Genomic DNA, 72,089 nt, shown 5'->3' with positions numbered 1-72,089 from the left:
TACTTTCTCTCGGAGTACATGTAGATATGTAGTCTCAAGACTGGACAACGACATATCTCATGAATACTGAACACTTTCAGTGATTATTTCTATATAGTATCACGAGATGGACGGCTCCTAGACAGCTTGCTCTACTAGTATAGAGCGATAACGTCTTCAGGAACAAACAACGAGTTTACCCTGACTATATAAAGGATATGATTTACCGACAAGCTCATATTGGGATAATTAATGCTCCTAGACAGATTGCTCTGCTAGTATAGAGCCACAAAGTTAATTATTCCTAATTACAATTGCTCCTATTTCATGGTCTAATAAACGACTGGTCCCATGGAATGGCAATAAAAATTTCTCATATTCCATGGTTGAATCCACGACTGGTCCCATGGAATGGCAATAACAATTGATCCTATTCCATGGTTGAATCCACGACTGGTCCCATGGAATGGCAATAACAATTGCTCCTATTCCATGGTCGAATCTGCGACTGGTCCCACAGAATGGCAATAAACAATTGTTCTGATTCTATGATCGAATCCACGGCTTGATCTCATAGAATAGCAATAACTATATTATCTCATTACTCCGATTTCATGATCGAATCCACATCTGGTCTCATAAATGGTAATATATAAATCTTAATTACTCCGATGCTATGGTCGAATCTACGATCCCATGGAATGGTAATGCTCACTTTATTATTCTGAATTCGTAGTCGAATCCTCAGCTGATCCTATGAATTAATAATAAACATCTTATTACTAAGTTTTGTGAATTATTCTCCACTGAATTCCACAACTAGTAATAAATAATCAACAACCGGGCGCCTGAGCTACCTCTAAGTAAGCCCCGATTCAAATGGTGAAAGCGTATTCAACGACGATACACTAACAGTCACCGCACGAATGAGTATTTCAAAAATTCAACGAACGATGAACTAATGCAAAATAGGGAAGAAAATAATAAATAATTAAAAATATTGACCAAGGTGCTGGGTACACGGACACACGACCTACCGACCATGTTGTGGTCAGTTCCACATCAGTTTTATATTTTTAATACATTTTTATTATTTTCCATGATTTGATGAAAATTCTCTCATCTGATCAAATCTCCTTCGTCTTGAGGAAGCTCCTCGGTTTCATGGTACTTCCATAAATCCATAACAAATAATATAAAATTAAGGAAAGTAGTGTGGGGCGTGACCATTGGCCAACCGGCCATGCCTTGGTCCCAGCCGGCCCCACACCCCACGGTTCCTTATTATTTTATTATTATTATTATTATTATTTCTCTAATTTCATGAAAAACTCCTTGATTTCACGGTATTTTTTGCACAAATCATCATATAATAATAAAATAAAATAATGAAAACTTGTGGGACCGGGCCACTAGCCGGCCGGCCATGCCCTAGCCGGTCCCACACGCCCTTTGCTTTATTATTTTATTATTATTTATCCTATTTTCCTTGAATTCATCAAATTCATTGATTTTATGGTATTTCTCTCAAATTAGGAAAAATTTCCTCAAATCATCAAAAATACCTAAAAATATTAAAAAATTATGAAAAACCCGTGGGACCGGTCCATAGCCGGCCGGCCATGCCTCCATGGTCCCACACGCCCGTGTTTTTATTATTTTAATATTTTGCTTCCATGAACTCATGAAAACTCCTTCAATTCATGGAAACTCCCTAAATTCATCAAATTTCTCAAAATTCATGAATTTTTCATAAAATCATCAAAATATTATAAAATTAAGGAAAAGGCACCACGGGACCGTGGTCACGACCGGACGACTATGCCTTGACCACAGCGGTCCCACGCCTCCTCATTCCTTATTTTATAATTATTTTTCATCATCTCATGGTGTTTTCCTCAGTTTCGTCGAAACCTTAATTTTGGCATATTTTCTCGAATGGATGCTCAATTGCACGCCAGAAAATATCAAAATTCTCAGGACTGAGACGCGGACGCCTTGGGGACACGAGCACGCTATCTTGACCGACCAAGATTGGCTCTTTGGCTCACGGAAGCCGGTCCCATCAATTTTCATAGTTTTGACCTAATTTGCACAATTGCTCGTATTAGGTCCAAAACTCTTCCAAACACTTTGGATTTTCATGAAGTGATCGTCAGGCGGTCACGTGACAACCCAGGGCCGGTTTCATGACTCCATGGTCGGCCATGCCCTAGCCGGTCCCACACGCCCTTTGCTTTATTATTTTATTATTATTTATCATATTTTTCCTTGAATTCATCAAATTCCTTGATTTTATGGTATTTCTCTCAAATTAGGAAAAATTCCCCCAAATCATCAAAAATACTTAAAAATATTTAAAAATTATGAAAAACTCGTGAGACCGGTCCATAGCCGGCCGGCCATGCCTCCATGGTCCCACACGCCCGTGTTTTTATTATTTTAATATTTTGCTTCCATGAACTCATGAAAACTCCTTCAATTCATGGAAACTCCCTAAATTCATCAAATTTCTCAAAATTCATGAATTTTTCATAAAATCATCAAAATATTATAAAATTAAGGAAAAGGCACCACGGGACCGTGGTCACGACCGGCCGACCATGCCTTGACCACGGCGGTCCCACGCCTCCTCATTCCTTATTTTATAATTATTTTTCATCATCTCATGGTGTTTTCCTCAGTTTCGTCGAAACCCTAATTTTGGCATATTTTCTCGAATGGATGTTCAATTGCACGCCAGAAAATATCAAAATTCTTAGGACTGAGACGCGGACGCCTTGGGGACACGAGCACGCTATCTTGACCGACCAAGATTGGCTCTTTGGCTCACGGAAGCCGGTCCCATCAATTTTCACAGTTTTGACCTAATTTACACAATTGCTCGTATTAGGTCCAAAACTCTTCCAAACAATTTGGATTTTCATGAAGTGATCGTCAGGCGGTCACGTGACAACCCAGGGCCGGTTTCATGACTCCATGGTCGGTCCCTCGCCTCATCATATTAATTAGTTTTTCTCACCTAAGGCACAAACGAGCATTTTGTATAAATTATTAAGCCAGCATTCAATCATTCTTCCACCAACAAATCGTCAACTCTTCATGAGTTCTTCGTATTTGATCACGTGAGCATATGGAAACTACATGGTTGATCCATGGTCCCATATAGTCGCTCCCTCCTTCGTCCTATGGTTAAACTTCTGACGAACCATGAATTGATCATCAATTGATCAAATTAGGGTTTCTGAATCCAAGGATCATCATTCCAGATTCCAACCTTAATAATTTTACGACGGCCTCGTGGTCATTAATTTTATTAATTATGCTCGGTTCAACGACCAGTATTCTAATTAATATTTTTGGTACGCTGCCAATAATCCATCACATGAGCAACACTTGCTCAGATGATAAATATTTGCTCAAACCAAGGAATATTGGTTCAACAATCAATATTCAACGATCCATCGAATGAGAAATACCCGCTCACTTCATCGTAAGAATTATACCTCTGTCTCATGACATGTTCAATTCATGAGTTTCAGAACATCATGTTCGACACTCAGCAACTACATGGACTCATCGTTCCATCAAACCACGAAGTCATCAATTGACTAACAAACCACGAGACGTCAATCATGTCACTTGGGGGATATCACTTAGGGTTTTGGTCTGGCGGTCTACGACACGTGTGTTCAAACACACGATGGAATGTGAGCAAGTCGTGCAATCAGTTGAAGGAATTTACGAGGTAGTGGGTGGAAAATCGACCAAGTCTCCACATGTTGAGCAACTGGTTTTAAACACGATCTCCACTTTCCCACTCCTTGATTCCATCAACTGTCACACTTCCTGGGATCATGGTGTCTAAAATTTCAACAATATAAATAAGTCTCTGAATCATGATTGAATCATCATCAGCATCATCAGTATCATTAATCTCACGTCAAACAGACAACACGAGATCATCAACTCATCAATTGAGCAACTACTCTCAATTGAGCAATTTCAATCATTAAGAGCTTATCATATTCAGAATTCACACACCCACAATCTTTGATTACCATTGATTCCACGCATTTCTCAGCTTCCCTCCTACAGATCAACCCATCCTCTCTTGTGACCGAATTTACTCTGGAACGGTCATTGTCTTGATTTAGGCCGGAGTACCACAGATTGATCTCTCGAATCTAAAGCACCCCCTTTGCAGCGGTGCATCTGTGTGAGGTTTAACATTTCGCTCGGTTCGAGGAGTCTCCTCCGTACGGTCGTCTCCTCAATCCCTTAAAAACCAGAAAATCGTTTTCCCCCATATACAATTGGAGTTTAGTCCATATAGATTTCCGAACGAAATATTGGGTGTCGTTGTTATACCCCCCGCATTTTCACACTGGATGTTCACAGATCCTTAACAATCTTGGTAAAGAACAATTTACTGTTCACGAAATATTTTTGTTTCAAGTTGATCATTTATAAATTTCCCAAGAAATAATATTTATTATTTGTGGATATTGAGAATGTTTCAAATTATTTAAAGAGAGTTTTTAGAATACTGAATTCTGGACACATGACAGGTACGTGTGCTTAGTACGCATATCCCGTTGATCTGAGTTCGAGAATATGGGGAGGTGCGTATACCCAGTACATGCACCCTTGGGATCTAAGTTTCCGAATGGCCAAGGTATACATATCTGGTACGCGTACCCTGGGATCCTGAGTTCGCGGAGTGCCCATACGTATGCATACACGATAGGCGTATCTACCCAGTTCTGATTTAAGCATATGCTCATGAATTATTTTCACAAATATGTTTAGCATTGCTACAACTCCCATATATACTTCTAAGACAACCTTTTTCACTAAATCACTTTTTGTTTGTGGATCAAGGTTCAGGTCTTAAGTTTTAATAAACACTACTTATGCTTGTAGGTTCACTAAGCATACTTGTTAACATGAACCATTGTTTTTTACGGTTCCAGAACCCTGGACCATAGTGTATACTGTTAGCGCATAGCTCGGTTGAACCCACCAAAATTTGGTATGTCAAGTTTGGTTGTCATATTTTAGTGAGTCAAAACTCATTTAAAGAGTTGCTTGATTATGTAGTAGAGTCAACTTTGTATAGGTTAGCTTGAAAGTGTTAGGATATGAGACATTACAAGTATTGCGAAGACTTGAGAAGTGAAGAAGTAAGGAGCTACAAAGACAAAATCATCCTTCCACTTGAGGTTAGTGATATTTTACTTGAACTGTTTCATTCCCTAACGTATCTTTCAAGTCGTGTATATTGAAAACATAACTGCGAAGCATGAATAATTACACTCTAGTTAGACATAGTATTAAGGAATACAATACGAGGTTTATTGCTTAAACATTAAAATTTGTATATAAGACATCGACATAATCGTTTGAATGCTATTGTGATTATGTATGGGTATACGGTGAATATTTCATCCTAGGAAACAATGTTTTACATTTGTTTAAAGGAAGTAAATTCATGAACTTGTTTTATGAATCGAAAGGGAAGTTGTCAGGCATTATTGGTATTGTTATTCATTGCATATCTTTTGAACTACCAATATGTATGATTAGTATAACCGCTCATGACTTGTTTATGTTCTTGGTAAAACTATTCACAAAGGCCTAGCTTTTATATTGGTATGACTTTTATTAGTGAAACCGATCTTAAGTAATCACCTGAGATGATATGATAGATTTAGTGTTATTGGTATGACCAACTCTAGGCAAATGGGAATCGATCCTTGTATGAGGTGCAACAAGTTTTTAGTAGAAAGGGGAACTGATCCTATGGACATATGCAACACGTTTTTAAGCAAAGGGGAACTGATCCTATGGACATGTGCAACAAGTACAAGTTAGATACCATATATATGTGTGGAACCGATCCTACTACCTAGTCAACCGAATTTTGGTAACTAGCGTGACTATGCAAAGTACTCACATGGAGGTAGAACCGAAACTTGTTTTGGTAGAACCGTGAAACCCATGTTTGGTGATTGAGTGTTCTTGATCAATCATGTAGTTCTTGAAAGTCAGATGAACCAATTCTAAACTTGTTTGGAAGTGTGGCAAATCGGTTTCAAGATTGTAAGTATAAAAGAGGACTTACAAAGTAAAGATGTCGACATACTTTGAACATGTGCTGTAATGCTTATATTTTGTTGTTCAAAGATATTCCTTAATAGCTAAAGGAAAATCCCGGATCGAAAAATAAGTTGAGAATCTTTTATTTACGGTTTTTAATTTTATTTTTGGAAAATGAAAATTAGTAATGTGCATTTACTAGTTGGATCTTTCTAAGAGATTTTCGGTCATTATTTGGACAAAGCATTTCCAGGAATTATGGAAACCGAATTTGGAATATATTTTCAGTTTTGGAAATTCCTTGGTGTCCAAACTTCTTTTTCTATAAATATCAAAGTTTGCATTTCTAGCAAACTAATCCTCAGAGCCAGCAGACTACCTCAGTTGTGTTGTTACTGGTGGAGCCGCCTATTTGGAGAGGTAAGTAACCTAATTAGGCGAAATCTCTTACATCCGCTCAGTTTAAAGACTTCTTTGGGATTAAGAAGCTCTATTAGTACCGTTGGTGGGAAACTTGATAATTGCGGTTTATCTTTTGTTTTCGATTGATTTGATTGACTAACGTTGGTTGAGCTTTGATTGCACCTAGTTTGTTTATGCTTGAGAATCTTCTCTTCTGGTATAAGATTCACTCAAACTAGATCGAAGTTTCGACGGGGATCTTTAGACTGTTTCTAGATCTAAAGATGTCTTGTGATAATCCATTCTTAACAGACTCCGTTCTGTGCGTGATTGATCATAGAAGATTCAAGTTGATTGTGTGCAGGTGTTTATTGAAGATCTAAGAATATTTGAAGAAAGAAAAGACTTTGAAGATTTCTGATTTGGGTTCATAATCTTTGGTGTGCACAATACTTTTTTTGGTAAAAGAGGATCCAAATATAATCGATTTATCCTTGTGGTAGATTGGATTGATTAGTTGTGTAGATCGACATCAATAAAATTCTTTGTGATTCAAAGTATTGATTGCAAAATCTTAACAATTACTTTGGTAGTTGTAGATAAGATAGATCTAAGAACCTGACAAAGAAGTTTATTGAGTTAAACAGAAGGGCTTTTTGTCAAACTCACATCACTTGGTTGAAAAGAGATGATACCAAACAGATTTGTTGTTCCTTTACTGTTTGGAATACGAACCAAAGGAATTGTTCCAAGTACGTGACTTATTACAGTCGGAGGAGTGGGAATACAGACGGAACTAGGTGAACTATACGAAGTTGGTTTGATTTTGTATAACGGCTTAATCCTGAGAGTATTCAATTATGGACAAGGTCCCGGGGTTTTTCATCATTTGCGGTTTCCTCGTTAACAAAATCTTGATGTGTCATTTACTTTTATTTTCCACAACTATAATTGTTGTTATTATAATTTAAAGTAAATTACACAAACGTTAATTCCTATTTAATTGATAGTAATCCTATTGTGTTTGATTAAGTCTGAACCTCTTATCAAGTAAACATACTTCGTTGTTGTATTGTCTCGATCTTGTATCCATAGTCAATCACTCAAGTTATCTTGTTGTCGTATTGTCTCGATCTCGTATCCATAGACGATCACACGAAGTGTGAACCGATTTGTTGTATCGTCTCGACTCAGTCTATAGACAATCACTTTCGGAGAAAGGACTTATAGGTGGAAAAGTTTTAGATTGAGGTATATTTGGGTACCCTCGTCTTTTCATATACTCTTATCTGTAATTTCAAGGCGGACTTCTCACATGCTTACATGAATTCCTAATAATAACTTTATCTAAACTGAGAAAGTGTTTGCTTGGATCTCAAGTTATCTTAGTTTGAATTCTAAGCTACCTAGAGCCTTGAAAATGTATGAATAGATAGACTAATGCAAAAAAGATTTATCAATCACTGGCACTATTGTGTCATAGTTTCTTTCTAGAGTTGTCCTCTATGACCTATGTTTCCTCTGTGAAATATAACTAGGTTACCACTATGAATACTTCACTTTGGGATTCTTAATGCTCGATCTGACTATCGTTTACTTGATAGTTTATGTATCCGGATCTTGTTGTTAATGATCTTCGATATTTTCGTAATCTCATATCATGACGCTATATATAGAGATCGCAAAGTTCTCTTTGTCTCAGATTTTGTGATTCCTCGAGATGGAAATCTAAACTCTTCTTTGATTTGCTCGGATTTTTCTTGAGATGTGGTTAGTAATCCATTATTCTCTGCTAACTGAGTATAAGTGTTCCGGATTCGTAAGGTCTGTTGGACTTTGTCTACTTCAAATAGATCACTAAACCTAGATTATAAAACCAAAAGGGAAATCAAATATGATTATCTGTTAGAGGCATATTGATATCAAAAGTCCTGGTGTCTTGTGTTTTTCCTTTTCCACATTATATTACTTATCTTTATAATAGGAATATCACAAATAGTACGCAATCAATCTGGATAGTTAAAGACCTTATTAATAGAGATTAAAAAACAAGACTCACTCTTGTTGAATTCGTATCTTGAAAGATAGATTGCAAGTATCATACTTATTAAAATTCGGCTCATCTTGATTTGGATGCGACTAGTGTTAGAGCACTGCTCGGTCGAACTCGCAAGCGTTTCTATCTCAAGCTTGTTTGTCAAGTTTAGTTGCCAAAACTAAAAGTCTTGATTTCTAGTCTACTTATAGCTAAGTCTCGGACTAGCATAGAAAGTGTAGTTGAGCTCTAGACTCCACGGTGTTCATCATACAAAGACGAAGAACTACTCAAGGAACTGGTGGAACTTCATCGACTAAAAGGTATGTGGAGACTTGAACTTATCTATCACTCAAAAATATATCTCCTATCTTGAGACAAAAGTCATATTGCTATACAGACTTCGATTATGCACATTTGCTATTTCGAGCCGAGTTTATCTCTCTTATCAATTTCTCGAAATATGCATTGGTAAGCTTTCGCTTTGGCCAAGTTCATCTTTACATGTGACGAAAGTCATGTTGATTGTTTCAATCCTTCGAAAATCGCTTTGATGAAAAATGGAGTGTGAATAACCTCTATATAACATCCTATAAGAATGTTTCAATGATTGAAATAAGAGTTTAGAATATGTAACTATCTTTGGATTTAAGCATATAGTGTGTTCGCACATTAATGTATAAGTCCAAACCGGGAACCAAATGTATGCATACTTGTGTGTGTACTAAATGGTTGATGGAGACTGGGTAAGTATGCGTACCCGTACACATACTTGCAGAAGTTCATGTCCGTGAATTACTGCTGAGTTTGAAAACCAAAACAAACTCAAATACGGTTAATTAAGTACGCATACCCGTACGCATACTTAAGTGTGTTACTTTCTAAAGTTGGTTTGTTCATGAACTAAAACATCTATATATTAAGTAATGCAATTTGCAAACCGTGGCTATAATGTTCCTGAATCGATTCGAGTGAATCAAAACCAATTTTTCTTCGATTATGTCTTGTGTACTTCTATAAGTCTAAGCAATTGAACAAATCTCTAACTAGCTCTTTTGAGTCATTTGAACTAGTTATGGTGAAGATGAATGTGGTTGATATGAAAGTGCTCATATGGCTAACCATTTGGTTAACTATTCTGGAACCAACTAAGTGTACACGTTTAGGTACGGTTACACAAACCTAAATGAATGTGCATTTCATTTGTGTATAACAAGCTAAGATTTGATCTAACGGTTGAAAGATATTAACTTGAATCTAATCAGGTTTTCATCTAACGGTGAATATTAAATGCTTTGTTACCAAGGTAGCATTGATTGCAAACCCTGATTTGAAGACTATATAAAGGAGAACTCTAGCAACTGGGAAACCTAATCCCCACACCTCCTGTGTGATACTAGTTGTATAAGCTAGAGTTGATTCTCCTTTAACCTTAGGTTTCTTCTCGAGACCCTGTAGGTTAACGACTTGAAGACTTCATTGGGATTGTGAAGCCAGGCCCAACTATCTTCTCTGTAGTTGCGTGATCTGATCTTGCTGTTTCTATCGTATTGAGTACAATCGTAAGATTGACTCGAGATTAATTTCTCCGATAGGCAAGATAGAAAAGTAGTCACAAATATCTTCGTCTCATCGTTTGTGATTCCACAATATCTAGTTTCGCCATCATATGATTTAGATTATTGTAAGGTGAATATAAGTCCGGGTTATCGATTGGTTCCTGTTCACCTTGATTTATCAAAAGACGGAACAAAAATTTGTAGGTATTTTTGTGGAAGACAGATTTATCTATTCCTGTAGACTTTTCTGTGTGATATAGATTTGTTTATTAAAGTCTTCGACTTTGGGTCGTAGCGACTCTTAGTTGTGGGTGACATCAGCTGAGGGAATCAAGTGTGTATTATCCTGCTGGGGTCAGAGACGTAAGGAGCACAACTGTACCTTGGATCAGTGTGAGATTGATTGGGGTTCAACTATAGTGCAGACGAAGTTAGTTTGTAGTAGGCTAGTGTCTGTAACGGCTTAATACAGTGTGTGTTCAATCTGGATTAGGTCCCGGGGTTTTTCTGCATTTGCGGTTTCCTCGTTAACAAAATTTTTGGTGTCTGTGTTATTTCTTTTTCGCATTATATTTTGTTATATAATTGAAATATCACAGGTTGTGCGTTGAATCGATCAATTGGGAAATCAACCTTTGGTTGTTGATTGAAATTGATTGATACTTGAACATTGGTCTTTGGTACCATTCAAGTTAATTTCTCTTGTATTTGACAAGCTAAGTTTCGATCTAACGGTTGAAAGATATTAGCTTGGTTAAATCAGGTTTTTCGTCTAACGGTGAATATTGAATGCTTTGTTCTTCCGCTAATTACCTCCTGTCTGTTTGTCATTTTGATAATGATTTTAGAGGTATGGTGAAAGACTTCATCAACAAAAAAAAATAATTTAAAATCTCAAATTGTTATGGGATATGTGTGTTTGCGTCCGTGATCTATGATTGTCTCATACGTGGTCAAAAGCTAAGTCCTTTGAAAAAGCAGGGGTCAAACAACCTCACCCAATATTTCGATTAGCAATCTGTATGGACTAACTCCAATATACTTTCTATAGAATCAACTAGACATCCAGACTCAATCTAGATAAATGTATATCAAAGAGTTAATATCTCAATCTCTCGATTTGATCTATACTCAAGCAATGGAAATCTGCGAGTCTTTATCAAATACAAGAGAGATAACTTGGATGGTACCAAAGACCAATATCCAAGTGTAAATCAATTTAAATAAACAACGAAAGGTTGGATATTCTAATTGATTGATCTTAACGCACAACCTGTGATATTTCAATTATATAACAAAATATAATGCGTAATAGAAATAACACAAACACCAGAAATTTTGTTAACGAGGAAAATGCAAATGCAGAAAAACCCCGGGACCTAGTCCAGATTGAACACCACATTGTATTAAGACGCTACAGACACTAGCCTACTACAAACTAACTTCGGTGTGGACTGTAGTTGAACCCTAATCAATCTCACACTGATTCAAGGTACAGTTGCGCTCCTTACGTCTCTGGTCCCAGTAGGATACTACGCACTTGATTCCCTTAGATGATCTCACCCAAAACCAAGAGTTGTTACGACCCAAAATCGAAGACTTTAATAAACAAATCTGTATCACACAGAAAAGTCTACGATAATAGATAAATCTGTCTCCCACAGATAAACCTATAAGTTTTATTCCGTCTTTTGATAAAATCAAGGTGAACAGGAACTAATTGATAACCCAGACTTATATTCCCGAAGAACAGCCTAGAATTATCAATCACCTCACAATAATCTAAATCGTATGGCAGCGAAACTAGATATTGTGGAATCACACACGATGAGACGAAGATGTTTGTGATTTCTTTTTGTCTTTCCCTATCGGGGATATAATCTCAAGTCAATTATTCAATTGAACTCGTACGATAGAAAATGTCAAGATCAAAACGCTCAACTACAAGAGAAGTAGTTTCGTCTGGCTTCACAATCCAAATGAAGTCTTTCAGTCGTTAACCTACAGGGTCTCGAGAATAAACCTAAGGTTAAAGGAGAATCGACTCTAGAAAAACCAACTAGTATCACACAAGAGGTGTGGGGATTATTTTTTCCAGTTGCTAGATGTCTCCTTTACATAGTTTTCAAATCAGGGTTTGCAATCCAAGTTACCTTGGTAACAAAGCATTCAATATTCACCGTTAGACGAAAAACCTGATTTAACCAAGCTAATATCTTTCAACCGTTAGATCGAAACTTAGCTTGTCACAAAAAAATGAAATGTATTTCATTTAGGTTTGAGTAACCGTACCTAAACGTGTACATTTAGTTGGTTCACAAATAGTTAACCAATGGTTAGCCATATGAGCACTTTCATATTAACCGTATTCATCTTTCTCATAACTAGTTCAAATGACTCATAGGAACTAGTTGAAGAGTTGTTCAATTGCTTAGATCTTTATTCATAGACACAATTGAAACAAAATCGGTTTGATTCACTTGAATCAATTCATGAACAATATAGCCACGGTTTGCAAAGATTGCATTCCTTATAATTTATTGTTTTAAGTTCATGAACTTCCGATTTGAGAAATATAACCACCTTGGGCACGCGTACGGGTACATGTAGCATAGCTACCGGATTCGAGTTTACAAACTCAGCAGAAATTTTCGATTCGAAAACTTTCGTGGGTACACGTACGGGTATGCGTACCTAAGGTGACTGGTTTAACAGTTTGCAAACTTACAAACTCAGCAGAAATTTTCGGTTCGAAAACTTCCGCTGGTACGCGTATGGGTACGCGTACTCAACCTGTCTCCTTCACCAATACCGTATGCACACATATGCGCACACTTGGTTTTCGGCACATGGATTTATACACTGATGTGCGAACACACTATATATGCTTATATCCATAGTTGGTTACGTAATCTCAACTCTATATTTCAATCATTGAAACATTCTTTTATAATGTTATAACAGTCGTTATTCACAACTATCGTCATCAAAACTATTTTCAAGATTGAAACGTCATCATGACTTTTGTCACAGGCAAAGATGAAAAGTGGTTAAAGCGAAATCTTACCAACACATATTTCGAGAAAAAGATAGGCGAGTAAACTCGGATCGAAATAGCAAATGTGTATGTGTGAAAACTATCATACTTATACGACTTTGTCTCAAGAGTAGGAGATAGAGTAGATAGACTTTTGAGTGATAGATAAGTTCAAGTCTCCATATACCTTTTAGTCGGATGAAGTTCCACTGGTTTCTTGAGTAGTTCTTCGTCTTCGTAAGATGATCGGCGATCGCCATGGAGTCTGGAGCTCAACTACACTAAACTGTCCTAAACCGAGACTTAGCTATAAGTAGTCTAGAAATCAAGACATATAGTGTTGACAACTAAACTTGACAAACATGCTTGAGATATCAACGCATGCGAGTTCGACCGAGCAATGCTCTAACAATCTCCCCCTTTGTCAATTTTAGTGGCAAAACTATCAATACATATGGATTACAAAATACATAAAACTTTGTAGCTTCTCGTCCATATGCATGATCTCCTTGGTGCTTCAACATTACTCGAAAAATTCGTCTTTTCCAAGTACTCCCATGATTCCATAGATGTTCAATTCAGCATCATAGTTGTTGAAGTTCCGTAGCCATAACAATGATAAAACAAAAGCTCTCGATCATTGTTATACAGTGTCATAGTATTATTACACAGTGTCAAAGTTCTTATATCACAACTTCGACAGCAATACTATGGTGATATGTATCACTCCCCCTTAGTCAATACTTTCATCTCAACATGAAAACCACTCCCCTTACATAATGATTTGTAAAGCACGTAAACCATATGTATTTGTAGTGTGAACTACATATTAATTCTCCCCCTTTTTGTCAATAAAATTTGCAAAGGTACGAAAACGGGATCCTAATGAAATTTCCACGGAGATGCTTCAAGACCAAAGAAAAGTACATATCAACTTGTTTAGATGCAATCATAAAGCCGAATCTAAATGCATTCATCAAGGAGTTTATAAAGATACAAGATAACCCCTAAAATATTCCACAGCCGCACTTCCCCACAAAGATATGGAAATTAAGCGCAAGTTCAAAATAACTCTCCCCCATTTGATTTCATTCCCGAAAGAAAAACAAGAGCGACCTTACTTTTACAAGAAAAGAAGGATTTATTTGGACACCAAAAACCATATGGAAACGATTTTGTATCCAAAAATTCTCAATCAAACTAATCACAAGAGAACCCATGATCAATTTAATTGGAATACACAACCAAATTAATCACAAATGAATCTATGATTAGTCTAGTCGGAAATGCTCACATAAGAACACTTATGGAGCCGCACAGTATATACATAAAATATGGATCAGGGAAGATCAATACTGCGGAATATATAAGGATTCATTCTATTTTCCATCACTATTTGCACAATGACATACAATAGACATAATCCTCGTGAACAAAAGATTTTAACTTATCTTCCATCAATAAATGACATAATAGGCTTAACTTTTGTTTGTCAAAAGTTCATCGATCTTGTATCAATACATGCGTATCGACATACGAAAGAGATAACTTTTGACATCATATGGGACAATAATAGTTCACAGATGCAAACACACATATCCCATAACATATCGCAATATATAAAACCATAAAGATTAATATTGCAAACATCATCTTCCAAATCACTTTAGAATTTAAATAAATAAATCTAAAAACATTGCAAGATGAACACGTTGGACATAACTACGTGTACTAATGGCTATTCCAATTTCTAGTTATTCTTCCTGACACAAGAATAAAATTCTCATAAGAAGATTTACTAGACATTATAGAGCTTTCTTAAGGCATCTACTGAGAATTCCTTCTCATTATTAAAGAACCCATTGATTATGGGATCATTCAATTCCTCTAAATCTTCGAAAATATCAGTTACCTCACTGAGTTCTCTTTTCAGATTACGCAAGGTGTTCTTGGTTAGAGACAACATTTGTTCATAGTGAGTTATCTTTTCCAAAGAGGAAACAATTTGAGATTTCAAATCATTTCTCTTGTTGATGAAATCTTTCACCATGCCTATAAAATTATTATCAAAATGACAAACAAATAAGAGACAGTTAGAGGAAGAACCTTCTCCATTCTTTGTCGACTTCTCTTTCATTACCCTTGAGGAAGTGATTCCCTTGCAAAGATACACATTAACTGCTTCAACTGCATCTGTTTTTGTAGTACCTCTAGTCACAAGAGCCATGAGATAGTATCTTTTTGGATGAAAAAGAAGAGACAAATGATTAAAAGGATTTATGAATACCAAACCCTAGGAAGACTTTGAAAGAGTCTTTCAAGATTTATTATTCACCATGCATCTTCTTAGGAGAATATTTTCTTAACAAATATAAGTCAAAAGATTTACAAAAACAAAGACTTGAGCCACTTTCAGTGCAAACCTCATCTTTCCCAAGTTAAGGATGAGGATGCAAATGTCACTGGTGAAAAAGCGAGGGTCTAACAACACCACCCACTATTTCACTTAGCAATCTGTATGGACTAACTCCGAAACACTTTCTAGAGAATCAACTAGACAGTCAGACTCAATCTTGGTAAGAGTACCTCAAGGAGTTAATATCTCTCTCTTGTTTTGATTTACTCAAGCTAAAAGAAATCAGCAAGTCTTTAATCAAACACAAGGAATAACTTGGACGGTACCAAAGACCAATGTCCAAGGATCAATAAATGACAATCAACAACCAAAGGTTGGATTATGCTAATTGACGATCTAACACAAAACCTGTATTATTTCAATTATAAAGATAAAACAGTATAATGCGGAAACTGAAATAACACAGACACCCGAAATTTTGTTAACGAGGAAACCGCAAATGCAGAAAATCCCGGGACCTAGTCCAGATTGAACACACACTGTATTAAGCCGCTACAGACACTAGCCTACTCCAAGCTAACTTCGGACTGGACTGTAGTTGAACCCCAATCAGTCTCCCACTGATCCAAGGTACAGTTGTACTCCCTACGCCTCTGATCCCATCAAGATACTGCACACTTGATTCCCTTAGATGATCTCACCCACAACTAAGAGTTTCTATGACCCAAATTCACAGGCTTTAACAATAAACAAATCTGTTTCACACAGACAAGTCTATCAAAGGATCAATCTGTCTCCCACAGAAAAACCCTAAAAGTTTTTGTTCCGTCTTTTGATAATAATTAAGGTGAACAGGAACCAATTGATAATCTGGTCTTATATTCCCGAAGAATAGCCTAGATTAATCAATCACCTCACAACAATCTTAATCGTATGGTAGCGAAACAAGATGTCGTGGAATCACAAACGATGAGACAAAGGTATTTGTGATTACTTTTTATATCTTGTCTATCGGAGAACTCTCATGATATCAATCCAATCAATATGATTGTACTGTTACGATAGAAGATGCAAGATCAGATCACACAACTACGATAAAAGTAGTATCGGTCTGGCTTTACAATCCCAATGAAGTCTTTAAGTCGTTAACCTGGTTTTAGAAGAAGAAAACCAAAGGTTAAAGGATAATCGACTCTAGCACGCAAACTAGTATCACACGTAAGGTGTGGGGACTAGTTTTGCACAATACTAGATGTCTCCTTTATATAGCCTTTCAAATCAGGGTTTTGCCTTAGTTACAAAGCAATCAATATTCACCGTTAGATGAAAACCTGATTTAGATTGAAGCTAATATTTCTCAACCGTTAGATCGAAAACTTAGCTTGTCATACACAAATGACTGTATGCTTCTAGGTTTGTTAACCGCACCCAAACGTGTACATTGTTGGTTCAACAATAGTCTACCCAAAGAGGTTAACCATATGAGCGTTTCATACCAACCATGTTCTTCTTCACCATAACTAGTTCAATTGACTCAAATGAACCAGTTAAGAGAGTTGTTCAATTGCAAGGAAATCTTATGTAACTACACAAGACACAATTGAAGCAAAGATGATTTTATTCACTCGAATCGGTTCATGAACTTTAATAGCCACGGTTTGCAATTGCATTCCTTAGTCTTTTAAGATTAAGTTCGGAAATCATCTTTAGATATATAACCTTCTCAAGTTCGCAGACTAGGTTCGCGGACTTAAGACACCGGATAGAGTTTACAAACTCCAGCAGAAATTCTCGGGTTCGAGAACTACACCGGTTCGCGGACTGGGTTCGCAGACTTGTCTCACACAAGTAGTTTGTCAACTCCAGCAGAAATTCTCGGGTTTGAGAACTTCGGCAGTTCGCGGACTTGGCACTTTCCATACTTCCGGTTCTCTTGATCAACAAAGTTCGAAAACTTCGGTTCAAGGAATCCATTGGTTATGTAATCTAAACTCTCATCCAATCATTGAAGCATTCTTAGAGGACGTTATATAGTTGTTACACTATTTCTCGTCAAAGCAATTTTCAAAGTGATTGAAACATTCATGACTTTCGTCACTAGGTAAAGATAAACTTGGTGAAGCGAAAAGCTTACCAACACATATTTCGAGATATAGATAGGCGAGGTATACTCGGCTCGAAATACCAAATGTGTATGATTTGGTCTATATATATAGCATACGACTTTTGTCTCAAAGAGTAGGAGATGGAATATATAGACTTTTGAGTGACAGATAAGTTCAAGTCTCCACATACCTTTTTGTCGAGAAGTTCCACCGGTTCCTTGAGTAGATCTTCTACTTGTATGATGAATCGCCATGAAGTCCTTGAGCTCAGCTACACTTACTATCCTAGTCCGAGACTTAGCTATAAGAGACTAGAAATCAAGACTTATATTTTTGATCACTAACATTGACAAACATGCTTGAGATAGCAAGGCATGCGAGTTTGACCGAGCAGTACTCTAACAACTAGTATTACTTAGTGACAGAGTGAGCCGAGTGCTCACATTTTTTACCTTTTAGTGGCTTGTAAATGTTTGTTGTATGAACAGGTTTCTTACCTCGTCTAGATCTGGATTTTTTAGGAAAACCTTGTTTATCCAGTGTCAAGTTCATCTTCTGCAAATTCTCTTGTAGTTTGGTGATTCTTTTGTTGGTTCTTCTGAATCTCCAACATGTACTTTGATCATGTTTTGTATTTCCACAAAACAAACACTTCAGAGATGATTTTTCTTGATGAGACTTTCCCTATTTTTCATAATAACCAACAATCGTTGTTTCCTGATTAGCTGGAGCAATAGTGTTGTTTGAGCTTACAGTCTTGCTTTTAAACCCCAAACCATTAGTGTTTCCAAAGGATATCTGTCCAAATAACATTGCTGCAATTTCGTCTGAGCTTCCAGATAACCTTTGCAGATCACACTTGAGAGTATCAATCTCTTCTTCCTTTAGAGATATGGTTCTGACGAAATCATTATTAAGACGCTCTATCTCAATGTTTTTCGTCTGGAGTGATGATTCAACTCTCTCCATGGAGGCCTTTAGGTGAAGGTTCTCTTGAAGAATCTCTTTATTCAAGAGATCAAGAAGCTCTGTGTCATACTCAAGTTCTGAATCAGAAGTTGAGGAGGATAGAGAATCTAAAGTAAGGGTCGTAAGTTCATTACACCTGTTAGACTCATCTGAAATGTTGACAACCAGAGTAGATTTGTCTTCTGTTGAATCATCTGAAGCATCAACGGAATATGGATATTTATCACATCTATTTTTCCTATTTATCAAATCCTTGACATTTCTGATTATCAGTGATATATCAACATCAACATGATTAGAACAACATTCATCAGCCCAAGACAAGTGAGAGGATACACCTATTTTGGTTACAACATTGAGCGCGAGCATTCTGCCTGTGTCAAGATCAAGAATTTTTAACTTTCCTATCAGAGTATTTCTGGAAAGTGTATCGAGGTTATTTTCCTCAAAGATGACACACTTCTTAGAATCGTATCTAGATGGCAGCGATATGAGAATTTTCATCACAATGTCCTTTTCAGGAGTAGTCTTACCCAATGCAAAAGATGCATTAACAATCTCAGACACTTTGTGATTAAACTCATCAAATGAATCTTCATCTGCCATACAAAGGTTTTCCCAATCGGAATTTAGGTTTTGAAGCCTGGCTTCCTTTTCACTGGTATTTCATTCGAATACGGTTTCTAAGATATCCCACGCATCTTTAGACCTAGTGCAATTTTACACATGGTGCTGAAGATTTAGGGTAATGGCATGTATGATTGCATCCAAACCGTCGGAGTTTTGCTTTGCATCAAGTATCTCAGCAACATCGTATTCGCCAATATTCTTTGAAATAATAGCGTTACCTATTGACACAATGGGAGCATCATAGCCATTAACAACATATACCCATGATTGAAAATCATGCGCTTGAAGAAAAGCTCGCATAGCAGTTTTTCACCATAAGTAGTTTGAGCCATCGAAGACTGGTGGTACGTTAATAGAGATAACACCTCTGTCCATAGAGTCAGATCGCTACAAACATAGACTTTTGAGGTCTTGAACGTGTTTGCCTGCTCTGATACCAATTAAAAAACCGTGGGTCTAGTAACCTCACCCAATATTTCGATTATCAATTTGTATGGACTAACTCCAATATACTTTCTAGAGAATCAACTAGACAGTCAGACTCAATCTAGATAAAAGTATATCAAAGAGTTAATATCTCAATCTCTCGATTTGATCTATACTCAAGCAAATGGAAATCTGCGAGTCTTTATCAAATACAAAAGAGATAACTTGGATGGTACCAAGGACCAATATACAAGTGTCAATCAATTTAAATCAACAACCAAAGGTTGGATTTTCTAATTGATTGATCTTAACACACAACCTGTGATATTTCAATTATATAACAAAATATAATGCGGAATAGAAATAACACAGACACTAGAAATTTTGTTAATGAGGAAACCGCAAATGCAGAAAAACCCAGGGACCTAGTCCAGATTGAACACAACATTGTATTAAGCCGCTGCAGACAATAGCCTACTACAAACTAACTTCGGTACGGACTGTAGTTGAACCCTAATCAATTTCACACTGGTTCAAGGTACAGTTGCGCTTCTTACGTCTCTGATCCCAGCAGGATGCCGCACACTAGATTTCCTTAGCTGATCTCACCCACAACCAAGAGTTGCTACGACCCAAAGTCGAAGAATTTAATAAACAAATCTGTATCACACAGAAAAGTCTACGATAATAGATAAATATGTCTCCCACAGATAAACCTATGAGTTTTCTTCCGTCTTTTGATAAAATCAAGGTGAACAGGAACTAATTGATAACCCGGACTTATATTCCCGAAGAACAGCCTAGAATTATCAATCACCTCACAATAATCTAAATCGTATGGTAGCGAAACTAGATATTTTGGAATCACAAACGATGAGACGAATTATCGGAGATATAATCTCAAGTCAATTATCCAATTGAACTCGTACGATAGAAAATGGAAGATCAGAACGCTCAACTACAAGAGAATTAGTTTTGTCTGGCTTCACAATCCCAATAAAGTCTTTCAGTCGTTAACCTACAGGGTCTCGAGAAGAAACCTAAGGTTAAAGGAGAATCGACTCTAGCAAAACCAACTAGTATCACACAGGAGGTGTGGGGATTAGTTTTTCCAGTTGCTAGATGTCTCCTTTATATAGTTTTCAAATCAGGGTTTGCAATCCAAGTTACCTTGGTAACAAAGCATTCAATATTTATCGTTAGATGAGAAACCTGATTTAACCAAGCTAATATCATTCAACCATTAGATCGAAACTTAGCTTGTAACTCACAAATGAAAATGTATTTCATTTAGGTTTGAGTAACCGTACCTAAACGTGTACACTTAGTTGGTTTACAAATAGTTAACCAATGGTTAGCCGTATTCATATTTCTCATAACTAGTTCAAATGACTCAAAAGAACTAGTTGAAGAGTTGTTCAATTGCTTATATCTTTATTCATAGACAAAATTGAAAGAAAATCGGTTTGATTCACTTGAATCAATTTATGAACAATATAGCCACGGTTTGCAAAGATTGCATTCCTTATAATTTAATGTTTTAAGTTCATGAACTTCCGATTTGAGAAATATAACCAGCTTGGGTACGCGTACGGGTACATGTACCATAGCTACCGGATTTGAGTTTACAAACTAAGCAAAAAAATTCGGTTCGAAAAGTTCCGCTGGTACGCGTATGAGTACGCGTACTCAACCTGTCTCCTTCACCAATACCGTATGCACACATATGCGCACACTTGGTTTCCGGCACATGGATTTATACACTAATGTGCGAACACACTATATATGCTTATATCCATAGTTGGTTACGTAATCTCAACTCCACGTTTCAATCATTGAAACATTCTTCTATAATGTTATAACAGTCGTTATTAAGAACTATCGTCATCAAAGCTATTTTCAAGATTGAAACGTCATCATGAATTTCGTCACGGGAAAATATGAAAAGTGGTTAAAGCGAAAGCTTACCAACACATATTTTGAGAAAAAGATAAGCGAGTAAACTCGGCTCGAAATAGCAAATGTGTATGTATGAAAACTATCATACTTATACGACTTTGTCTAAAGAGTAGGAGATAGAGTGGATGACTTTTGAGTGATAGATAAGTTCAAGTCTCCATATAGATTTTAGTCGGATGAATTTCCACTGGTTCCTTGAGTAGTTCTTCGTCTTCGTAAGATGATCTCTATGGAGTCTAGAGCTCAACTACACTAAATTGTCCTAAACCGAGACTTAGCTATAAGTACATATATTTTTGACAACTAAACTTGACAAACATGCTTGAGATAGAAACGCATGCGAGTTCGAACGAGCAATGCTCTAACATCCTTCATATGTGGATATGCAAGTATTGATAAAATATTGAATGGACTTTTGACATTACAAAAGTTAAAGCCTTTATGTCATTATTTGATGGAAGAAAGGATAAAGCTTTTGTTTACTAGGATTATGTCTATTGTATGTCATTGTGCAAATAGTGATGGAAAATAGAATGAATTCTTGTCTATTCCACAGTATTGATCTTCCCTGATCCATATTTCTTATGTATATATTGTGTGGCTCCGTGAGTTCTCTTATATTGAGCATTTCCGATTAAATTAATCATGGGTTCTCTTGTGGTTAAATTAATTGAGTATTTTGGATACAAATTCATATTCTTATGTGATTTGTTGTTGTCCAGAAAAATCCTTCTTTTCTTGTGAAAGTAAGGTCGCTCTTGTTGTTCTTTCGGGAATGACATTTTATGGGGGAGAGTTCTTAATTGAACTTGTGCTTAATTACCAAATCTTTGTGGGGAGTGCGGCTGTGGAATATTATAGGGGTTATCTGGTATCTTTATAAACTCCTTGATGAATGCATTTAGCTTCGGCTACATGATTGCATCTAAAAAGTTGATATGTACTTTATTTTGGTCATGAAGTGTCTTTATGGAAATTTCATTAGGATCCCACTAATTTTTGTACCTTTGCCAATTTTATTGACAAAAAGGGGGAGAATTAATGTGTAGTTCACACTACAAATACATATGGTTTTCGGATCATTATGTAAGGGGGAGTGGTATTCATGTGAGATGGAGTATTGACTAAGGGGAAGTGATACATATCACCATAGTATTGTTGTCGAAGTTGTGATACAATTGAACTTTGATGTTGTGTAATAATACTATGACATTGTATAACAATGATTGAGAGCTTTTGTTTTCTCATTGTTATGGCTACGAATTTTCAACAACGATGATGCTGAACTTACAACCTTTGGAATCATTGGAGTACTTGGAAGTGACGAAGATTTCGAGTAATGCTGAAGAACCAAGGAGATCATGCATGTGGAACAGAAGCTGCAAAGTTTATTTATTTTGTATTCCATATATATTGATATTGTTGTCACTAAAGATTGAAAAAGGGGGACATTGTTAGAGCACTGCTCGGTCGAACTCGGAAGCGTTGTTATCTCAAGCTTGTTTGTCAAGTTTAGTTGCCAAAACTATAAGTCTTGATTTCTAGTCTACTTATAGCTAAGTCTCGGACTAGGATAGAAAGTGTAGCTGAACTCTAGACTCCACGGCGTTCATCATACAAAGACGAAGAACTACTCAAGGAACTGGTGGAACTTCATCGACTAAAAGGTATGTGGAGACTTGAACTTATCTATCACTCAAAAGTCTATCTACTCTATCTCCTATCTTGACACAAAAGTCGTATTGCTATATAGACTTCGATTATACACATTTGCTATTTCGAGCCGAGTTTATCTCGCTTATCTATTTCTCGAAATATGTGCTGGTAAGCTTTCGCTTTGGCCAAGTTCATCTTTATAAGTGACGAAAGTCATGTTGATTGTTTCAATCCTTTGAAAATCGCTTTGATGAAAAATGGAGAGTGAATAACCTCTATATAACATCCTTTAAGAATATTTCAATGGTTGAATTGAGAGTTTAGAATATGTAACCATCTTTGGATATAAGCATATAGTATGTTCGCATATTAGTGTATAAGTCCAAAACTGGGAACCAAATGTATGCATACTTGTGTGTGTACTAAATGGTTGATGGAGACTGGGTGAGTGTGCGCACCCGTACGCATACTGGCAGAAGTTCACGACCGTGAGTTATGGTGAAGATGAATATGGTTGATATGAAAGTGCTCATATGGCTAACCATTTGGTTAAATATTGTTGAACCAACTAGGTGTACACATTTAGGTACGGTTACACAAACCTAAATGAACGTGCATTTCATTTGTGTATAACAAGATAAGATTCGATCTAACGGTTGAAAGATATTAGCTTGAATCTAATCAGGTTTTCATCTAACGGTGAATATTGAATGTTTTGTAACCAAGGTAGCATTGATATTTTTTTTTTGAGAAAAAAGCTTCAGAATTTACTAAAGAGAAAAAAAAATACAAGGCATTGAGGCCCTATACAATCGTGGTCGTGCCAAAGGGCCCAACTCAATCTTAATCTTATGCTGTTACATTAGTTTAAGCCTAAAACTGAATTCCAGTTAATTAGGAGATCTCTGCAACTGTAGAATTTGAACCAATCAAACAGAGAACCCCACTGATATACTGTTCTTTTCACTTCTAAGATTAACCAATCTTTTCCCCTTCCCTAAGATTTGTCATCCTTCTTCTGTTTCGTTCCCCCCAAAGAGTCCATACAATGGAAAAAGGAAGAATATACCAAACTTTTTTTGCTAGTCTCCTGCATTTACCAGTGTGCCAAAGTTGTAATTGCTTTTTGATCTCATCCTTATGAGTCCATGTAAAACCATGTCAGATGTGAAGTGATTCCACACCTCCTTTGAAAGTTGACACTTTAGTAGCACATGGTTGACATCTTCTACTTCTCTGTAACATAGACTGCAATTTGTATCTTGAATCTGGCCTCCTCTTATGTTCAAATTATCTATAATGGGTATGACATTTTGGCAAGCTAACTAGGAGAAGAATTGAGCTTTTGGTGGCACCTCTTTTTTCCAAATATATTTGAAGTCATCTAGTGGATCCACTTGAGGTTGTTGGTTCATCAGCCAACTGTAAGTTTCTTTAGTTGTGTATGAGGAAGAGTTATTGAAACGCACTGTGTCTAGACTGGTGTTCAGAATATGAGGGGGTCCAATCAGTTGCAATAAGTCTTCCAGCTCAGCTCTTACCTCCAAATCTGGGTGTTGCAGCATCATAATACTCCATTGGTTTTGTTGCACCCGTTCTGCAACTTTTTCTTCTTTCCTAGCTGCCATTTTAAAAGCTTTTTTGTGAGTTTGACTGAATGAGATCTTACTTTTCCAAGGGTCCAACCAGAATTTGATAGAATTTCCATCTCCAATTGTAGTGGTAGAATTCCAGGTGAAGGAGCCTTTTTCATTCTCTATTCCTCTCTAGAAACCTCTGCCATAAGGTGGCATTGATTGCAAACCCTAATTTGAAGACTATATAAAGGAGAACTCTAGAAACTGGGAAACCTAATCCCCACACCTCTTGTGTGATACTAGTTGTATAAGCTAGAGTCTATTCTCCTTTAACCTTAGGCTTCTTCTCGAGACCCTGTAGGTTAATGACTTGAAGACTTCATTGGGATTACGAAGCTAGACCCAACTATCTTCTCTGTAGTTGTGTGATTTGATCTTGATGTTTCTATCATATTGAGTACAATTGTAAGATTGGATCGACATTGATTCCTCCGATATGCAAGATAGAAAAGTAGTCACAAACATCTTCGTCTCATCGTTTGTGATTCCACAATATCTAGTTTCGCCATTATACGATTTAGATTATTGTGAGGTGATTGATAATTCTAGGCTGTTCTTCGGGAATATAAGTCCAGGTTATCAATTGGTTCATGTTCACCTTGATTTATCAAAAGACGGAACAAAAACTCATAGGTATTTCTGTGGGAGACAGATTTATCTATTCCTGTAGACTTTTCTGTGTGATACAGATTTGTTTATTAAAGTCTTCGGCTTTGGGTCGTAGCAACTCTTAGTTTTGGGTGAGATCAGCTAAGGGAATCAAGTGCGTAGTATCCTGATGGGATCAGAGACGTAAGGAGCGCAACTGTACCTTGGATCAGTGTGAGATTGATTGGGGTTCAACTACAGAAAAGACCGAAGTTAGTTTGTAGTAGGCTAGTATCTCTAGCGGCTTAATACAATGTGTGTTCAATCTGGACTAGGTCCCAGGGTTTTTCTGTATTTGCGGTTTCCTCGTTAACAAAACTTCTGGTGTATGTGTTATTTCTTTTCCATATTATATTTTGTTATATAATTGAAATATCACAGGTTGTGCGTTGAATCGATCAATTGGGAAATCCAACCTTTGGTTGTTGATTGAAATTGATTGATACTTTAACATTGGTCTTTGGTACCGTTCAAGTTAATTTCTCTTGTGTTCAATTAGACTCGCAGATTTCTATTTGCTTGAGTAAGTATTGAATCGAGAAATTGAGACATAACTCTTGATATACTTTTTATAAGATTGAGTCTGACTGTCTAGTTGATTCTCTTAAAAGTATAGTGGAGTTTGTCCATACAGATTGCTAAGCGAAATATTGGGTGTGGTTGTTAGACCCCCGCTTTTTCAACTAGATTGATCTTAGATATTGATTTTTAAGATTTTCCAAGAACTCTTTTACCCAATCAGGTTTGCAAACTTTTAGTCTAAACATATTTATTGCGGAAGAGATAAGAAAAAAACTCTACATACATATTGTTCAATGATCTTTGTTAGATCTACTTGCAATTGTGTTAGGTTTTTTCCATGCAGGTTTCCGAACGAAAAATTTGGTGGTGTACTTGGTAACTTCTCCTTATTCAATTGGTATCAGAGCAGGAAAACACTATAAAGACCTAATAATTATGTGTTTGTAGTCATCTGACCTATAGACATAAAATCGAATATAGAACACACATGATTTGATTTTTTTTAACACCTGAGGGAACTATCTTATCAAAATCAATATCTGAATACTCTCATAAAATCACCTCGAGTGATTCTACTAGACAAGTTCATCTTGATAATTATGTAGAAAGTGTTGATAACTAGGAGATTCACGCCTAGGAAAACGGTTGGATGAAATTTCTGATGAACATGACTCAGATATTGATAAAGATGTAGATGAGGAAATCTCATAGTACTTTAAATTGTTGGACTCTTTTTTGAAATAATAAAGATGGTGACTTCTTGTATCATTTATATTCTGACTCCTCTATGTCGAGAAAATAAGAAATTCAGAAGAATTTACTATGTTTTTGATTGTGGTTATCACATTAACATTTCGATCATAAAAAATCGTGAGCAAGACCCAAGTAAAAAGTCACTTGAATGTGATAATTTTCGTCGAGATTTCTATAAGTTGGAAGAGAAACTTGCAGCAACTGAAACGAGGATTAGCTACCAACAAATAAGTTTTAAAAACGGAGAAAGTGCTTGTCTCTCCCGAGAAAACTCCTTGAGGCTGATCTAGTTGTTTCCCTTGATAAAATCAACATGTTGGAATAAGACATGAAATAGTTCAATACTAGCTCAAACAAATTAACCTCAATGTTAGGAGCAAGTAAAAATCATCGTGACACACGAGTATTGGGCTATAAGGGAATAAATGCTCCAAGTACTAGAAAAGAGGTAAAATTTGTCAAGGCTAGTGATTCTTCTCAACAAAAAGCTTCCACTCATTGACAAAGTGAAATACATTCATTGTCAGTTAATGTTCGAAAGATCAAAGTCCACCAAGATCCAAAGCCTGCACACCTGCATCTAGGTAAGAAAATTCCTTATGTTTGATATTATTATGGGAATAAAGGTCACCTACAAAGGGGATGTCGTTTTTGCATAAGGAGCGAGAAACTTCACGATGTTCTTGTTTAGGCATCACAAGAAGTGATCAAACCTAGATCATAAATTAAGGCTAATCCCCTGGATATTATGGTTGTATAGTCTGAACTATAGGTAAAGAAATCATTGTTGTGATAATCGTAGCTTTTCCTATAAACGTCACACTGAGCCCTTCATAATCGTCATGATCATAGAAAGGAAAAATTTGTAAAAGCGAAGACCAGATCCGATCCACCCAATTGGAGAAAGACTAACTTGCAAAAGAATAGTCAATCCAAAAAGGTTCCAATTGCGCTCCTCCAGGCATTCAGATGTGGATACCAAAAAACACCAATGAAGCATTAAGTGTCAAGAAGAATAATCTCCCAGAAAATTTTATGACAAAAGAAATGATTGAGTACTCCATTACTTTGAGAAAGAATGATATATATCTCAAGGGTTCTAAAAGTGATCCCCTTCATGATAATCCAAAAGTGAAAAACAAGAGTATTTGGAAGAAGAAACAAACTAAGCCAAAAACTGTAAATGGTGAAAAATCCATAAATGTGGAAACGTTTGTTACAATCTCATATGGTAAATAAATTAATGTTCACCCCAACACAACTTAATCATATTTTAAGTGCACCCTCACCAAGAAATGCCCTATTACGAAACATGGTGAGGGAAGCACAAGAGTTAGTGCACACATATTATAATGTTGGGTAAAATATGGAGTATTTGGTAAATCCGTAAGATTCATGATGTATTCTTCTAAAAATGTATGTTTATAAACTTGATCAAGATTTATGTTTATATGTTTGATGCCATGATCTATAAATACCAAAATATTTTCATTTATGTTGTTGGTACACTTACGTTTCGCTAAGTAATTTGGTGGAAATCCTAGTATCATCAAAATTAATTGTTTAAACATATACTTGAAGTTAAGTACCCAATGTTTCCTAAGACAATAATTTATATATCTTTTTCATGTTGAGTCGTTGCTCCATAAATATGTATCCATGATAAGAGGTTACGTGACCTTCTTGTGAGAATGGTTATGACTGCAAATCTCCCAAGTGATTGTCATAGTTGTCTCCTATGCACCTACAAATTGAAATAGTCAATATAGTTAAATTCAACTCAAGGTGTACCACATTCTAGTGAGTTCAAATTATAATGACTCGATGTGGGTATCAACAATTCTTACGCTCATTCTAGAGTTCTCTCTGTCTATCTGACTCCTAAGCAAGAAACGGGAACAGGATCCATATGAATTTATACATAACAAGCTCAGAAGGATATGTGCTAGATTATTTACTAATTATAGTGTTGATATTTAAAATTAGGTTAGGATTATGGGCAAAACTCTCAAGACATGATAATCATACATATTACGGTACATCATTCACCATTAGTTAAGAGATAGTGGATCAATGGTGAAGTACTTATGTTATAAAAACTAATGCGGCTAACGATCCACGTACCTTGTGTACCAATCATGTTTACCTAACTTGATTTGTGTTCAAGTTCTTAAATATACAGGTTTGTTGGCGATGGATTTTCGACAAAGGCTTAATCGTAAAACCATGATCTTACATGTTTCTGACACGGCTTCAGACACGTATGTGAAAATCATATTTTAGGATTTGAAAGCTCATTTCACAATCTATGACGGAACGTACACCCTTTTAGAGCTTTGTATGAATATTTTATTCGTAAAGCCTCTCAACTGAGCTTTTCGACACTTCACATATTTCATCAACACTTCTACGTAGAATCTAATTGATTGGGAGGCTCCTAGACATATTGCAACCTAGTATAGAGCGTTAACGTCTTCAGGATGCCACATTGTTCCCTGACTATGTAGAATGTATATGTATAAACTCTCTTAATGATTGGACGGCTCCTAGACATATTGCATGCGAGTATAGAGTGCTAAAGTCTTCAAGATGCCACATTATTCCCTGACTATGCAGAATCAATATTCAGAACGAGTATGATGCCTCTATCATCTCATACCTCGATTCCCGAATAAACATAATGCTCCTAGACATATTGCATGCTAGTATAGAGCAATTCACAGATTAAATTTAAGCGCAATTCATCAATTGAATTCCTAAAAAAATAATCTATTATATCTCATTAATCAGTTTCATGGCTTATTCCTGGCTGAATTCCATGAATTAGTAATGGATAATCAATCTATCTCATTACTCTGTTTCATGGCTTATTCCCGGCTGAATTCCATGAATTAGTAATAGATAATAGATCTATTTTATTACTTTGTTTCATGGTTTATTCTCAGTTGAATTCCATGAATTAGTAATAAATATTCTCTGTTCGGGCATATGGGCCACCACCGAGTAAGCCCCGAGAAAATGGTGCAAGTGTACTTAACAATGATGCACGAAAGAGCACCCAAATATGCATGAGAGATCACCCAAATGCATTGGTCGGTCCCTCCTCTCTCTCCATAATTAGGTTTTACCACCTAATACTCAGACGAGCATTATTTTAATGATGATTAAACGAGCATTTAATCATCCTTTCGCCATCTGGTATACAAAGGACTTTGGTGCATTCTCATTCGAGCACCTTGGCGCTACATGTTCAGGCCATCATCTCATGTAACCGGTTCCTATCTCACTCACGGTTGATTTTCAGTAAATCATCCATTGATCAACAATCGATCAGAATTAGGGTTTCAAACCAAATGCTCTGCAAAGCATAATTCTGAACACGTTCAAACCCTAATATTTTAATGTTGATCCAACAATCAAGATTCTAATTAATAATATTCGGTCCAGCTGCTATTATTTTAATCATATTAATCGGTCACGCTACCAATAATTCATTAATCGGGAAATATTTGCTCAAGCTAGCAATATTTGCTCAATCGAGCAACACTTGCTCAAATTAGTAATACTTGCTATCAATATTTAATTTCTCGACCGAGCAGTAATTCTCATATTTATCCAGCTATCAATATTGAAGTAGCAAGATCCCTCATGTTGATTCAACTATCAACATTCTAGAATTCTATTGATCCAACAATCAATATTCTGATTTATACCAATGTTTGGTCCTGCTACCAACATTTTTGCTTGACTGAGCAACATGGTTCGAACGGACGACCATCCAATATTTATGATTCCTACTTTGTCATTCGATCACTCATCGATATATTAGATCAGAAAAGAGCGTTCTGTATAATTCAGCAATATCTTTGATTTTTTTTCGAATACTCGACATATCAAAATAAGTCCTTGATCGAGCAATCTCATCGGACGCTCGATCTAAATATCATTATTACTTCGACTGGTAAATGATATATCACAATTCATCAAGACTCAACGTATTTCCATTATTGTGTCTCAGCAGACACTTTATGCTCAATCCATGAGTCTCATAGCATACTACATTCGTTCATTATGCTCGAGTCATCAAGGCTAAGACTCATCGTCTAGTCAAGTCAACAACTGACTAATGTGGCTACTAAGCTATTTCTTTGGAAAAAGGGATGGGACTGCTACGATCTTTAGATTTAAACCTGCCTTGCAGACTCCACATTCATGAGACATCAATCATGTCACATGGGGGGATAATTATTAGGGTTTTGGTCTGGCGGCCTACGGCACGTGTGTACACCCACGATGAGAAATGTGAGTAAATCGTGCAAGCGTTTGAGGAAGTTAGCAAAGTAGTGGATGGACAATCAACCAAGTGTCCGCACGACATGGAACTGGTTTAACCACGATTTTCCATTTTCCCACTCTTTCACTTCAGCAACTGTAACACTTACTGGGATCAATGTGTCTACTATTCTTGCAATATAAATAAGTTTCGAATCCATGATTGAAAACTCAAGAATCATCTGGTAAACAACAATTTCGACCTACAAGAAATTATCGCTCAATCGATCAAAACTTATCTCAGAACTCAACAATTCACCAACTTGCATAAATCGTCAAGACATCCACAATCCTTGATCATCATTGATCTCACATACACTTCTCAGCTTCCCTCTTACATATCTACCCTCATCTCTCTTTGTGACTGAATTGACTCTGGAACGACCATTTTCTTGGTTTAGGCCGGAGTCTTACAGATTGATCTCTCGAACTCAAAGCACTCTTGTGCAGCGCATCTGTTTGAAAAGGTTTAGGCAGTTTGCTCGTTCGAGGAGTCTCCACCCGCACGCTTCGAGTCTCCACTTTCATACGCTTTTGGTTGCCGTTTTTGGTGTAATTTCTTGCTGAAAAGATTAGTTCTTCCTTCTAAGAGTAAATCAAACCTTGTTAATACAAGTTTGTATCTTAGCTAAGATGATCTCGATACTTGATCCTCACGATTATTCTTATGTGTTGCTTTGACTTCCTGTGAGATTTGTTCTTTGCTATCATACATATATCTCATATGTTCTCATAGGTTAAGCTCTTAACTCTTGTTATTCGTAACTGACTAACAAAATCTCATTGTCTCGTCCAATGTGCTACTTGGAAACAATTTAAATCGTAATAGTAGTAGGTGATGAAGAATGTACAAACATGAAAAAATCAAATTTAATATACAAATCATATATAAATAAAAACAATATATATGGATTTGTATATCTGTCTGAACAATTCAAGAGATTCAACAATCCAATCTCCTCCAGAAACCATTTACAATTGAGTCGAGATCGCACGCATCATCATCAATCCGTCCTTTTCGATATACGAATTTGTAAGCCATTTACAAGTCGCGCCGATGGAAAGAATGACATTCTATCATCCTTAACTTGGCTCCACCTGCGGCATCGATCAATCAAAACCAATAGTAAGTTTTGAATCAGATATGAATCTAAAAAGGGCAAAAAGATCGGCAAAGAATTTAGAGTTAGCCAACCTGTATTTGGTGAGGAAGAAATGTAAAAAGATGGCAATTTGTAGGCGGGCTAACTCAGCACCGGGACAAAATCTTGCCCCTCCTCCAAATGGTGAATAGAAAGAACTAGTCCTCCAGTTTCTTTTTTCCTGTTTGTTATACAACTGATTAATATACCAAAGCCTCGGATCCTTGTGGTCGAGCAAGGGTTTGTGGATCAGATTTAACTGAATGTAGTTACCTTATTGTCAGGGTCCATCCATCTCCATGGATTAAAATTCACAGCACCCTTGTAGATGTTTTCATCCAAGTGAACTGCTGATAGAAATGGCACTACAAAGCATCCTTTCGGTATTACATATTCTGCATTACAAAAAAATTAAGAAAAATAACTACTTGATTGTTTACTAAATGTTTTGCAACACACCTAGAAAAATGCATGACAAAGACAAAAATAGCTACCTTGATATTCAACATCTTCTTTTGCTTCTCTCATCAACCATATCGCAATTCCCCCTATCCTAAGTGTCTCATCTATAACCTGCACACGAGCATGCTCATTAGTTTCAGTTGCATGGTAGTATATGTTGTTGACAATTAAATCTAGGTTCTTCCTTGAAAGCCAAAGTTTGTTAGGTCTCTTTAAAACCTCGCCTCCTATGAAATAAAAGAGACTTCTAGACTTGGATACTTACACACTGAGTGAAAGGCATAGCCTTGTAGTCCTCCCAAGTGAGCATGTGTTCATCACCAGAAGTTCCTCTGATACCATCTTGTTCTGCCTGTTGTGTCAAAACTTATAGACATGTTAGAACATTGATCAACTTATAAGTTTATTAGATTAGATGAACAATCTTATGTTAGTAAGGTATATATTACCAAAATTTCTTGAAGTGCCTTGGGAGATTGACTGAGAAAATATACTGCAAAAAGCATAGTTTTAGCAGTAGTTTCATTGCCGGCAAACAGTAAATTGATTATAAAATCCGCAACTACAGCATCTGGTAAGCTTTGTTCTTCTATTAACCTTCCGAGAACACCATTTCTGGCTTCAGATGTCGCTGAAAGTTGTTCATTTTTTATCTTCTCAACTGTCTTGTCAATTTTGCTAATTATATTGTCCCTTGCCTAATACACACATACACAAATGAAGGTCAGATAAGACACTACTATCACCAGAGAAAATTAAAACACACGTAGTAAAGGATATCATATATACCTTCATTGCAGTATGGTATGTAAACCCTGGCAAATTAATGGGAACGGAAAGACAACCATCCACAAAGTCTGAAAAGAATCCAGCCATTTGGTTTACTTCTGATTCACTTGAGACTCCCATTAGTTGATTCACCATCAATTCAATTGCCACCTACATATGTTTCAGACTTCCAAAATCAGCCTTTTTTTTTAATATGACTTACAAACAAGTACTAAATGCATGTTTAAGGTATGGCCGGTTTCTGTGTATATGTACCTTTCTGCAAACATCTTGAAGAAGATATGTTTGATCTTCTTGTAAATTATTTAAAGTCCGAAGCATAACCATCTGAATGTCTTTAAGGAAATGAACTCTGAGCTTATCTAGTCTCATCATGCTTGATGCAATTGCATGGAGTTTTCTTTGTTGCTCTCCATGTACTGTGATTAGCCCATTTTTTCCAACCAAGTCTCTAAATGATTTCGGATAACTTGATTGAAATAGTTTCCCTTCATTTAGCATGATAAACCGATTAAAACTTGGATCCGCCGATACGACAGCCCTTTTCCCGAATAAACTACATGAAAATATCCTTCCATACCTGCATATGATCATAAATATCAACATGTGCACTTCAATACTTTACCTTATGTGGGGTTCAAAAAGAGATGACATGAAAGCGCCATCATCTATGGCTTTGTATTACTCAGAACATATAATCAGCGTTTGGTTTTAAGTACCTCTTAACCTGCTCTTCAACGAAAGCGGGTGGATGAGAACCTGCAACAGCATTGTACCAATTAAGGCTATCGCCAATCAACGGCCAGCCTCTACCTCCTGGAGGAAATTTCAAGCAAGTGCCGTTTTTCCCAATCTTTTTATTTTTCGTTCGCAAAATCTTTACAAAAACGATGAAAAATAAAGTTGATACGACTATTGATGAAGCGCAAATGACATAGTAATTTTCTTCCATTTTACTAGTAGTACAAAATTGTACTAGTAATATGGCTACTTATGAATTACCATGAACAGACCATCACAGATGAATAAAAAAAAACCTGCAAGGAAATAAACATATATGTACATTAATAATAAGAACTAAAAAAAATCTCCTAAATAAAAAGGAGGATTATAAGTGTATAATGATGAACGAATTTTCAACACAGAAAAGAGCTTTAGTCGTGCTGGAAAACCTATTAATTCTTCATTTTTCAACATTAACACGACGATCTTCAATCGAATTGAATATTTCTTGCAACTATTTTGTTCAACATGTATGTTCCAGAGGTAAAGAAGCTACTCCTCTAGCACTCCCAAAGTAGCCCAAACAGCGAGTGCATCTAGTTACATCCTTGGTGGCTAAATAACGTTGGTAGAAAACGACCGAACTCTCATAATCTATGTAAGTAGATGTATGAGAATGAAAGGTATGAGTAAATAAATGTAGGTGACTGATGAAAAATTATAAATTACCTGGTGATAATAGACTGTGCTCAAAACATCATCATTACGGACATGTGAGAATGCTAATGAAATCTCTCAAGAAATTTAGGAGAAAGACCCTGCAGATGTGCATACAAAGATGAACAGACTGATGCTGTATTTTGTTTGTTTTTCTCTCTCTATCTGTATATTATTTATGGGGGTTGAGGTTTAGTTCAGTTATTATTAGGTTGCATCAAAAGCTAACGATAATACATAGTCCACTCTCATCTTTGATATAATACTAAGCTTAGACTAAATTAGCATTTAAGTAGAGACAGCTTTAGCCTTAGAGGATATGTTTGACTTTTGACCTTTTGTCGGTTATACATCGACTCGGCTTAGGTTACTGCTGCAACTGTGTCAGAGTTTTACGTGTGCTATACACGATCTGATACCGTTTTGGGCGTGGCCCGTATCCATAAATCAATGTCTTGATCCAAAGGTGGCTAAAGTGCCACCTCATTGTAATTGCAAGCAACTAGTTAGTAACAGGCAAACAATCAATCATTTTCCATATCGGAGTTGTGTTCAAAACTAAATTGAAGATTCGCGGGTAAAAAAGATTGTGGTCTGTGGAACACTGGCAGAGACCTATTTCGGGTACACAAAATGTACTGCTACAGTACTTTTCATTTTAACTTCCCAAGTCAGATGGATGTCAACGGGTGGGACTTTATCAATAATTCACGTTACACAGATTCCAAGACAGTCCGAGACTCCGAGTCGCTCAAATATGCTGAAAAACCGCCTTGTGATGGGTTTATACACCCAAGACAAATTTTGTGGATAATTCCTCCTTTCTCCAATAAGTTACACGTTTTTGGTGTGGAGCACTCTTTTGAGACACCAACCAAAACATAGTCGCAATAAAAAGAAGTTCACATTATCAGGTCTCGGGATCCAGAACAAGTCCCCGTATTTCTGCCCATGTTTCACGTGTGATCTCAAATTCTGCATCTGGTATGAGTATGACTTTATGCAACAGCATCTAAACACAGCAATCTTACATATCCAACATAAGCTCGCTAGGAAGGTTAATCAAGCTACAATGCTAGAAGTAGAAGCTAAAGCCAGCTGCCCGGACCAAGCTGCACTAAAATAACAACAAATTAGAGCTTAACCCTTAATATATTGCTAGTAGCCTAAGTAGGAGACTTTTTTGCAGGTTAGAAATACTGGATGAAGAGGCATTGAGCAGAGCATGTCTAGTGGTATCCAGAACCTCCACATATGATCCCATCAACTAGCATTTCTCTCTCTAGAAAAACAAAACTTAAAAAAACCATCAAACTTAGATTTCCTATCATTCACGTTTTCTGGATTAAAATATACGAAATTGTTTATGACAACAGTTAGCTGCTGGTTGTCATTCTAAACCCTTTATACCAATTTGGAGAAACTTCAACATTTATTATGTCCTTGGGGTCACATGGAATCTGTTTACCGCTTCTGCTAATTATTAGAAATCAATGGCAATAATTCTCATACAGATGAAATAAACAAATATATGAAATAAAGTATATAAAACCAAACAAAAAAAAAACTGCCGTTGTTGTATCCATTGTTAATCATCTTTCTCATGAATTTTAAGAACTAGATCTAGTTTGAGTTGAGATGCCAAATTCAAAGAGGCCATTGTAAAATCATGCTAAGTTAACCACAACGATTAAAATGAAACTAAAGTAACAAACAATCCAAAATGCTAGTAACTTGCAACATAGTCAAAAAGCATTACAAGTTTCCAAAAACTGAACAAAATCTGTGTATAAAAATCTTAAAAGAAATTAACCATCTTCAACATAAAGCAATGCAAAATGCTATACTTGTGGGTCTTACAATATATGTACTGCAGAAGTCACTGTTTTAGCGAATCAACTAACAAGCATGTCAACATGACAAAAACAAGCAAGCAAAATACTTCTAAGATGCCAGTATGTGAAGCAAGTAGGGTTTCCGCAGCAGCAAACCAAGGAAACCCTGTTAATGTAGAGTTGAAGTTTGAAAGACAAAAAGGAAAGCTGCCGAAATCCACAACTAATATGTATTAAAAATGGTAAGGAAAAATCTAAGGAACAGGGAAACATGATTTAACAACAAGATTGTGTTTCTAGATTGTTTAAATTAGAAATAACTCAATAAGATACATGTCGCTAAACTTCTCATGATTTCGGTTGTCATGGTCTAAGATTGAGAAAATAAAATCCCTGATTCACGAAATCTGCCTCTGATTTTGTCTTCTTAGTGACCAAAACTAATTCATGAATGTTCTTATCTCACAAGCTTACAAATAATTATGTCTAGAATTATGCATAAAACACCTAGCTGAGAAGAAACTAAATTAAAAAAAAAACTATAAAAGATATAAATGCTTATAGCCAAGGACAAAATTCAGATAATGGTTATACACATAATCAGTCACGCATAGTTATTAATCAATCAACAAACAAAAAAGAATAGTTATGGAGCTTGGGAACAACTAATCAGTTACAACTGCCATAGTGGGGTTTGGTGGCTAGGAATCTTTGGTTTGATACCTAATAATAATAAGAAAACCAATGTGAGGGTTCTATTTCGTTGGTCAGGACTTTCAATTCATAACTAACATCATCCCAATAGCCATGTTAATGATGCGGTGGTGCAACTCCTAGTCCTGAAACTGAGATATCCTACGCTATAGGTTTGCCATTCATTGGAAGAAAACTTAAAAAGAATAAAAAAAGAAAAGAAACATCAGCTTACTTGATTAAATCTGCAAATCTACTGCAAAAATTCCCCATACCCCTTGGCTACATCTTTCTCTTTTTTTATTATTAAATCTCCCGGTAAAATAGTCACTGATTGTTCGGCAAAAATGCATATGTTACTGAGTATAGGGTAGGGGAAAGGGACTTCCCAAAATCTTATCAGTATATACAACCAAAAGTAAATTGAAGATGATGTTGCTGACGGTTTGCTAAAGGAACATCAAGCTAAACCTAACACTGTTCTTCCACTAATGCCCCTGCATTTGAATATCTGAGGTATCTTACGCATTAATCATCAGAAGCAATGGATGATCCTTCATTGGGTTCTTCAGGATTCGAATTTCCAAGCATCTTTTGCAGTGACTCCACATCCCCAGACTCAGACAGAGTATGTGTTCGGAGAGTAATTGCATCTTCACTGGATAATGCATAACAACGGGAAAAGTAAATATACAGGAATCAAAAAGACAGAAGAGGCCACGACGTAAAAGACTTAGTTCATTCAATGAGGCCTACTCTGTAACACCAAATATGTCCTTTATGATCAAGGAGCTTTCCCTCGAACCGAACTCCGGTAGCTGGTTTGTAAACACAACAAAAGTATAATCAATTAAACATACCAAAGCCGCACATCTCATCAAACGCATAGAATTCACCAAAACTCATAACTGAAAATAATAACCAGGCTCCCAAGCAAGAAAGTAATAGAGGTTAGGACTCGTCAAATCCTTTGTTTCAATCTTCTTTTGTTGTGAATACAGAATCATTTGGTAAACTCATCCCACGTGTCGCGTGGCATATGATATGCAATCAATCTATACCCGAACAGTCGGGCATGTAAGCTGTTCACCCAAATAGGCCAATTTATTCAGGACTGGCATAGCTTCTGTATTTACACGTATATAGCATATCACCATGCAACTTAGTAATTCGGGTGCCAAAATGAAAATTAGGCATAGTATTTCTTTTAATATCATAGCTTCATTCAACTGCTGGTCAGACCCGTACAATCTTTTCCACAAAGTTCTATTATCGCAGCAAAAAATGAATGATGTAATAATCATATTAACCAAATACTGTGGAAAAACACAGGAACAAAAAAGCAATATTTGCAAACATATAATGCAATTAAATTGAATGTCCATCCATTTACCTCTGATAGATAAAAAATCTTCCCAAAAAGGGCCTGCACAGCAAGTTTTCTCTTGAAACCCTTCTCTGAGTATCCAGAAATATCCATGACAACAGGACCTGAAAAGGCATAGTAAAGATGTTAGCTGTCGCATCTGTGGAGCAATTACAGTAGATCACCAGATCAATCACTTATCATCATTTGTCTTTGCTTATTTTGGATCATGCACTCCATTTGACAAATTAAGAGGCGTCATTTGATACAAGATTCTTTATTCATAAATCGCAAAAATGTCTTAAACCTATAAGAGACACCGAACAAAAGAAGACTTCTTATTTCCAAGTTCCAACTGTACTCAAGTACCCACTACACAAAAGTCATTTTAAGCCTAAGTCTGAGCACATATCTCCTATTACAGATTTTGAAGAGTCACTGTATTCAGTTTGTGCTTTTGTGATTTTGAAGAGTCACTAAATAAGAATTACATTAGTGGATCAGACTACAGTTACATACCTTTGTCCCGTACAATTCGTCTTGAAATCTCATTTAGAATTTCAGCAACCTCATTATCATTCAGCATTGAAGCTTTTCTGAGTTGGATTAGATCAGCTACCATATCCGGGTTGAAGGGCTTTTCATTCATTGCATACCGAACATACTTCCTCAAGATCTCCTCCATCCCAAAACCTGTCTGGATGTAGAGCAGCAAATGAATAAAGACACATATGAAATGGAGTTAAAACAAAAATCCAGAATAGCTTAATATACTTAAAGTGGATGTCATGGCATAGGGACAAGAAAATAGGAAAAGGTGTTGTTGTGTAATCTAATAGCATCCATTGCCAACTGAATATATTGGGTACCTTGCATACTTCTTATGATAGTCTAAAGTGAGGGAAATGCTCCAATCAGATCAAATTTTTCAAGGAATCCGTACGAGCAACCATCTCTGATGGTGATCACACTCATTGTAACATGAGTTAAGGACTCGTTTCATTTTGCAAAATCAACTATCACGTACACTGATGCAAAATAACTGATAGATTGAACCACTATAAGAAGTCTGCAAAATGCGATGTAATGATGAAGGGGGAAACCCATCATGTAACATATGAGTACTGTTAACAGATAGAAAAAACTACCCATGGAGACAGTTTTTTGGCCCACGATGTATACTATATGTAATCCTTAAGTACTCTAGATTTCATATGATAATTCACAGAGGATCACTAATTGCACATCTTAATTCTCAATTCCAGATGCCTAACGTCATAGATTTGTTCAAAGCTTCATCCAACCATTCAGCTCGGTCAAATCATTTGTTCGCTCCTCTTCCAGAATTTCCCCACATGACTTACAGACCCAACGTATGACAAAACATAACATTATATGATATATACCAGGGCAACAAAACATTCATCGTCACCTCCTTCTGTCTAACCAGCAATATAGGAACCAGTTTACACTAATTCCCGAAGTTCACCAATAACTAACAGAGGCTTAACAACTGACCATTAAACCTAACTTGATACCACCGTGTGTTACACTGTTTCTAATTTAACTTACATTTATTTACCAGCAAGCGAAATGGCTCATATCAAATCAACTCCATAATATTCAACCACAATAACAATACCCGACTACAAGCCAAACCAACAACTTCAAATTCACATGTAATGTTTATATCTAACCTTTTGCATAAGCTCCTTGAGACTGGATGGTTCCACAGCATCTCTTCCCTTCTGAAACAACTCATCTATTGATATGCATAAGAAAGCATTCTTATTCACCTGCATAAAACAAAAAATTTCACCAATTATGCCCTAACCATATAAAACAATTTCAAAACAAGACATCAATCAACAACAATAAAACCCCTAAAAATCCCAATTTCTCTACAGAACCCTAAAATAGACAGAGAAATGGAGAGAGATTGTTACCAATTTTCGTCTCTTCTCTTTAGGCGAATTAAACTTCCGAACAGTCTTAACAAACGCAATAACAAACGTAATCCCTAAATAACCTAAAGGAACAGCAAGAAGCCATGGTAATTTACTTTGACCAACTCTAGGACCAGGTAAAGCTTGAGTAACTGAACCAGTAAACTCAACTACATCCAATGCTTTCTCTTGAATCCATGGTAAATCCTCTTCAACTTCTTCTTCATCCTCCTGTAATGGTTTTCGTTCTTCCTGTACTTGCTTAACAGTACTTATAATCTCTTCAGTCTTCTTTTTTGAAGCAGCAAACAGTCTAGTGGAAGAACCATTTCTGTTCACAAGAGGAAAAGGTTTTGGACTAAAGAAATTGACATTCTGATGGCGCACGTTAGTAGAAGGAGTAATCACAGTAGATTGCTTGATTAGAAATGATGATGATGATGAAGAAGTAGCCATTAGAGCTCAATTTTGTGCTTTCACTAGGGGTTCAGGGTTCAGAAATTCTCTCTCATCATCTTTTCTTTATTTTTGTCTGCTTGGGTTATATCGACTTTTGATGAAACCCTTGGAAGACATATAGGGAAAAAATTATTATCACACTACGCATTTTGTTAGAGGCGCCCCCTCACACTTTCTCCGGAAAACATTACTAGGGCCGCCGGCTCTATTTACAGTTTACATTTACACTCTCAAATACAGATCTAGTTCCCGCCAAACCCTTGGAATGACAGTCTAAAACGTTCATACTTTTCGTTTCTCTCTCTCTCAAAATCAAAATTTCAGTTCATAACCTTAAACAAGTTCTCGTCTGGTGATTGATTTTCTTGCAATTCATCTCTGAACTGTGTTAAATCTCTAAAATCATCGCAGAATGGCGAGGGTGAGTGTTTTTTTTCTAAGATTTAGAGTTTTAAATGATCAAAACTTGTGTGATTTACTCAGATTTAGAGTTTTAGATGAAGAAAAGTTAACCTAATTTCTTTGCTTTGGTTGTTGCAGGGAGAAAAAACACAAGAATGGGTAACAACATTAATGAGTACTGAGTTCGTTAATTCTTGTTCTAATCACCGAGAATTGAAATACAATGGGAGGAACTATTTCTGTATTGATTGTAAGATGAGTCTTTGTCTACATTGTTTGAATTCATCACCACATCGTCTTCACAAATCTCTTCGGATTCGCCGAAACACTTTCAGAAAAGTTGTTCGTCTTGGCGACATCAAAAATTTCTTTGATTGTTCACAAATTCAGGTTAATTTTCTCTTAATTCCTTATTCTATAAGTTAATCACATTTGATTGTGGTTCTCATCTTGAGATTATTGCTTATCTCTTGTTTCACAGATTAGTATGATTTGGGGTTTTTCTCTCCATAGTTTTATATTTTGTGTAATGCGATTTTTTTATGAAAACTTTGCAGACATATGCCTGCAACGGTGCAAAAGCTATTCATCTGAATTCATGGCCTTCAAAATCTTCAAAAAACAGGATCGGTCAACTATACGAGGTTTGCATTGTTTGTTGACCAATTTGGGTTTTTTTCCTCCATAGTTCTACATATTTTCTGTAATGTGATTTTTTTCATTAAACTTTGCAGACATATGCCTGCAATGGTGCAAAAGCTACTCATCTGAATTCCTGGCTTTCAAGATTTTCAAAAGATGATCCGCTATGCGAGGTTTGCAAACGGGTCCTCATACCCTACAGTAACAGTACTTCCTGTTCCATTGCATGTCAGGTAACAACATTCATATAATTCGGTGTTATTTCTACAACATAAGACTTGAAATTTCCTGTATTCTTATTCAGTTGATAGTTTTGCAATTCAGGTGTCAGTGAATTCTGATGAAGAAAGCAGTCCTACAGTTCGAACACCAAAGTCGTGTCAAAACGAGCATGTGGCAATGAGGACTTCTACTAAGGCAGCTTCCTTGAACGAGCATTTGGCAGTGAGCCATACCTTCAGAACATCCCATCGAAAAAGAAAAGGTGTTCCCCGCAGAGCTCCATTTTTCTAGAAGAACATATGAATCCTTTTTGTTTATAAAATATATATTCCATAGATATTATAGAATTACCTAGCGCTGCAAATGATAAATGAGAATGAACTTCTAGGCTTCGTATATGTAGCACTTTATGCATGTTAATGTACAACAGAAGAGGAGAAATCAATCTCTCTGTAATGCCTTTCTCCATTTCAGTAGGCTTCCAAGATCAATTGGTAACTCAATTGATTGACGAATGATTTACTAGGATGAAACCATTACTTTGGACCAGCTCTGACAAGTACGGCTGATTGAGTAATCCGACGTGAGCAGTGTCATGAAACATCTATGAAGGTGTTCATCTCCAACTTTGGAACATTGTAATGTAATACTCAACAAAAAGGTGATTAAGGGGGCTTGGGCAGTGCCATAGTGGTTCATAGCTTTTATTCATTTGGGCATTAGATTGTATTTAGAAAAGTAAACCATTTGTAGGTGAAGATTTGGCTTCATAAGAGCAAGTCTTATGGTGGAATCCAACCTATTCCAAGTGTGGAAAAACCATGGAATGTCAAGTCTAATGGCTTCCAAGTTGGGGTTTTCCACAGAAAATCCAAGCAAGGTTCCACCGTTTCGTGGAAGGGTTCGTGGAATCCATCTGAACGTCAATAAGAATAGCGTTAAACGCTATTAAGAATAGCGTGTTTTTTTTTGTCCGTAGATTTAGGATGAGTTGTTGAAATCTAACGGCTGAGAAAAAAACGCTATTCTTAATAGCGTTTTTCTAGCGCTATTAAGAATAACATTTTTTTAGCGCTATTAAGAATAGTGTTTTCACTATTCCACCACTATACTTGCACTTCCATCCACGGTTCCAAATGCTGAGGTGGCGTGGAAGATGGAAGATGGAACTCTTCCACCATAAGACTTGTTCTTATGCAGCATCACCACAACACATTTGGGAAAAAATGGGAACTGATTCAGCTAATAATTCAGTTGAATCTGAAACAACAAACAACAAAGATTGAAAATGAAATCTCTAAATTATTGATAATAAAGAAATTGAAACTGAATAAACATTTCATTAGAATATAAATTATTTACAACTGAAATCTGAAAAATCTGAATAATGCTCAAGCTAAACCAACTAGAAGACCTCAAAATAACAGACGAACTTAAAAGTGTACTGCAGTATAAGATTCCAACTTATGCTCAATTATAATGTGCGGAACAAGTAACAAATGAACTTCAAAAGCACACCAAACAATAATGAAGCAGGGCTATCCGCATCCAACCTGAGGAGATGGTTTGCCACATGAAATAAACGTAGCAATTCTGCATTCCCGAAACACTGTGTTACAATGCCCCTGCAACAAGTTGTAAATTCATAACCGATTGTCATGGTTTCGGTTCTGGTTTGCAATAAAATCGAACCGTACCATGTCAACCTTACTTTTATGATTTTTGAGAAGTACATTTGCGATTTTTTTATTTTTACTTTGTTGGCAACGTAGTGAAAAGAATAGTGAAAAGAATACAACTGCTAACATCTTTCTCACATATCTGGACTAAGCGGTGGCTGGAAAAGGATTTCAATAGCACATATCAATTCTCCGTAACGATCATGATTCCTCTACTGAGCAGTAATCACCTTACAACTGATTCCTCTACTGGATAGAACGCTACATCATCTTCCTCGATCTTCTAACCCGCGTGCAATGAAAGCAACTTTCAGCCACCACTTAATCCACTTATGTGAATCATAAGTGAGTATATTTGCAAAAAAAGAAGCAATTTTCACACAAAAGTAAAAATAACTGAGTATATTTCAAAATAAACAATTTTCAGCCACCATTTAACTGTGTATTTCTTCTCCATACTTTATCCACACAAAAATAAAAATAACAGAGTATATTTCAAAATAATTGAAGGAAGGTGTTGTTTGCAAAAAAGAAAAAGTAAAAAAATTTGCAGACATAAACATATTTCCCAAACAGTGTTATAGTATTAATATTAATAAATAGTAAGGTGTTACCAACCTATGATTACCAACCAACCTTGATCGGATTTGGGGTCGTCATTCAACCTTGATCGGACTGCATGAGCTTCTATCGCTGCTTATGGGGAAGGTTCGATTACTGAATACATAATGAAAGCATACATTCACAGAAATTCTAAGAACCGCCACCAATTATAACTATTAGTAAGATAGATACCAGGAGAAGATAAAATTATTTTCTTTTGGCAGTGACTAAATACAATCCACGCAAAAGTTAAATACAACCGTTCATAAAATTTATGGACTTCAGTGCTTCAGTGTGATTGGGTAAACAAAACTCTCGTTTATTTATTTACTTAATGACTCGTGACTCTAGAAAAACTCTAATCTGATTCATCTTCTATCTCATTTTGCTCTGTTTTCCGCTTTGCCTAACACGCCATAACCCCCAAATCTTGGTTTCTCTACTCAAGGTATACTTAATCAATCCAATCCAATCCAATCCAATCAATACATATATGTATATATACAACCGAACCTTAATTCTCAATCAGTTCTCTAAGTCTTTTTTTTTGTCTAATTTTTTATCTAATTAAGTGGATAAGCAGCTTTCCCATTATTGGTTCTGGTTTAGAGCGACCAAGAAAAAATAAGTTTTAAAACCAACTGAACCATGATCACTACATCCAAAGATTGTTGTTATCGTGGAAAAAACAATCAGGTGATCTTGCACATGAACCTAGCTTTTTGTCTCTGTACATAATGGGGATTGATGACTGAAAATTGGGGGGATATAATCAAGTAATGATTCATGTCCATTACAATATCAATGATCACCCAATCGTATTTTCACTCGGTTTTTCAGTTTGCCCTAAAATTTATTTATTTTTCGTTTTGCGTAAATGTTCATCTGTTAATGTTAATTAAAACGGTTCAGTGATTAAGGAAAACGACGATGGAGAGGAGAGAGTTTCCTCTACCCATATTAATAGGGTGTATAATGTTTTTGAGCGGTTGTATTTAACCTTTGTGTGGGTTGTATTTAGTCAACGCCTTTTCTTTACCTTGTTGAAAAAGTAAGGAAAAAAAAGTACACTCTAATGTCTTTCTCACATAAAACTGAATACAACTCACCTAATAATATCTGCTTCCTCGACTGGATAGAACACCACATCGTTTCCCTTGTCAAACAAAGGTGCAATGAAAGCCATTTCCTGCCCCCACTAAATCACATATGTGAGAAAAGGTATTTAGCAGTGAATTTTTTCCATACTTTCACCGAACTAGAAAGAAAAAAACACATTCCATATTTTGATAGTTTTTCGTCAAAATTACAAGGGACGCTGTTTTGCAAAAAGAATTAAAATAAATAAACATAGATCCAAAATTTGTAATAATATGGATAGTAAAGCGCTACAGAAAGATGATATTACCAGCCAAAAGCCACCAAACCAAAACATGTGACTTGTGAGTTTGACTTCGGATTTGGGGTCCTCAATCAACCTTGAGCTTCTACTGCCGGTTATGTGTGGCTGCAAGGTTCACTTCCAGGATCATTTGTAATTTAATTTTAATAGAGAAATCAAATATAATCATATATACACTGCTAATGTCTGTCTCACATAACAGGCTTAAGTGCTGGGTGGAAAACGCTTTCAATAGCACATATCACCATAACAATCATGACTGAACTGAGTAATAATCATTGTTTCTTCGACTGGACTGTATGCATCATCTCCCTCGATCTAACCAAAGCCTTTTTCAACCCCCACTTAGGCCATTTATGTGAAAAAAGGTGTTTAGCAGTGTATTTCTTTTCCGTACTTTCTCCAGCAAAATAAAAAATTAAATTAATTTTACATTTCTAATAGTTTTTTCCGAACGCGGCATGGGAAAAATAACTACAAACATATACACAGTGAAGTGTTACCGACAAATGATATTACCAGCCAAAAGCCTCCCAAACATGCCGCGGCAACATAAGTACAGACTACAGAGATCAAAAATGATATCAGACAATCGTTTTAGTATTGTGTATACATATATCTCACCATCAGACACGTGTATATAGAAAAATACGTGGAAAGCAGGCAGGCCAAGACATCAAAATACGATGTACTACGGAACACCAAATAAACCCCAAGGAGTTACTTTATCTCATCCCAAAAGAAGCTAAGATCAACGGTGGAGAGAAAGTTAGCTGACACGGACGTGACAGGGGCAGAAAACACTTGTCTGACACGAGCAGGCATCTCAACCACCCTCATTAAACACTCTGAGCAGTATACGTGTCGATCAATCCGTGGGACGAGCGAGGATGTCTCTGCGTGATCAAGTGGCAAACGCAGACATCTGCGTGATGGACACAAGACACTAGAAGATAAGGTTCCAACGGCCTTCAGAGATGGGTCCCACACTCTAACCCTATAAATACCCCTTCTCCACCAAGAGGAAAGGGGATCGGAGAAAAACAGGAAGGAAAGGAGAGAGAAAGATTACGAGTGTAAGTTAATCCTTTAGAAGGGAAAATACATGTAAACCGAAAAGTCATTCGACTACTCTTGTAACCGTGAAGAACATAGTGAAACAACAAACCCCGTGGACGTAGGCCTTAGTGCTGAACCACGTAAACCTCGGTCTTGTTTACATTTCAGCACTTTATATCTGTCTAACCCCGTGGATCTTTACTTATACGTTTTGTTTTCTTTGTGATTATCTATATCCCGTGCGCAAACACCCTGCATGGAGTTGTTGGATGAGGCTGTGATAAACCCGAAGGTTTTGAGCCAAGGAATCAACAGTAAGATATCATCATCACAAATTATTCTATATTATGATTGGTTGTGAGCATTCTGATGCCTTCGTGATCAGTGTGTTCACAATTTGGCGCTAGAAACAGGGACTTCGTCCCGGTAAAAGATTTATCTTGTCCTGTGATTTCGTCTTAAACTGGCATATGATTGCTCTGATTTATTAGCTCGGACCGAATAGATCAGTTGTTAACTTCATTATATTCAAAAACGCACCCATTATCTTAGATAAGATTTATTGTTTTGATCCATGGATTTACGTTTTTCTTTCGCAAACTAACCCGATTTCGCAAACTAACCCGATTCACGCGGATATTCCCGTTTTTCGCTATTTGAAATTCCCTTATGCAGAAAGAACGGATTGTGAGTAAGGAAGGCGAGTTTCTGCGAGATCTCATTGTCGACAAAAGGACCCGTGATGGAAAAAACGCAGGAAGCAGGAAAATCCAAAGCTTTCTCAAAGGAAACACCCAGAACAACCCCGGTCATCACCCGAAGCAAGCAGAAAGGAGACAAAGCTAAAATGACCAGTCAAAGGCAAGATACTGCGGAAATCACTTCACCTATGAACGCTAATTCAGTTGCAGCCGCGGCTCTCAGAGCAGCGGCGACAAAGTACGGTGCGGCTGCGGTAGTCCCGAAGGCTGCAGAGGCTAGCAAAACTTGCGCTATGAATCAACTTCATCAACCAAGAGAAAGGGTGGATGAATCCAGAACATTCCAACCCGTGCACCTTCCAACTTTCGGAATGCCACCAACAAATGATCAAAATCAAACCATACCGGCGGCTCTAGCACCGCAGAGGGGCACTCACCCCGATTTGGAAATGCCAGCGACCGAGGCTGAACCTCTGCCACCGTTAGTGCAGACCGTAGAGGAAGGCGGCACCATGGCCGTAGTGGCACGAGCTGGGACTCCCAATCAAGGGTCCAACCAATCACATCGACTGATGGCTGAGCTTGAAGAATTGAAGAAGAGCCAGCAGGTTTACGCAGATGTTGTAGCCCTGTTGGCCAGGGAAAATCAAGATTTAAAGGAGCGGATTGCTTTAAGCACGAAGACCATCCAACAACTTGATGAAGCAAATTCCAAAGCACCAGAGCCAAACCGAGACCATAGAGTCGTCATAGCAGTTAATGGAGACGCGACTAGGGGAAGTAGCATATCCGACCCGGATTATGACGACGGAGAATCAGACGGTAACGAGCAGAAGAACTTAGGGCACCACCGCGCGATGGAAGAGCTACGAGATGAGATGATGGCCGAGATCAGGCAATTAAAAAATAGACAAGGCGTGGGGAGGTTAGAAGAGGTCATGAGAGAAGCTAACTCTACGCCTTTAACTCATCGCTTGGCCAACACCCCTATTCCACTGAAATGCCCTGTCTCATCGTTCGAATGCTATGATGGATCCAGCGACCCTGCTGCACATATTCGGTATTACAACCGTGTCTTAGCTAGATGGGGTCAGAACGACGCCGTACTCTGCAGATACTTCCCGTCAAGCCTGAAGGGATCGGCATTATCATGGTTTGATAATCTGCCACCAGACTCCATCCACTCATACGACCAACTCGCAGAGAAATTCTTAAGAACATACATGTATAACAAGACTGTAAACACCGGAATGGATAAGCTCTTTTCACTAGCGATTGGCTACAAGGAAACCACGAGGGAATACACTAACAGATGGCACAAGATCTGCCAAGCCATTGGGAGCGTGGACCCAGTGGTAAGCATCAATTGCTATAAATGGGGATTAGACCGAATGAGTCCCCTATTTGTTGAGATTCATGGAAGCGTGCCTAAGACAGAGGGAGATCTTCGAATAATTATCGAAAAGCACGCTCGACTTGAAGAAATTCAACGGGAAAACCCGAGGGCATATCCGCAGAGTCTCACCGCACCAATTCAGCGGAACAAACCAATGGGGCCAAAAGGAGTTGCTCATGGAGAGACCTCACGAAGATAGGAAGGAACGAAGGGATGAACGAAGAACAGGTGACCGAAAATTCGAAGATCAAGTTTACACGAAACTCAACGCTAGCTATGCTCGTATCCTACGAGAGATCAAAGGGAGGGAAAACTTGGAGTGGCCATGGTCTAAGGGAAAGCAGCCCCCGAGATCCGAGAAGTCTAAAGATTACTGTGAATATCATTGTTTCAACGGACACCAGACCGAAAAGTGCAAGAACCTTAAATAATGATCCAAAAATTAATTGATGCGGGAGAGCTCAAACATTACGTACGAAAGGATGTTACCGAGGATAGATCCAACGAACCAAACCAGTCCAACTTCCGGAAGGAAACCGAACAATCAACACCATCTCGTGTTCCGAAGCCACAGGCCCTCACTTACAGCGCAGATAGGAAAGAGGTTACGGAAGCAATTCGAAGACCGCTGCGAATTTATAAGGTCGATGGGATAGAGGTGGACGAACACGAAGATGGATGGAATCTCCTATCATCTTCGATGCCGAGGATATCGAAGAAGATATGGAAGACCATAACGATCCCTTGGTCCTAACACTACCAGTAGCTGGATGTAACCTCAAAAAGATCCTCATAGACGGGGGAAGCTCCGTAAACGTCCTATTTTACGATGCATTCAAACGGATGAAGCTCCATGATGAACAGTTAATGACCTCTTATCACACCATCTACGGATTCAATGGAGCAGCCACGAAGCCCTTGGGAGACATCGTGTTGCAGGTAACGCAGGGCCCATGAAACTGGAAACCCGATTCAGTGTGGTGGACACCCCTTCCCCCTACAACGCTATTATTGGACGAAAATGGATACATAAACTCAAAGGAGTTGCGGCAACGTACCACCAATATCTCAGATTTCCAACACCTGAGGGAGTAATGGAAATCAAGGGAGATCGGTCACTACGAGAGAGTGCCAGGCCACTCAGGATCATATCAACAACGAGCAAGAAGAGCAGCGAAAAATCCGAAGAGTAAAAATCAAGAAACCGCGAAAGAGAAGGCCATAGACCTGTTCCTCAAGGAAACTACAGGAAGGGCTTGACGAAAGATGATAATGTCCTAAGCACAGACAAGTACTTCAACAACCAGCGAAGAACAGAAACACGCTAAATAGCAATTAAAGAACGTCCCAGTCCTCGGAAACCCGAAGCCTGTGTTCACACCAGTGGAGCCCGTAAAGAAATCAACATAGGAACGGAAGAAAGCCCGAAGATGATCAAAATGGGACCATAATGGACGAAGGAAGGGAACATTCCTTAACCAAATTACTTAAGGAATACGCGGATGTGTTCGCCTGGAAGCTAGGAGATATGCCGGGGATTGACCCAAAAGTAATCCAACATGACTACGCATCAAACCGGGCACACCCCCGTTCAGGCAGAAAATACGAAAAGTAGCTCCAGAGTATCATGAGGCAGTAGAAACAGAACTTCGGAAACTACTAGACGCAGGATTTATCAAGGAAGTCAAGTACCCTACCTGGATCTCCAACATGGTCATTGTTCCTAAGAAAAATGGAGGGGTTAGAATATGCATCGACTTTACTAATCTCAACAAGGCATGTCCAAAGGACAGCTATCCCCTGCCGAGCATAGATCAGCTGGTAGAAGCAGTAGAAGGATATGAAGAACTGTCATTCATGGATGGACATTCTGGCTACAACCAAGTAGCCCTGGCAGAAGAAGATCAGCCACACACAGCGTTCTACACCCACATGGCCTTTATTGCTACACTAGAATGCCTTCGGACTTCGAAACGCAGGGGCAACATACCAAAGGATGGTCGATGCTATCTTCAAGCCATGGATTGGAGGAACCCTAGAAGTCTACGTTGACGACATGCTCGTCAAAAGCAAGCTGCGCAAAGATCACCACCAGGACCTGAGGAATATCTTCGAAGCAATGAGAAACATCACATGAAAGTGAATCCGGAGAAATGTACTTTCGGTGTCACCTCGGGGAATTCCTCGGGTATCTGGTAACAAAAAGGGGCATCGAGGTAGACCCAGCAAAGATTCAGCCATAGTAGAGATGCCGTCCCCAAAGAATTTAAGGAAGTACAGAACTCAATGGATCCATAGCAGCGTTGGGCAGATTTATTGCCGTCTCGGACAAATGCAAACATTTCTTCAATATTCTCAAAAAAGGGAGCAGGTTCGAATGGACCGCTGAATGCGAGGAAGCATTCCAAAAAATCAAAGAACACCTAGCCTCAATCCCGATCCTGCAGAAGCCAGACCCTGATGAGGTTTTGGCACTGTACATAGCAGCAACAGAGACGCAGTCAGCGCGGTATTGGTCAAAACCAATACAAAGATAGAACAACCTATCTATTACGTCAGCAAGACCCTCAATTCTGCGGAAAGAAACTATACTAAGATTGAACACTCATCCTCGCATTGGTATGGGCTACCAAAACTGAGAACCTACTTCCTAACTCACCTCGTCAGGGTCCCATGCAAAGCACCATTGGAAGCAGTCCTCAAAAGCACGGGAAAAGTGGGCCGAATAGCCAAATGGAACACCCATCTGGACCAATTCAACATCATTCATGAAATTCAACATTCTCGGAAGTCCCAAGTTCTGGCGGATTTCTTAGCAGACCTCCCCCTTGACAACGACGAAGAGATTAAGGGAATACCAGAAGCCGAGGAAGAAAACAAGGATCCAATGGATATCCTCGAACCTGCGAGTCAAAGACAATGGGAAGTCTTCGTCGACGGATCCAAAAATAAGGAAGGAGCAGGAATAGGCATTGTCATCATCACCCCAACTGGAGAAAGGATTATACAGGCACTTAGTTGGAATTCAAAGAGCATACCAACAACATGTTGAATACGAAGCTGTCGTACATGCCCTCCGTATAATAATAGAGATGGGGGTAACCGATGTAAGGCTGACAAGTGATTCGCAGCTTGTCATACGGCAAATAGGGCTCGAGTATAATGTGTACGATGACACCCTCTCAGCTTACATGGCCTTGGTCCAAACATTGGCATCACAAATCCCGAACATTAAGTTCCGGCACTTATGCAGAAGGGACCTCAGGCACGCGGATGCCCTAGCATATATATCATCCATGCTGAGGGATAAAAATCGAAGCTATTAAAATAGCAAGGGTATACGAGCCTTCGATTGCATCTCAATTCTCCTTCGCTACCAATCAAGATACAGTGGAAGAAAATATCGAAGACCAGGTAGGAGAAGACATCCATAACGACTTTGACGAAGAGATATCCTGTCAAGAGCAAATCAAGACGAAGACTTCAGCAACGAAGATGACTGGAGGTGATGATCCATGCCTTTCTCGAAAAAGGAAGCTTACCTGCGGATCAGAAACAAGCTAGGAAGATACTCTCCAAAGTGGGAAGATATGATCTTCGGGATGGGGTCCTGTACAAGAAATCCTTCCGGACCATTACTACGTTGCTTGTCCCGGAAAGAGGGGCATCGAATTCTAAATGATATCCATTATGGTGACGCGGGGAATCATAGCGGCATGAGATCACTAGCTGACAAAGCAAAAACGCAAGGATATTACTGGCCGACAATGATACAGGATGCCGCGAGGATGTCCCGACGATGTGAAGAATGTCAGCGCTTCGCAAAAAGATCCACGCGCCGGCAACAATGTTAAACTCCGTCGATAGCCCGTGGCCATTTGCAAAATGGGGCGTAGACATCGTCGGGCCTTTCATCGAAGGATCAGGGAAAAGACGATTTTTGATAGTAGCCACGGACTACTTCAGTAAATGGGTGGAGGCTAAGGCCTTGGCCAGGATCAGAGACGCGGATGTGTTTACTTTCATATTCCAGAACATCATTTGCAGATTGGTATACCGCTGAAATTGTATCTGATAATGGTAAAGCAATTACAGGGGAAAAATATAGACATGCTCTTCGATACTTTCAAATAAGAAAGAACAAGTCCACCCCCATATACCCTCAAAGCAACGGACAAGCGGAAGCTACCAACAAGACCCTCGCCCTTATACTCAAAAAACAATTAGACGAGCATAAGGGAAGATGGTGCGAACACTGCACAATGTGTTATGGGCATACAGGACAACACGAAGATCCGCCCGGGGAATCCCCGTTTCTTCTAACTTATGGAGCTGAAGCAGTCATCCCTACGGAATCCTCATGCCAACCACGAAGACCGAAGCTTGGGAGAAAAACCTCACAACAGATATGATGTTAGAGGTTGGACGACTGGAAGGAAGAAGGGAAGTAGCATTGCAAAGATGGAAAATTATCAACGAAGACTGCAAGGGAGTACAACAAAAAGGTAAAGCTACGGAATTTTGTAGAGGGCAGTATGTGTTAGAACAATCCCACGTATCAGCAAGAAGAATGGGGAAAGTTAGCACCTACGTGGGGAGGACCTTTTATAATACATGATATTGCGGGAACGGTTCCTACTACCTTCGTAATCTAAAAGGCGAGTCCTCCGCATCCTTGGAATGCTAAGTGGCTCAAACCATACTTCCCATAGGGCAACGCAGCCTTGAACTGTGAAGGGTGTACCAGAAGAAGAAGGGAGTGACCACTCACATGTTTCTATCTCTGGAAGAGGAATTGCAGGCCTCAACTATCAATCAAACAAGCTTTCAAATTATCACTAAATCTATCGACAATATTGGGGAAAGTAGTTAATCTACAATCTCTCAGGGCTCCCCCATCAGTGTCCATAAGTGTAAGACCAGGGGGAAGGCACCCAGCAGAAAGAGATACCCAACCAATCTTAAGGCAACGGGTCGACGGAATGGGTGTGTAAATTTTTAACCCCATATCCTAGAACGTTGCCCGGCCCCCACCGTCTGGGAATCCTCTGGCCCAGGATTCGCCAGCGGGGAGACAGGTCTCAAGACGATCACGAAGGTACCTTCCTTCAGATCGCACCCAAACACTTAAAACTTTTTTTTTTTTTTCACAAATGCTTAAAATAAAAACAAACCAACATTGCAGGTATATCAAGAAAAGGATCCATTTCATAAAGGATGATTAAAAAGTGGAAGGCCAATTCAAGAAGATACACATCAAAAAATATTCCTTTTACATGATACTAGCAAAAAATATTCTTTTTACATGATTACAAAAAGTGGAAGGATAATGCCGCTGCGGTCTCTACAAAATGCAGCGGTCTCTACCTAGATGATGCCGCCCCATCAGATCAATGTGCTTGAACGTTACTTTTTTCTTACTGACCGAAACGCTGCGTATCAATGGGGCAGCCTCATCCTCCTCGGCGGGGCCGGATGAACCAATGAAAGCCTCGGAAGCCTTTCTCTTCAAAGAAGGATTCTTTGAAGACTCAACCCTCGGAACACTATCTTTGGTATTCTTCCCTCTAAATGAACTTATAGGAGGGGGCGGCAGACGCTCGGGCTCTACAGAACGTAAGGGAGGAACATCAAAACAGACAACACGGGTCGGTGACTGCGTACTCCTAATACCATCCCGCGGACGAGACACCGCGCGATCAACAACTCTTCGAGACCCAGAAGGATTGGTCGAAGGAACCTCTTCCCTAGAAGATGAGGCCTTCGCCCCAGAAGAAACTCGACTTCTACGAACATCATCTTGAGACTCTCTACGCGGAGGAGATCTCGATAGACCAGAACCAGGAGTCTGATAAGGAAGCCGCGGACGGTTAGACATGGCTGCGAAAAGATTAATCATAAACAAGTCAAAAACAAACTCAAGGACATTACCAACGATCAAAAAAACCACATGAATAGAAACCCACACACGATAACGCAGAAACCCTAAAATTAGCATACATGATCAAAATTCCATAAAATCCCTACCCTAACACTGGCCTCCTTGATTTAAGACGAAGAACAGGGGCAAACTAGCATGCAAGCATTGAAAGAACTTCTTCATCACAAACAAGGAACAAAAGTAGCAGAAAATTTACAAATCAACATAGCGTAAAACCATGGAAACAAAGAAAAGAAAAACTTACCAGCAAAAACAGCAGCAGAAAGAACAAATCAGAAATAAAGAGGAGGCAAGCGTGATTAATGCTCAATGGAAAGAATTTAAGGGCTGAAGAATGAAGACTGACAGAGAATTTAAGGGCTGAAGAATGAAGACTGCCAGAGAATTTAAGGGATGAAGAATGAAGACTGACAGAGAATTTAAAGGCTGAAGAACGAAGAACTAAAATTGAGAGAATGTTTAGGAAGAATGAAATTAATTTTCTTTCTCTCCTTAATATACCCGAAAGAAAAGGAAAATAATGGAGGAATGGGAAACGTGTCCGTTACATGAGCAGTTAATGCACAAATAAAAGACGTGCCCAAGTATCTAGGAAAAGTTATTAGGAGAGATAGAAGAATATGCAACGACTGTTTTCTTCAGTGCACCCATTAAACATTCAAGCCCGAAGAAAAGGGGCAAATTGTGTATACATATATCTCACCATCACACACGTGTATATAGAAAAATACGTGGAAAGCAGGCAGGCCAAGACATCAAAATACGATGTACTACGGAACACCAAATAAACCCCAAGGAGTTACTTATCTCATCCCAAAAGAAGCTAAGATCAACGGTGGAGAGAAAGTTAGCTGACACGGACGTGACAGGGGCAGAAGACACTTGTCTGACACGAGCAGGCATCTCAACCACCCTCATTAAACACTCTGAGCAGTATACGTGTCGATCAATCCGTGGGACGAGCGAGGATGTCTCTGCGTGATCAAGTGGCAAACGCAGACATCTGCGTGATGGACACAAGACACTAGAAGATAAGGTTCCAACGGCCTTCAGAGATGGGTCCCACACTCTAACCCTATAAATACCCCTTCTCCACCAATAGGAAAGGGGATCGGAGAAAAACAGGAAGGAAATGAGAGAGAAAGATTACGAGTGTAAGTTAATCCTTTAGAAGGGAAAATACATGTAAACCGAAAAGTCATTCGACTACTCTTGTAACCGTGAAGAACATAGTGAAACAACAAACCCCGTGGACGTAGGCCTTAGTGCTGAACCACGTAAACCTCGGTCTTGTTTACATTTCAGCACTTTATATCTGTCTAACCCCGTGGATCTTTACTTATACGTTTTGTTTTCTTTGTGATTATCTATATCCCGTGCGCAAACACCCTGCATGGAGTTGTTGGATGAGGCTGTGATAAACCCGAAGGTTTTGAGCCAAGGAATCAACACTAAGATATCATCATCACAAATTATTCTATATTATGATTGGTTGTGAGCATTCTGATGCCTTCGTGATCAGTGTGTTCACAAGTATCTAAAACTAAAACACTATATTAAAGAGCACGTTAATTAAACCCAAAGAAAGCACTTCACTGGATCTAAAGGAACTCGGACTAAAAGAAGTTATGACGGGTAAGTTGGCTAACATAAACATAAACAAAAAAATACACTGAGATCGAGATGAAAAAAAGTTATGTCGCGTAAGAGCATCTCCAATGCAAGGGGTAAAGGTCTTAAAATTGAATGACACCTAAGATTTAAGACTTTTTGTACCAAATTTCCATCTCCAACACAAGGGTCAAGGTCACAAAGATAGATGACATGGCTAAGTAGGGTAATGGAGAAAGTCTAGATAAGACTTCTCTAATAAAATTTATTAGATATTATCTTGGGGGTTGGAGATCAACTTAAGGTAAAAAGTTTAACATTTAATATATTTTTTTGTCATTTAGTGATGACCCACACATAAAAATGCCCTCCACATGGGATGACGTTGACCCTTTGCATTGGAGATGCTCTAATGACAGGATTAACACACTGAATTCTCCAACCCAAACTCGGTCCGGGATCTTATTAGCAAAATCAATTTCGACGAGAACGCTAGCAAAGAAATCAAAGTTCATATAGTGTTTTTATCTACCTGGATGGGTTTGCCAAAAGCTTTCGTCATTGCCAATAAGTTTTCCAAGCTTAGTCCCGGAAATTTAACCTTGTGTGTTGTTACCAACAGATATATTACCGGCCTTTGGTCAATCAACCTTGATTGACCGCATGAGCTTTTATCGCCGATTATGTGAGACTTCCAAGGTTGAATTCCTGATCTTCAAGTACAGAAATCATATGTACACTGCTAATGTCCTTCTCACATAACGGATTAAGTGCAGGATGGAAAATGCTTTCAATAGCACATATCAATTCTCACTGCAACAATCATGACAGAACTCTGAGTAATAATCCCAATGACCTTAAATATTGTTTCCTCGACTGGATAGAGAACACTGCATTATCCCGGGTGCAATGAAAGCACTTTCCAACCCCACTTAATCCATTTGATGTGAAAAAATGGTATTTAGCAGTGCATTTTTCCATACTTCATCCACCCAAATAGAAAGAAAAAAACAACATTCCATATTTTGTTAGTTTTTCATCAAAATTACCTGGCGTTTTTAGGGGCCACACGAAAGGATTTAGGGGCCATCAATTTATACCCAGTCAAAGACTCTAGTTAAGGGGTACCCTATATGATATTGAAGTTACATAAATGCGCTTCTGGTAAAACTGTATAAAAACCAAATCAAAAACAATTCTACTCATTTCAACTCTTCTTCTTCCAGTTTCCTATTATCTTCCGATTGTGGAAGAAAAAAAAAAATTCCACTCCAAAGTCAAATGGCCCCAATTAGGTAAGAATTTATCATTTTTGGGGTTTATTTCGCTTTAATTCGACGAATCGAGAAAAAAAAATTCTAGGGTTTTCGGTTATTTATCCAGATTCGGGCGATATTCATGCTCCTTTACTTCCGAATGTAGTCGTGTTCTTCATTTCTCAAGAACATCGACAGTATTCGGGAGAAAGATTTGATGGTTATCTGCCGAATATTGGTGGCCATATCTTCCTGGATACAAACTGCTAATAATCGGTAGTTTAATGAATTTTTTTGGCTACCGAATATATTTAAGTAGACACACAGTATTCGGAAGAACACTCACTACCGAATGTATATATTGAAAAAATCTCAAAATTTCTGATATAGGAAAAATCCCATTTTGGGGCCAGTATTTATTCGGAAGACAATATAATGTTTAATACCTTCGATTATTTCAATTTCAAAATTTGAAAAGTATAAGTTTTTCCCAAATTCTGATTTTTGGGCCATCGTACATTCGGGACTTTACAAAACAATTATCCTCTGAATATAGCAAGTTCAAAACAAACCACGCCATGACTCTAGGTGGTTCCAAGGGCCAATATAGAATGTTAGACAGCCCATATTCGTACGTTTTGGTAACTAATTATACTTCCGATTATTTCAATTTCAAAATTTGAAAAGTATAAGTTTTTCCCAAATTCTGATTTTTGGGCCATCGTACATTCGGGACTTTACAAAAAAATTATCCTCCGAATATTGTAAGTTCAAAACAAACCATGTCATGGCTCTAGGTGGTTCCAAGGGCCAATATAGAATGTTAGACAACCCATATTCGGAAGTTTGGGTAACTAATTATACTTACGATTATTTCAATTTCAAAATTTGAAAAGTATAAGTTTTTCCCAAATTCTGATTTTTGGGCCATCGTACATTCGGGACTATACAAAAAAATTATCCTCCGAATAATATAGTCGTGTTTAGAAATACCAACTTAATCGGTAGATAAGAATTTAAGTTTGCCACCGAATGTCTTATTCGGAGGGAATACGTGTATCGTTAACAACCGATTGTAGTGCACCAATGATACGAAACCTCAACGGCCATATTTTCAGAAACCTCAACGGCCATATTTTCAAAAATTAGATCCGTTGGAACTCTAATCTATATAAGGAGGGTAACCCCTCTCAGTTATTATTGAGTAAAAAATCTGAATGAAAAACCTTTTCAATGGCAAGTCCATCATCAATCGAAAACATACTTCGAAGATGCAAGCGAACAACTACATCAATTGCAGCAATGGAAGAAGAAATACAAAAAAGGAACAAACAACCCAAAAAAATTAAACCATCGTTAGTGGCAACGGAGGAGGAGGAAGAGGAAATCAAGGCTAAGAAGCGAGGTCAAGAACAATTCCATCATAGAGAAAGATTAAAACAGGTTGAGGAAGAGACCGAATGGATAAAAAATTATTACATTGTGAAAGATCTACCCAAAGAACAGCAGGACGATCGTATATTTTGGATTAACGTTTCATTGGGTTCTTTTGTTGGTAAGTACAAGAAGCCACGCCACAATTATGAACCATCCCATGTTTCTTCAAGGGTGTACCATGTTATAAAATTGTGTACCGAGTACAACCGTATTCTTGCTAGGCACAGAGACGACAGGTTTGCGGCACAAGATGCTTATTCCAAGTGGAGAGGAGAGTCGTTTCTACATTTCGAACCCGCGTTGATTGTTGCATCTCGGACTGGGAAAAAAGAATAACATGTGATGTTTGAGTGCTGTAAATTCAAATTTTTAATATTAATCGGCGGTTTGATAAAATATGGAATTCCCGAATATGATTAATCGTATTGAAGTGTTATAATACTGATGTTCCGATTACATAGTTTCAAAAAAAATTATAGTCGTGCCTCGAAAAAAAAAGATCAAACATCGTCATCATCCGAGGGGATCAATTCGAGTAACTCAGTGGGAAAGTTGTTGTCCATAACACGATCCCAATCAACCATGTTGGACTCATATTGTTTAACCCAATCCTTGCAATGGTTCATCGGGAAGTAATCGTGCCACTTACTCTTTGTATATTGTATATGTGGATCGATTTGGTCTTCCATTAAGATCTCTAGGGCAACGAAGAGTACCTTTGTCCTCTTTTATAGTAAGAATTTCCATTGGTTGGGTTTGTTGAGAGGCGTTCATTTGCTCAACAACTTCTTCGACAACATTGGGTTGACTTACTTGAGAAGGCTCTGTAGAGATCTTTGGCCTTACTTGTCGGGTGGTTGGTCCACTTTGATCATTTCTTGGACGACCTCTTTTCTTAGGTTCCGGCTCATCTTCAAATTCGGCTTCCGAACGCTCGTGCCTAGACAATATTATTTTATTACACAAATACTCCTTCAACTCTTTTCTTTGGATGGTCCTCGACACTTCGGTGTTAGGCCTACCGGTGTTCTTTTGCTTAATAGGTTCATCAACCTCCCTTAAACAAGGGTGAAGGGCTTCCTCCAAATTATGCATCAATATTTGCTTTTTGGTGCCGTTTGATGTAGCGTAACACTCGGCTATTTGTGCACACAATTCCGACTCGAAGAAAGACGGAGCATCAACTACCGGGGTGTTCGGAGTGAAATTTAATTGCTTCCAAAATGGGTGAATATCATCAATGTCAATCACTTCAACATACCTACCCAACTTATGACGACATGGGAGTCCAATACCTATCATATCCTTGCAAACACAAATCGTATTCTCTTCATCATAAGTTTTATATAACTTCAATTGTTTCATCATGCGATTTATTGCCCATCTTGAAACTTTATGAACAACTCCCCTTAGAAGCAATTTTTCCTTAATATGTTCCATCGGGAATTGGGCCGACTTAATTGTAGACAAAGAAGACAAGTTGTCGGGATCGTCCGACTTTATCTTACTTAAGATAGCACTCGCTTTTTGGATCCGCATAGACCTCACCGTCTGCATTTGATGTGGTTTTAACTTGGCAACCATTACATGTCCAATTAAATCCAACGGATCATCATGGTTGTGACAACCGTTATCAATTTTATACATTTTATACTCTTTACCTTTAATACCATCGGGCTTATAGAAGACAATCTTAAATGGGCATCCTATCTTCTTGGTATTGCTTCGGTATTTCCTATTTGTCTTCCGTATGTACTTACTATTCTTTCCCTCGTGACTCTTTCGCGTCCCACCTCGCTCACAAATCATTTCAAATCGAGTGTCACTAACATGATTATTTTGAACTACCACGCACATGTTAGCTTTTGCCTTGTTCATAAGCCATTCCTTTACCTCCTTCTTACTTCCAAATGTCTAAACGTGTATAAAACAAAACAAATCTAATAAGCATAACCATTTAACATATAAATTTTGCAAAAAAAAAAAAAGTAGTTATGAGGATACCAAATCGTTTGCATAGTATAGGGAAGTGTCGGGCCTCAAATAGAAGTCATCAACAAACTCTTCAACGGTCTGCATATGAAAGCAACAAATTATTATACAATAATCGGAGGTTATAAAATAAGTCAAACTTCCGAATATTCTATATTCGGAATTCTATCGGTTACCCAAAACATCCGATTTATGCAAATGAATGTACACAGTTTACTGAGTGAAAAAAATGATATAATCGGAGGTTATTAAATAAGTCAAACTTTCGAATATTTTATATTCGGAATCCTATCGGTTACCCAAAACACCCGATTTATGCAAATGAATGTACACAGTTTACTGAGTGCAAAAAATGATATAATCGGAAGCTAAAATATATAGTAAACCAGCCGAATATAAATAACCGGGAGATAACTTTAATCGATAAACATACGATTTTCAAGTTTTCGGAAATTTTATTCGGCAGTCAAATAATGTTAAACTATTACCGATTGTAAAGGATAAGAATACTGAGTTTTGAAATTTTCTGAGGAATTCGTTTTTGGGGCCATTCGGGGGTAAATAACTCTACATAACTACCGAATGTAGATATTTTTGGAAAACCAGTTTGGGGTTTTTCTCATATTCGGCAGTAAACTAGTATCTTGGAACTACCGAATATACATATTTGGTACTCAGTGTGTTATATTCGTAAGTTTAATCTAGAAATTATCTACCGAATTTGGGTAGTTCATGGCATTCAATGCATGCAATAATCGGGTTTTCTTGTTTACAAAAGCACACAAACCATGCAAATCGAGTATTTTAGTTTCTTAACACAATACCTGTGTTTTACATGCATCGTTAGCTTCAATATCATGCGATTCTCCATTTTCTTCCATGAAAGGGTCGTCTAGGTTTTCCTCTCCACAAAAGTTTGGATCATTCAACATATACCCCAAATCGTCTTATCTAAACGGTCGTGAACCCTCAACATTTTGTTCTTCGTCATGATTCTCATCTTCTTCTTCATATCCATCCATTTTTGTAGTGAAAAAAATGGTTTTTCCCTTTTTTCCTTCAACCTCTTCTCTATAACTCTAATAACTCACAAATGCAAAAGAAATGAAAAAATGAAACAAAAATCATTCTAATACTGCACCGACCACAATCGGAAGTCTGGGAAATATTTTGGCTTCCGATTGAAATCGGAGGATAACAATGTTATCATATCCTCCGAATATATAAGGGTAATTTCGCCATTACGAATTACGCGAGATAAAGGCTGGCTACATTTTCCCTTTGGGTGACCTTTTTTGTTTTATTGTTGGCCCCTAAATCCTTTTGAGTGGCCCCTAAAAACGCCAGGCAAAATTATAAGGGAAGCTGTTTTGCAAAAAAAGAAAAAAGAATTGAAATAAATATATAACAAGCTACAAACATAAACATTGATCCCAAAAATTGTAATAATATGGATAGTAAAGCTTTACAGAAAGATGACGTTATCACCAGCCAAAAGCCACTGTGACTTGAGTTGAGTATAAGTTTGAGAACGGATTTGGAGTCGGCAATAAATCTTGAGCGGACCGCATGAGCTTCTACCGCCGCTTATGTGAGACTGCAAATAGTAATTTTAGTACAGAATAATAAATACACTACTAATGTCTGTCTCACATAACAGGACTAAGTGGGGTTGGAAAACGCTTTCAATAGCACATAACAATTGTCATCGTAACAATCATGACTGAACTAAGTACTAATCCCCATGACCTTAATTATTGTTTCCTCGACTGGATAGAACATCATCTCCCACATCTAACTCGGGTGCAATGAAAGCCTTTTTCAACCCCACTAACTCGGGTGCAATGAAAGCCTTTTTCAACCCCACTTAGGCCTTTTATGTGAAACAAGGTATTTAGCTGTGTGTTTTTACCGTACGTAAATAAAAACCTTGAAAAAAAATTACATTTCTAATAGTTTTTCCGAACGCGGGAAGTTATTGTTTACATGGGAAAAAATAACTACAAGAATCACTACAGAGATCGTACATAATGTAAAACTAAAACCATATATTGATATGGGTGGTAAGCACGACCATTTATCAAAATCAGACAACTTTTTCGTATCTAAAACTAAAGTTATAACGTTTAACAAAGAGCACGTTAATTAAACCAAAATAAAGTACTTCACTGGATCTAAAGGAACTCGGACTAAAAGTTATGATGAGCAAGTTGGTTAACAGAAAAAACCCATTAATCTGATAAGAAGAAAAGAAAACATAAACAAAAATACACTAGATCGAGGTGAAAAAAAGTTATGTCGCCTTTTCGTTTCTCTAACTCATCTCTAGATCTATTCTGTTTTTTGGTTGGAAAAAAGAAGTACACGTAAAACCTAATCAATACGCTTAAACATAAATTTGATTATTCTTGTTTTTGAAGACGAAAAGAAATGGAAAACTCATCTATACCTATACGTACCGAAATGGAAGAATACGAAAAGAGAAGGGAAGTGATGTTTAGACGGCTAGGTATTTTTCTCTATAGAGGTAAAACCCAAATTCTATATATATACAGTAACAGGAGGAAAACCCTAAAAGGAGGAGAACCCTAAAGTCGGTTAATCTCGACCGAATTTGCCACGATACCGCCGATAATACCGAAATCCGATATTGACTAACGACGTGTTTTTTCACCCTGTGGATTGTGGGCTAACTTATTATCCAAACTAGAAGACCATTTGTAAGCGCCCACTTGTTCATGGAGCGGGGCGAAGCCCGATTTTGCCTTCATTCTCCATCCATTTATGTCCGTTGGGACAAATCAGGTATCGCTGAGTGATCAGCTTCCTTGAACGAGCATTTGACAGTGAGTCATGCCTTTAGAAAATCCCATCCAAAAAGAAAAGGCGTTCCTCGCAGAGCTCCATTTTCTAGAAGAACATATAAATTCTTTTGTTTATAAACTAATACTATGTTTTTACATCCATTAAAAATTATAGAATTACCTAGCACTGCAAATGAAAAATGAGAGTGAACATCTAGGCTTCGTATATACATGCATGTTAATTAACGTACCACGGAACAGGTTTCTTTTGTGATTCTTTTTGCTAGAATTGTAACTGTGATCTGTTTGAGCTCTTCCGCTACTTGTGGTTTGTGCAGCCTTATGGCATTTCAGCGAGGCTTCCAAGATATGAAATTGGCAACTCACCTTTAAAGAGGAACGATTTTTTGGGGACCATGGTTTTTTTGGGGACCATGGTTTTATTTTGGGAAAGGTATTAGAAGTAATTCTAGGTCATCCCATATCTAGTTATTTATTTAATACTTAATCTACCCTCTTAATTAATTTTAGGTTATGATTAGTGAATGATTTAGTTAAAAACAATTAGTGAGATTAAATTAAAAGATGGGTTTATTATTAGTTGAGTAGAATTATTGAGAAAGTAGAGTTAGAGAAGATGAAGGAGAAAAACATGGAAAATAGATTTTTTTTCCAATTCACTAAGTTTGAGTATTCAAATGATGAAAACTCATCTGATTCTTCATCTCCATCCTCTCCTAGAATATTTGTTAATCTTCAAAATGATCCGGATTTGAACTGGATTTTGAACAGTTCGGTTACTTTATATGAAGAACAAGTAACCGAACTAATCTGAAGCTGTAGTTCGGTTACTTTATATGAAGAACAAGTAACCGAACTCATCTGAAGCTGTAGTTCGGTTACTTTATATGAAGAACAAGTAATTGAACTCATCTGAAGCTGTAGTTCGGTTGCCCCATGAGATGAACAAGTAACCGAACTCATCTGAAAGTGTAGTTCGGTTACTTGTTCCAAATACGCAGGTTACCGAACTCTCTAATAATTTCTAGGAGTTACAGCGTTATGTTCGGTTGGTTCTCAACTAACCGAACTTTGGTGTACAAAGTTCGGTTGGTTCGCAAACTGCATGCACTTTTGATCTAACCGAATTTTACGTAATATAAGAGTATATAAGTTTACAAAGTTCGGTTCTTTCGCAAACTTGAACCTAATAGCTAACCTACCGAACTCTGAGTTCGGTTTCTGCGATAAAATTGTGAAGTTAGCGAACTTAACAAACAAAAAAAATGTGAAGTTCCAGCGTCTATTGGCTAAGTTCGGTTACTTTATAGTTTTAAAATTTTTTGCGAACAAACCGCACTTTATTGGCTAAGTTCGGTTATTTTGGAACTCAACATAGTGGCCACAACAACACAGTTCGGTTAGACTGGATTTTTTTTTTTTTTTCGGTTCTAAGGGTGGAGTTCGGTTACTTTGTAATTTTAAATTTTTTTGCGAAACAACCGAACAGAGAGTTCGGTGACTTAGTTTTAAATCCAATAGAACCGAACTGTTCTTCGTGTTCTTCATTTTCAAGAAGTTCGGTTAGTAAACTAGGGTTTTTTGGAAAATCGACCTAACCGAACATGGCTCTGTAACTCCTATTAAAACCATATTTTGATGATTTCTATTCGATTGAAGCAATCAAAATCAAATTAAAGCGAAGGGTTTGTTGGAAAATACCTCCGGAGTGGTCCCATGGCAGAATCAGGTTGCGGCTGGCGTCTTTTATACTCGATAAAATTATTATGTAACCGAACTTAATTTTGATTGCATTGATGTTGTTACATTTCTTAAACAGGCGGTGGTGGTGGTGGTGGGAAGAGGTGGTGGTGGTAATCGGTGGTTGGTGGTGGTGATAATCGGAGGTGGTGGTGGTGGTAATCGGCGGTGGTGGGCGGTTGGTGGTGGTGATAATCGTAGCTGGTGGTGGTGGTAATAGGCGGTGATGGTGGGAGGAGGTGGTGGTTATATATATATAGGTGGTTATTAGGTTGGTTTTAAATTAAATTAGGTTAAGGATATGTTAGTCATTTCATTGTTTTAGGACATCCCTTGTCACTATAAGAAAGGTGGCCTAATAAAATCATGGTCCCCTCAAAAAAACCATAATCCCTGAAAAATCATTTTTAAAGAGACTCAATACCGTGCTATAATCGGTTTCAATCAATTGCTTTGTTTGAGGGAGATTCTAATACTCGGGTGATTGGGCTTGGGTAGTGGCGCTGGAATTTAGATAACTGAGTAGGAACAGTACAGTTGTTTTGGTTCATTCTTAGTGGCAGTACTTCTGCAAAAGTTGGCTTATTCGTTTTAACGGATTTTGTTAAGTGGTCTCGCTCATTGAATGAATCAAAAAAAGTTGTGTTAGGCTAAGTCTTATCGACTAGATATATAACTGTTAAATTGGCCATTCACGTCAGCATGCGCAAACTCTTAAATCCTATGAGAAGATGAATCTAGCAGCGAAACGTTTAAATTCAGCGTTTTTTTTTCACTTTTTCCTAAAACACTAAAATGGAAAGTGTGTCGTAATAATCTTTATATTAGTATCTCATGCACTAAACAGCACTTGTACGACTAGAGAGAGAAAAAGAAAGCGACAGACACTCATACAGTAGTTGATTAAATCACGGAAAGTGAGTGAATTTAATGGTGAGAAGAGAGGGTCTAGTGAGAGGATATAAGTATAGGTATTAGTCTAGTGTGAGGATAGATGACATAATTTAATTTAAATTTATTTACTCGATTGTGATGCATGTGAGACACATTGAGGGACTAGTTAGTCTAGTGAGAGGTGTGAAGTGACGGATGAGTGGGAGGATATAATTTAATTAATTTTTGTTTGTAAACTTAGATGCGTTTTCATTCGGCGTCCACCTAGAATATTCTCCAAAACGCTGAACCATTCAGCGTAAAGTTACTTTTTGAGCAATGAATTATTCAGAGTTTCAATCTCGCTGATAGTTGAAAGTTGTTAAGAGAGAAAACTATCAATTATTAGTGTTAAGTTTTTTCCAACACTTTTTTCATGATTTGCAACATTTTTTGGCCAATCTATCATGCGCATTAACCCACACTGGTTTGAAAAGTATTGGAGCATATATAAAAAAAAGGGGGAACTGATTCAGTTGAATCTGGAAACAAAGATTCCGAACGAATTGAATGTGTTTAACCAATATGAGGGTTTCGTGGCTAGGATTTCAGGTTTGACACGTAATAATAAGAAGAAAACAAGTGTCAGGGTTCTATTTCGTTGGTCCGGACATTCAATTCACAACTAACATCAGGAAAACAGCCATGTCAATGATGCGGTGGTGCAACTCCTAGTCCTGAAACTGAGATGCTAATTGCTATAGGTTTGCCATTCATTGGAAGAAAACTTAAAAAGAAGAAAAATAAAAACATCAGCTTACTTGATTAAATTTGCAAATCTACTGCAAAATTTCCCCATATCCCATGGCTTGCCTACATCTTTCTCTCTTTCTACTATTAAATCTCTCGGTAATAGTCACTGATTGTTCGGCAAAAATGCATATGTAACTGAGTATTGGGTAAGGGGAAAGAGACTTACCAAAATCTTATCAGTATATACAACCAAAAGTAATTGAAGATGATGTTGCTGACGGTTTGCTAAAGGAACATCAAGCTAAACCTAACACTGTTCTACGACTCATGTCCCTGCATTTGAATATTTGAGGTATCTTAGGCATTAATCCTTCATTGGGTTCTTGAGGATTCGAATTTCCAAGCATCCTATGTAGTGACTCCACATCCCCAGCCTCAGACAGAGTATGCGCCCGCAGAGTAATTGCATCTTCACTGGATAATGCATAAACGACATGCAATCAGAAAAGACAGAAGAGGCCACAATGTAAAAGACTTAATTCATTCAATGAGGCCTACTCTGTAGCGCCAAATATGTCCTTTATGATCAAGGAGCTTTCCCTCGAACCGAACTCTGGTAGCTGGTTTGTAAACACAACAAAAGGATAAATCAATTAAACATGCCAAAATCGCACATTTCACCAATAGTTAGAATTCACTAAAACTCAAAATTGAAAATAATAAACCAGGGGTTCCAAACAAGAAAATGAAAGAGGTTAGGACTCGAGCCAAATCCTTCGTTTCAATCTCCTTTTGGTGGGGAAAACAGAGTCATCTGGTAAACTCACTCACGTGTCCTGTGGCACATGAGATGCAATCTATCTATACCCGGAACAGTTGGGCATGTAGGCTGGTCACCCAAATATGCTAAGTTATTCAGGACCGGCATAGCTTCTGTATCTACACGATATCACCATGCAACTTAGCAAGTCGGGTGCCTAGATGAGAATTAGGCCTACTATTTCTTTCAATAATATAGCTTCATTCAACTGCTGGTCAGTCCCATTCAATCTTTTCCATTATACTATTATAGCAGCAAAAAATGAATTACGTGATAATGATATTAACCAAATACTTGAAAACAATGCGGAAAAGAACAGGACCAAGCAAATTGATATTTTTGCATACATATAATACGATTAAATTGAGCGTCCATTGATTTACCTCGGATAGATAAAAAAAATCTTCCCGAAAAGGGCCTGCGCAGCAAATTTTCTCTTGAAACCCTTCTCTTAGTATCCTGAAATATCCATGACAACAGGACCTGAAAAGGCATAGTAAAGTTGTTAGCTGTCACATCTGAGGAGCAATTACAGTAGATCACCAGATCAATCACTTATCATCATTTGTCTTTGCTTATTTTGGATCATGCACTTCATCTGAAAAATTAAGAGGCATCATTTGATACAAGATTTTCTATTCAAAGTAAATCGCAAAAATGTCTTAAACCTATAAGAGACACCGAACAAAACAAGACTTCTTATTTCCAAGTTCCAACTTTACTCAACTACCCACTGCGCAAAAGTCGTTTTAAGCCCAAGTCGGCTTACATATCTCCTATTACAGATTTTGAAGAGTCTCTCTATTCAGTTTGTGCTTTTGTATAGAAAGTTCTTATTGTCTTAAGCATTTGTCCGGAAGTTCCTGCCTTCCACATTAGACCAAATAGCTGATGCTTCCTAAATAATTGCAGTGACACTGGCAGCTTGTCATTTTTATACTCTTAACTACACCTGCTATATCGAGTTTAATCTTAGAGTGAATACAATCAAAGGGACCCGAAAGACTGGAATTGCCAAACAACAATTGGAAGAAATAATCTACTATGAACTTAAGGCAACAAAATATGGTAGAGCTGATCTCTTGCATCAGGCAGTCAATTGGGCTGGGTAATGTTCCAATGAAGAATTTGCTTGATGAGACCCGCCGACATGTTTGCGGCGACGTACTATGAGCGTATCACATAGTACCAACAAACTAACAACTTTTGTGCATCTCCGATGATTTACCCTTCCAGAGAAGTAAAGGGGAAAATGGAAATTCTAAATTAGAATTACATTAGCGGATCAGACTAGTTACATACCTTTATCCCGTACAAATCGTCTTGAAATCTCATTTAGAATTTCAGCAACCTCACTGTCATTCAGCATTGAAGATTTTCTGAGTTGGATTAGATTAGCTACCATATCCGGATTGAAGGGCTTTTCATTCATTGCATGCCGATATACTTCCTCAAGATTTCCTCCATTCCAAAACCTGTCTGGATGTAGAGTAGCCAATGAATAAAGACGCATATGAAATGGAGTTAAAACAAAGAATCCAGAATAGCTTAATGCTTAAAGTGGATGGCATGCGATAGGGACCAGAAAATAGGTAAAAGTGTTGTGTAATCTAATAACATCCACTGTCAACTGAATTTATTGGAAATCTTGCATACTTCCTATGATAGTCTAAAGTGAGGGAAATGCTCCAATCAGATTAAATTTTTCAAAAAATCTGTACTAGGAACCACCTCTAATGGTGATCACACTCATTGTAACATGAGTTAAGGACTCGTTTCATTTTGTAGAAATCAACAATCACGTAAACTGATGCAAAATAACTGATAAATTGAACCATCATAAGAAGTACGCAAAATGCGCTGTAATGATGCAGGGGGGAAACCCATCATGTAACATGTGAGTACTGTTAACAGATAGATTAGACAACTAAGACAAGAATCTACCCACGGAAACAGTTTTTTGACCCATGGTGTATACCGTATGTAATCCCTATGTACTCTAGATTTCATGATGATTAGTAATTGCACATCTTAATTCTCAATTCCAGATATGTACCTCCCGTCATAGATTTGAAAGTCACACGCTTAAGGTCAAGTATATCATGATCAAAGCTTGATCCAACCATTCAAGCTCAGTAAAATCATTTGTGCACTCCTCTTCCAAAATTTCCTCACATGACTACATGCCTACAGACCCAATTTACGAACCAGTTTACTTTACACTAATTTCCAAAGTTCAATGATAAAGGCTTAACAACTGACTATTAAACCTAACTTGATACTATCGTGTGTTACACTGTTTCTAATTCACTTACATTATTTACCAGCAAACGATCAGCTTTATAATATTCAACTATAATAACAATGCCCTATTACAAGCAAAACCAACAACTTCAAATTCCTGTAGAATGTTTATATCTAACCTTTTGCATAGGCTCCTTACGACTGGCTGATTCCACTGCATCTCTTCCCTTCTGAAACAACTCATCTATTGATATGAGTAACTAGCATTCTTATTCACCTGCATAAAATAAAAATTCTCACTAATTTATGACCGAATTATATAAAAAAAAAAATCCAAAAACAAGTCATCAATCAACAACAATAAAATCCCTAGAAATCCCAATTTCTCTACAAAACCAAAAATCAGACAGAGAAAGGAAAGAGAATATTACCAATTTTCGTCATTCTCTTAAGACGAATTAAACTTCTGAAACAGTCTTAACAAACGCAGTAAAAAGCGTAATCCTTAAAGAAGCCATGGTAATTTACTTTGACCAACTCTAGGACTAGGTAAAGCTTGAGTCACTGAACTTTCTCTTGAATCCATGGTATATCCTCTTCAACTTCTTCTTCATCTTCTTGTAATGGTTTACGCTCTTCCTTAACAGCACTTATAATCTCTTCCGTTTTCTTTTTTGGAGCAGCAAAGAGTCTAGTGGAAGAACCATTAAAAGGTTGTGGTGTGGATTAAAGAAATTGACATTGTGATGGCTCACGTTAGTAGAAGGAGTAATCACAGTAGATTGTTTGATTACAAACGAGGAAGAAAAAGTAGGCATTTGAGAGAGATGAAATGTAGTCAATATTTGACATTGTGATGGCTCACGTTGTGAAATTGGATCACACATAGGTCGTAGATTGGATTTTGACAACAGTATAAATCTAGAGTTTCCTACACAAGAGAAAACCTATGATGAAATGAAAACCTAAGAGAACGCTCAAACAAACAAAATGACAAAACAAAAAAACCTTGCATTAAAAAAAAAACTATCGATCAGTTGTAACCTTAAGCTCCTGTAAAGGAATAATCCTTGAGCTCACATAGAAGTGAAGCAGACGAAGTCCATGCTTCATCTTTTGTTGGAATGATGTGTATCCATATTCCAAAAAATAAAATAAAATTATCATTCTATCAATAGATGAATGTGGTACCAGGGAATATGCTAGGGGTAGAAAATGATATAAGGGAAATCTAAGTTGTTTCATTTTTTTC

The 72,089-nt window shown here is 37.5% G+C and overlaps 4 protein-coding genes and 1 long non-coding RNA gene across 5 annotated transcripts in view; 2 read left to right on the top strand and 3 right to left on the bottom strand.

The window, feature by feature from the left end:
* Positions 1 to 32,038: 32,038 nt before the first annotated feature.
* Positions 32,039 to 35,076, bottom strand: LOC113293394 (abietadienol/abietadienal oxidase-like). Its single transcript, XM_026542046.1, has 10 exons — positions 34,953 to 35,076; positions 34,220 to 34,537; positions 33,756 to 34,080; positions 33,501 to 33,650; positions 33,161 to 33,409; positions 32,977 to 33,063; positions 32,744 to 32,822; positions 32,523 to 32,644; positions 32,303 to 32,430; positions 32,039 to 32,205 (listed from the first exon to the last, which is right to left on the bottom strand). Exons 2-10 carry the CDS (start codon positions 34,450 to 34,452, stop codon positions 32,112 to 32,114), a joined length of 1,467 nt encoding a protein of 488 aa, XP_026397831.1. The 5' UTR covers positions 34,453 to 34,537; positions 34,953 to 35,076; the 3' UTR covers positions 32,039 to 32,111.
* Positions 35,077 to 37,683: 2,607 nt separating this feature from the next.
* Positions 37,684 to 41,307, bottom strand: LOC113299645. The gene is made up of 6 exons (XM_026548710.1): positions 40,781 to 41,307; positions 40,532 to 40,630; positions 39,354 to 39,531; positions 38,862 to 38,959; positions 38,225 to 38,286; positions 37,684 to 38,126 (listed from the first exon to the last, which is right to left on the bottom strand). The coding sequence occupies exons 1-6, from the start codon at positions 41,234 to 41,236 to the stop codon at positions 37,997 to 37,999; spliced, it is 1,023 nt and encodes a 340-aa protein (XP_026404495.1). The 5' UTR covers positions 41,237 to 41,307; the 3' UTR covers positions 37,684 to 37,996.
* Positions 41,308 to 41,651: 344 nt separating this feature from the next.
* On the top strand, positions 41,652 to 42,796 carry LOC113296007. The gene is made up of 5 exons (XM_026544336.1): positions 41,652 to 41,660; positions 41,780 to 42,031; positions 42,199 to 42,285; positions 42,376 to 42,516; positions 42,608 to 42,796. The coding sequence occupies exons 1-5, from the start codon at positions 41,652 to 41,654 to the stop codon at positions 42,794 to 42,796; spliced, it is 678 nt and encodes a 225-aa protein (XP_026400121.1).
* A 25,135-nt stretch (positions 42,797 to 67,931) lies between these two features.
* On the bottom strand, positions 67,932 to 71,965 carry LOC113293393. Its single transcript, XR_003332275.1, has 6 exons — positions 71,269 to 71,965; positions 71,017 to 71,114; positions 69,896 to 70,072; positions 68,977 to 69,076; positions 68,332 to 68,393; positions 67,932 to 68,247 (listed from the first exon to the last, which is right to left on the bottom strand). It is a non-coding gene; the product is annotated as an uncharacterized LOC113293393 (long non-coding RNA).
* A 54-nt stretch (positions 71,966 to 72,019) lies between these two features.
* Positions 72,020 to 72,089, top strand: part of LOC113296006 (PH, RCC1 and FYVE domains-containing protein 1-like) — a 1,399-nt gene continuing 1,329 nt past the window's right edge. Inside the window, exon 1 of the mRNA XM_026544335.1 lies at positions 72,020 to 72,024. Coding sequence (XP_026400120.1) covers positions 72,020 to 72,024 — 5 coding nt within the window. The remainder of the gene's footprint in view (positions 72,025 to 72,089) is intronic.

This window comes from Papaver somniferum, chromosome 7 (assembly GCF_003573695.1).
Source record: "Papaver somniferum cultivar HN1 chromosome 7, ASM357369v1, whole genome shotgun sequence".
In the NCBI taxonomy this organism is placed as follows: domain Eukaryota; kingdom Viridiplantae; phylum Streptophyta; class Magnoliopsida; order Ranunculales; family Papaveraceae; genus Papaver; species Papaver somniferum.
This window is presented reverse-complemented; position numbering and strand designations above follow the sequence as displayed.

What these genes read in the sequence shown, in the direction of transcription:
- LOC113293394 (XM_026542046.1), bottom strand. Translation starts at nt 34,452, where the DNA reads ATGGAAGAAAATTACTATGTCATTTGCGCTTCATCAATAGTCGTATCA. An exon ending in GGATGGACCCTGACAATAAG is followed by an intron (nt 32,431 to 32,522) that starts GTAACTACATTC and finishes TATAACAAACAG; the next exon opens with GAAAAAAGAAACTGGAGGAC. An exon ending in TTCTTCCTCACCAAATACAG is followed by an intron (nt 32,206 to 32,302) that starts GTTGGCTAACTC and finishes TCGATGCCGCAG; the next exon opens with GTGGAGCCAAGTTAAGGATG.
- LOC113299645 (XM_026548710.1), bottom strand. Translation starts at nt 41,236, where the DNA reads ATGGCTACTTCTTCATCATCATCATCATTTCTAATCAAGCAATCTACT. An exon ending in TCAAGGAGCTTATGCAAAAG is followed by an intron (nt 39,532 to 40,531) that starts GTTAGATATAAA and finishes CTCTACATCCAG; the next exon opens with ACAGGTTTTGGGATGGAGGA. An exon ending in ACGAATTGTACGGGACAAAG is followed by an intron (nt 38,960 to 39,353) that starts GTATGTAACTGT and finishes ATGCCTTTTCAG; the next exon opens with GTCCTGTTGTCATGGATATT.
- LOC113296007 (XM_026544336.1), top strand. An exon ending in TTGATTGTTCACAAATTCAG is followed by an intron (nt 42,032 to 42,198) that starts GTTAATTTTCTC and finishes AAAACTTTGCAG; the next exon opens with ACATATGCCTGCAACGGTGC. An exon ending in CCTGTTCCATTGCATGTCAG is followed by an intron (nt 42,517 to 42,607) that starts GTAACAACATTC and finishes TTTGCAATTCAG; the next exon opens with GTGTCAGTGAATTCTGATGA.